Raw genomic sequence first — 60,948 nt, 5'->3', positions numbered from 1 at the left:
CAGCACTTTGAACACCAGTGTTCTCCCATGCCCACCCCGGATCATTAATAATGTGTATGTAGTTGCTTTGTGGGGCTCCAACTTTCACTGGGTAAACCCCCAACGCCCCCCCACACACACACACACCGCCACAGAATTGCTATAAAAAAATAAATCAGTTTTTGAATCTGCATATTATTATTCCACATCCACTTTTTGGTGTAAGCATATTTCGATGCTTGAATCCAAGAAGAGACCCCCGGCGTGGACTTTTACATTTGTGGTGTTATGTTAGCGCTCAAAAAGTTTTGCATTTTGGAATTTCAGATTACTGATACTCAGCCCGTTAAAATAAAAAAAATTCACCACACAAAACATGCATTTAAGGTTGAATTCAACTTTCTTTTATAAAAATATGAATTATATACCCACTGCTAGACAGAACAGTGATAAATTTTACATTATGTTCTTCTTACCAAAAATTCTTGACAATCACAACAAAAGGCCAAATTTGCAAAGGGAAACACATTCAGAGAAATTCCATGAAAAGTATCACTCCAGATAGTGCAGCTTTAAAATTTACTCCATTCAGCATCAGATCCGCCATGGACGCCAGCCAATGAAACACTTTCTATGAGGAAGCAGCATACGCTCAAGTCCACTTCTTTTAAAAGCTGCCACTGGTTCTGGACTTGCAACTCCTGTGAAGCAGCAGTTTTGCCAAGTCATTAAAAAAAAAAAAAAAAAAAAGTTTTTGTACAGAGTGTTTCTTTTTACACCTTCACTGAACGAAAACTGTAGTAATCCTCTCATAATTCATCTTTAATGTCATCTAGATCTACATCACTCAAGTCAATGTCCTCTTCTATAGGGAGCTGAAAAAAAAAGCAAATGTTGATCAGTCAGGTGAATCTCTGAAGTAGGCATCTATTTATCCGTTTAAACTACACATTTGAAAAATGATCAGATGCCATGGACGGGCCCCTCTCCAGGACTTTAAAAATGGATTAAGAAGGACTGAGAATGCATGCATGTACGTAACTGTGTGTAAATGCGCCATTTTATTTGAATCATACCATTATTTAACCCAGAAAGCAAAACATTATATTAAAAATTCCTTGATTACCACTTATGTTTTAAATAGTTAATTTAGCTATTGTTTTAAAGTGTTACCTCTCCATCTTTGCCATCCCATTGTTCAACTCTATTAATCTTTGGAAGTGCTCCACCTCCGACTGTAGCTGTAGACCCACGGCCCATTGAAAGATCCCTGTGGCAAACAGTAATGAATAATGTAAGTTACACCAGTCCCAAGATAATAAAACCAGAAAAGGTCCTAGAGAAGCATAGACCTGGGATGGATTTTTCAAATTCAAATTGTGTTATAAAAATGACATGTATAACAGATTTAAATGTTAACAAAGCAGTTAACAAATGATCATTACCTGAGAAATTCATGAATCCCCTGCTCACTGAAAGATCCCTTTAGGAGAGCAAATTTCATTTTTCTGCTGTTGATAGCAGCCATGGCAGGATACCCAAACCCTCCAATGCCTAATGAGGACTCAAGATCCATCTGAGCACCAGCTTCTGTCCAAACCCACCTGTAACAAGAACACATCAAGTTATTCACTTTAGGCTGGTATGCACATTATCCATAGAGGATCAAATCTATGCAATTAATTCTCAAGAAAATATTGTAAAGCTTTAAAAATGAGTGCTGAAGTTTCAAAACCACAAAAATATGCAATCTTTAGGTTAATCTGAGAAAAAACAAAATACATTTTACATTACACACACACACACCCACACACACACAGTGTGAAAGAAAATAAAGACAAACTCTAACTACATTAGCCCTTGATTAATATACACAATGTGTATGAAGTGTTTTTGTATGCTTTTCACATTAAAATATAGCATTTATCTTAAAAGTAGCACGAAGAGTTCAGCAAACAAATGAAGGGTGCATGAGCAACAGGGAGACTGAATATTCTAGGTGATGATAAAAGAAAGTGGTTAACTGTAAGACTTGATAGTTGTCACATACACAGGAATTCCATAGAAGGGTAAGAGCTGAACTTGAGATACAGAGAAGGTCAAATGTAGCAGAATGAGACTTTTATTTAGGTGTATAAGCGTGTAAGCTAATGAACCAAGGAGAGTAAATGTCAGATGTTGTGAAAGCATTAATTCAGCACAGTTAGGTACATTCAGATGTTTGTAAATTGGGACTGGTCCCAGAGCCAAGTTACATTCTGTGACATCTCTGCTCAGGAAACATTCCCTTAACAGACTGTGATGGGGTGCTCCCTCTTCATGAAGAGAAATAAAAAGCATGAACAAGCATCCTTCTGCCTGGTTTGGATTACATATTTATTTGTTATCTCAAAGTGGTATTATGGCAACAGTTTCTTCCACAACACACACACAAACATATCATACAATGTATATACAATAACCAGAATAGAAATTTAAACCAAATATAATTAACTAAGCTGGTAATGTGAAGTCTTGTTTTGCTGCAAAGTTACTACACAAGGCAGTCATTTAACTTCAGCGTGGTTGCCTATACATTCTGTAGTTCATTTTGAAGCAAAATGTAATGGCTTTAAGAATGAATGCAAGGAAGTATTGCTTTTCAGTTAACATGCAACATTATGGTTATCACTAACTATCGCCTCAAACTGTCACTTTTGTAAACAAGGTGGATGATGCAATCATCATAAACACCCGAACAAAACATGATGCAATCTACAGTGGCATTTTAAAGTTTGTATAAAGGGCTATTAGTGCTATTTGTCGGTTATACTACTACTTCTTTTTTTAGGCCACTTTAAGTACATCCCCCATCCTTACTCTTTCACATGATTGTATTCCTTTCATAAATGCAAGCACACCTTAGGAAATGTTTCTCTTTCAGATCGTATCTTTAGATAAATGTGATCGTGTAGAGAGGCAGAATTTGACTTTGTTAATTTTTTTCCATTGAATAAATTATTGCAGATACACCATTTCTGTCTGTGGAAAATGTCTGTCCAACCATAGCTATTGCCCTGTTAGGCTGAAACAACCTAGGCATTTCCTATATAAGTGAATACCAGGCTCTGACATTTGAGAAATTTCCTCCCACTCCTCCTTGCAGAATTCTTTCAGCGGTGTGATGCTTAAGGGTGTCTTGCATGCACAATACATTTCAAACTCTTCAAACCACAGCATCTAGATTGGATTCAGATCTGGACTTTCACATGCCACTCCAAAACCCTTCATTTCTTTTCCAGCTTTTTCTTGGTGTATTTAACTAGTAGGTTTTTGCCATTGTCATGCTGAAAGGTTCATTTTCAGCTGAACGTCAATCTTCAAACTGATGGTCTCACATTACCCTCAAGAACCATTCGGTACAATGAGGAATTCATAGAGGATTCTGTGATGGTGAGCTACTCAAGCCAGATGTCACAAAGCAACTCCAAATCATAACATTTCCATTACCATCCATTACAGTTGGCATCAGGCTCTTCTGGTGAAATGTCTTCCTTTTAATCTAATTCTTTCTGCATAGCAAAGGTTTCCTCCTTGTACACCTCCTGTGTAATTTGTGCTGCCTGTGTCTAATGACAGAATCATGCACTTTGACAGCAACCGTGGCAAGAACTACTTGCAAGTCCCATGGTGTCATTCTTGGGCTCTTAGAGACCTCTTTCAGTATCTTACACTGTTCTCAAGCTTAACTTGCTGGGGCTGCCTGGTCTGGACAAGTTGTCAGTTTTCTGTAGTCTTCTCCACTATATTACGTTCCAGACAGTGGAATTGTTTGGAGTATTCTTTTTGGATATTAAATCCCTTCCCAAACTCATAAGCATCTATAATCTTTCAATCTCAGCATGGTGATAAAACACAATCAACAAACCAAACAACATTTCTAAGGTTTAAATAAATAAAACTGATTCATTCATGATCCTCTAATAATGTTCTCATCATTTACACCTAATCTGATGCACCCGATTCTAATTTGAAGTACTTGATGTAATAAATGTAGGGCAGTACTTATTTTTGTAATGTGAAATTTGTATTTGTTTATCTATACTAATAAAAGGCAAAGCCCTCACTGACTCACTCATCACTAATTCTCCAACTTCCCGTGTAGATAGAAGGCTGAAATTTGGCAGGCTCATTCCTTACAGCTTACTTACAAATGTTAAGCAGGTTTCATTTCGAAATTCTACACGTAACGGTCATAACGTTCGACAATGTTCGCCATGTTAAACTTTCTTATTTATGGCACCATCTTCACGAAATTTGGTAGGCGGCTTCCCTGCACTAACCGAAACCAACGTACGTACTTATTTCGGTGGTATGACGCCACTGTTGGCCGCCATATTGAACTTTCCAACGGTCTTTGTTAGTTATGGGCCCATCTTCAAGAAATTTGGTATGCAGGTTCCCAACGCTAACTGAATCCTACTTACGTACATATATACGTCCATAGCCTGCAGCTCACTCGCCGTGTGAGGCGGCGTAGGGTTCCCCATCCCCACGCCTCCCACGCAGTTGGCTGCCTGCCTATATAAGGCCATCCGTCGCTCTGGTCTCTTGCTTCGCCACGGTACTCGAGTCTCTCTGCTGATAACTGCAGCCTTTTTATTTAGTCCGCGGCTTCTCTGCCATTTTATTGTTCATTTATTACGATTATAGTTATTGTGTAGGTATTTTAGACTTTGTTCAGGTACCCATTTCCTTTATCATTCCAACCATACCCCCATTAACATGTCTATCGAGGTGATCACCATCGATCAAAGAACTGTCACTTACTGAGTCGTTTCCATGCCCGGAGATGGCGACTGCCTTTTCCATTCTCTGTGTTACATATTGCACGGCCATATCAGGCTCACTCTTGATATCCGGAGGAACATTGTGTCTTACGTATTGAATGACTGGCACAGGTTCAAGGTGTGGACTGATGACGGTATACTACACAGGAGCACTAGAAGAGTGAAATGCTTAAGCCCTTCACCTATGGTTCTGCATGTGAGTTGATGGCTGCCGCTGAATTGTTCGGTTGTCGCTTTCAAGTGTACCGAAAAGGCCAAATATTTTACACCTTTGGACAACCGCCAATGCCTCTTAAACATCTTGGATTCACAGGTGACGATTTGAGTAGTGGGCACTTTGATGTTTATGAATGTTTAAACTCTCAAAAGCTGGATGCGAAGTTATCGATGAAACCCATTCAATCAAACACCTCCAATTTCCAGTAAGGCTCTGCTTCGCAATGACAATAAGTCTCAGGGACAGACCCTACAAAAGGTTGGCATTGATTTGAGGCAAGATTGTTTTTCACATGGCCAACTATACGTTGCATACTCAAGAGTAAGCTCAGCGCACAGCTTGGTCATATTACAACCGGAGGGCCGAACTGACAACGTGGAATACAAAGAGATCTTTAAATTAATTATTGGTATATTTTCCCTCAGTTTAAAAAGGTTTACTTTTCTTAATAAAAATTTTAAAGCACTACTTAGCCGCTGCGAAGCGTGGGTATTTTGCTAGTTTAAATTATACAAGAGTACATAAGGTGGCATGATGTTTGTTATATTTTACCACCTTTACTGTTTAACCCCTTAACCGCTCCCTGCCGGATATATCCGGCATCGTAGCTTTATTGCTGACGCCTTACTGCCAGAATTATCCGGCACATTTGCCTGTGGTTATGTGAATGCCTGGCGCATAGTATAACTGACAGTTTGGCGTAGGTATTATTACTACGTTGTATTTCGACAACTCTGTGCTTGTATTGGCCGATCACGTGATGTGATTCGAAAGTGAAAGCTGTGAATATGGCGAAATGTAAACTGACTTCAAGTGAGGTTTTGCAGGCGATTTTGGACAATAATTCTGATCATGATTGTAGCAGTTCTGAAGAAGATTTTAGCGACAATGATGATCAGCAACGTGCGCTGCATGATACTGTGAATGACGGCGCATCGGATGATGGCGATGAGTGGGTGTATCCCCAGCATCTCAACTGGACTGCTGCCCGAGGTGAACTACCTTTTCTGCATCCGTTTGAGGCAACGTGTGGCTTTATTGTTGATGTAAACAATTACACTGCTGAGCAGTTTTATGAGCTGTTTGTGTCACCTGATTTGATCAGACATTTTGCTCATCAGACAAATCTGTATGCAGCACAGTTTATTGAGAAAAATCCCAATTTACCTCCACATTCCCGTGTTTGTGCTTGGGTAGACACTGATGAAAACGAAATGAAAAAATTCATTGGGATTTTGATGTTGATGGGAATAATCAGAAAACCAGATATTGAGATGTACTGGTCTACAGATCCTATGTATGCAACACCTATTTTTGCAGGTATCATGACACGTAACCGATTCTCTTTGCTGCTGAAATTCTTTCATTTGAATGACAACAGAAATGAGCCAGATAAGAAAGATCCAAACCGCGACCGCTTGTTCAAGCTACATCCTTTGATTGACCATTTATTTGAAGCATTTCAGTTGCCCTACATGCCAGGACCGTCAGTTACAGTTGATGAAAGTTTATTGTTGTGGAAGCCTGAGAAAAGGTACATTTTGTGTTTTATTATGTGTTTGCCCATTTCTAGAACTTGAACAACATTTAGTGGTCAATACTGCTTGAATAAATGTAAAAAATGTAAAAAAAATGTAAAAAAGTAAAAAAACGAAAATTGTTCAGATTTCGCCTGGCGTGGGGAATATTTAGGGAGTTGGTGGTTAAAGGGTTAAATGAAGAGCAAATCTTGATAGGTCTGCATATATTAAGAAAACATTATGGGGTGTACTTTTCACAATTAAACGTTATATTGTTTAAATGAATTTAAAATTGACTGTCACAAAAAGTAAGTGAATCATTAGGTTCAGCGGCTCAGTCAACTACACAAGTACAAACAGAAGCTAAAATTACTTTGCCTCTTTGTCCTAGTGATTATGCCAAGTAAACAAATAAGAGTCTAGTCTAGGGCTCCACTGATGTGGTTTGGCATCCAATTGTTTGAACATTTTTCAACAGTGTGCAAGAAGTCAAATAAAAACAGTACACAAGGTTATAGACTAATTTCCTGAAAAAACGTATAGGTGCCAGTAAAGGTTACTAGTCCTTTCTGTAAAATGCATCAGAAAAATATGGCAAAAAAAATCTATTTTGTAGTTAGCATCACACATTTTTTATTACTAACCTGTACAGGAAAAGTCATTAAATAAAAGCCAAACCTATTTTTTGAACTGGATTCAAATTTTTTACAGTGAAACAGATACTGTCACCCAAATAGCTATTTGTTTTTATATAACATGTCTCATGACAATTTCTATTTTATTAATGCCGGTTACAATCTATTTCTTAGTTATACAGTTACACACACACACACACACACACACACACACACACACACACACACACACACACCCCATGTGGGACACATCAGTAACTGCAATTTGGCTATTCAAACATTTGAATTTCAGATATTCTTAACATTTAAAATATGGACTAGTTTAATTTAAATAGATGTCTGTTCAATTGAATTTTCCACAGGACACGAGGCTTTCAATATATCTGCTATTCAAACTCTAAAAATTCCGCTAATTACATTTTCACAAGTTAAAATTATAATTATATACCTTTGCCTTAAACTTTAAAATGTTAAAACTGGTCCTCACTATGACTGGAAGAAATCGGATTTCTCAAACCATAAGCTTTATAGAAGTCAAACTATATACAGTGATGTATGTCGTGACTAGTCAATATTTAATTGTATATACAGTAACGGAAAATTGACTGGAAAAATAGATATTCAAGTTTTTTCAGTCAAGTAGCAAATCTTAATTCATAATTATGTCTAGTACAAGAAAAGGCATTAAAGCAGCTTGCCATACGAGAAATGTAAGGCATAAATGGTACCTGAAAGTTCACTAGTAAGATTTAATGACTTAACTTGTCCATGGTTGCTTTTCACTTTAACCAAGGCATAAAAATGAAATTGTCATTTTCAAATGTATCCATGCTAGTGAGAACTAGGTCTAAAGACAAACTTAATTTAGTGACTATATGGATCACATTTGGGTAAAAACAAACAAATCTGTGCAGGACAGAAAAATAAGTCTTCTTTAGAGGCAAAGCTTGAGCTTCTAACATCCACAGGACAGTAAGTGTAAACAAAAAAAAAAACCTGATATTTGAAAAAAGAACATCTGGTTGGCCCTACAAATTTCAAAAATCTTAATCTAGTGTAAAACAGGAGAAATGCATGAATAGCAGCTACCAGAAATCTCATTCCATAATTAAGAGTGGTGGCATTTTTTGGGTTTACAGTTGCTTTTTCGAGGTTTAACTTAGACGACTTGCTATCCAAGATTAAAACAGAAATTCAAGCTAAAAACAGGCTATACAATACTTATTGAATATTAGTAACCATAGGAAATATGTGTCGCAGCGTTCACAACAACGCAAACTGTTGTGCAAACTTAAATAGAATTTATAAATGATATATAAGTGATCAATTTCAAATAGATACGATTTACTTAACGAAATGTTTGCTTGGGTCATTTACTAAAAACTAGATTTAGGTCACAAAATGAAAATTGAAGGATTTACGAATTTGAGTAAAACATGCTTTACATGTTAAGTTAAACAGGCTACATAAACATGTCCTATTATACTATAAAGTAATCTGTTTAGGGGAAAACACATTGACATAAAAAGCCCAAGTCTCTCTGCCACATCGCTAATGACAAAATGTTCCACTGCTTGCATACATTAAGCAATGCAATTTTCTACAAGCATGAATGAAAATGCGTCACTTTATAGTAAGACATTTTATAAAAGACATAATAGTGCTTAATGCTTAAAGGACTTGGATTTAAAATATATGCTTTAGAAACCAAACAAACTAATAGAACTGGATACTGCTAGGAAGTTTCAGCCAATACAGCGTAATAAAAGATGTACAATTACAAAGAATTATGCCACTTCTTCCAATATACCCTTTGTGTGACAGGTCTAGATTTCATGCAGCGAAGGCTCAGTATATTTTATGTTTAACTAGGGGGCTCCGCCCCCTGCTCGCTTCGCTCGCCAACCCCTGGCGTTGGGGCATGACAAAGAGTGAGATGTATGAATTAGATATAGAATAGTGTGCAGGTTTGGATGATGCCTATATAAATACAAAATAGAGTGTTTGGCATAGAGTAATGTTTTATTGGAATATTTCTCTGTATACAACATTAGTAGTAAAGATGGTGTCTTGTCTTTGAATGAGTCTTCCTTGGCATGGATCATTTTTAATTTTAACTTTAATGTGAGATGAACGTCGAACACATGAGAAGGCAAATTAAACTTGTCCATGTCCAAAAACGGGCTCAGAGAGGTAGATGCCAACCTTGTCCATGGTTTGTCCTTGTGATTTGTTGATGGTCATTGCAAATGCAGGTTTAATGGGGAACTGTCGGTGTTTCAATGTAAAAGGTAATTCTAGGTCAGAACTCGTAAGGTCAATTCCAAGAATGAGAACAGTATTGTTAGCATGTGAATCTGAAAGAACTGTTGCTTGAATAACATCGTGTGTTATGGTGTTGACGACTAACCGTGTGCCATTGCATAAACCCTGTTTAGTGTTAAGGTTTCTTAATAGCATGATTATTGTTCCGTTTTTAAGGGTAAGGTTGTGTTGTGGTCATTCGTCCGGGTTAATAGTGTTCAAATATTCTAATGGGAAATTCAGATGTTCATTGTCGTCATCAGAGTCAACTTTGTCAGAGCTTAGAAAGAGCCGTGTCTCTCCAGGAAGTAATGAAATGACCTGGTTAATAATGTGATTAACATTAATATTTTTTGGACATAATATAGTGCGTTGTGTTAACCACATATGCGAAAGCAGTATGGGCCATTGCCTTTTGGTGGCCTGATATGTACTCCGGTAGATGCAAAAGCAAATGAACTATTGTAGGATCTAATGCAGTTCATAAAGTTTTTACTTTCAGGCACATCCTTAGTTAGAAGCTTCTGTAGATATTCAGGATATGAATGTAAAGGAAGCAGTCTAATCTGCCCCTTTTGACAACAACGTGTAAATTCATTATTTGTATTGCCAGTTGTTTCTTCTGTGAAGTTAAGTGAATGACAATGATTGCAAATGACATTCATTAATCCCAATGAATTTTCCTCAATAGTGGACTCATTATTGAAAGCGTTGTCAGCCAACTGGCGTAAGCGTTTAGCAGACGTCTGGTGTTGATATCTGCGACAGGTATGTTTTGCTTGTGGTGTTTGAGTGCCGCGTTGTTGCATGTCCATTATTTGTGACGCGCTATTTTTGATTTTTAATTGATCCGCCTCCGCTTTGCGCAAAGTCCGTTGCACTCTACGTCGTGCATTGTTTGTATCGTGCCTTGTCCGTTTTTGTATGTCGGTCAGTTGAGCTTTCTGCTTTTTGAGTCCTGCTTGCTTGTTTTCTGGCCGGTCATATGCGCGTTGCTTTGCTCCCTTTTTTGTATGTCTGAGACGCGAGCTCTTTCTTTTGAAATCGTGCTTGTTTTGATGCAGCACTTTGAGACGCGCGCTGTATGCATCTACGTTCAATGTGTCTGTTCATTTGGGCACGTCTCTGTAACGGGGTTACTTGAGCTTTGCGTTTTTTGATCCGAGACATTTTTTCTCACGTATTTTCCGAAGCGCATTGTATGCGCCGCCGTGTATTTTTTTGGTTTCATTCGTGTTCGTGTGTTTGGTCCCGTTATCCGATCCGAATCGTTTTGTACCCGTGACCGTGTATGCATGACTTGTTTGTTCCTCAGCGTGCGAAATATGTATAAGTAATAAGGAGGATCGCACTCAGTTAATATGGAGCCTTTTCTCCAGTTGAACGGTTAATAGTGCTTTATTTTAATGAGATCCACCTATGCTGCCTAGTGTGAAGGTTTTGAGATGACGTATGTTTAATATGGACGTTTCCTTTAGATATGTGGCTTTGGGTGTCACTTCTTATTGATTTGGGGGGGGGGGGGGGGGTGTGGGTGAGGATTGTTGTTGCGCGAGCGTCTTCTTTCGTTTTGTGTTCCAGGGGCTTGTTGAATCCCCCTCTTTGTGTGTGTCCCGTCCGTTGCTTGTAGGGTGTGTGGGGTGGTTTTGTGTTCTTTTTTTTTGTGTTTCAGGGGCTTGTTAAATCCCCCTCTTAGTGTGTATCCCGTCCGCCCTTTCTTGCGCCTGCGCAGTACGTCTTTTTGCAGCTACGGCCCATGGCCGGATGTGCCTGCGTCCATCATCCGGTTTAGCATTCTCGGTTAGTAATATGGATAATGCAGAAGTACTGTAAATGTGTCATACATGAATCAAACTACAGGATTTAATTTTTATTGATATATTTGCTATTTTACAAATGCAGTTTCAGAACTTGAGGTTAATTCCCAACTGTCCTGGGTAAAATAACTTTTCACTTTATTTTTCAATTTCAGATAAAGAGTAAATAAAAAATAAAATGGGCAGACTCACCCCCACATCTTTTTCTTGTATTTATCAGCCATTCGCCTAATGACATCCAAATATGTATTTCTACCAACAGCTCCTAAAAACAGTAAAAACAAACATATTAATCTTCAATCTATATAAGGTAATAATTTCTTGCCCATTGTAAATAAGTGCTCCAAAATAAATCCAGCAATACTGTTAATTCAATGTGCAATAAGCTAAGGGACTGCCCCAAGTGGATTAATACACGAGTTTAAGTGTTGCACAGAAAAGTGAATTAGTTTCAGCATTTATTACAAATGAGTTGGCAAGGGAGGCGTATTCATTGCCTAGAGAGAGACAGAGTGTGTGTGTGTGCACACATGTGCGTAAACACCATAGGCTTGTGAGTAATGCTGATCAGCACAGCTTTCAAGTGCAATTCTGTGCCACTGCTTTAAAAGCAGTTATTTTTGTCCATGTCTCAGTGTACCCCATCCCCTGGTCACTGTTACTGCTCCAGGTGCTCAGTTAGAAACTGCAAAAGATCCACCAAGCATTACAATATAGCACAATAACTTGCAGCGTATCTATTGGAGGGACATACTGTAGCTCAGACACGGTGTGTTTGAACAAAAAGTTCAATGTACATGGCAGTACAGTTTGCCCATAACTGCTAGCCATATGAAGGGGAAGGAAATTTCCAACCATTGGCTGGAAGTAAATTGGTGAAATAAGAGTGCAATTCTGTACTAAAATACAAGCAGATTCAGAAAAGGAATGGCTGGATTAAAGAAATTCTAGCTCTTATAATTTAATAATTTATCCTGCATCAACTTGACAATGCTTCAGAATAAAATTACAATTAAAGAAATACTTAAGGAGTTCCGTTTTTTTTTTTTTTTAATACAAGTGGGTTGGCACCCTGCCCGGGATTGTTTCCTGCCTTGTGCCCTGTGTTGGCTGGGATTGGCTCCAGCAGACCCCCGTGACCCTGTGTTCGGATTCAGCGGGTTAGAAAATGGATGGATGGATGGATGGATGAACTTTAGTTTTAGTTTATGAACAGAATATTAAAATTTTACCACCTTGGTTTGATTTCCCCCATGCGAAACTTAAATGGTTTGCTGGCCTGAAAATCAGCAAGTTGCACTCCTAAAGTATTATTCTCATAGCAAATATGACAGATGCAAAACTCCTTCCCGTTATGAGCTATAGTCAAAAATCTAAATCAGCCAGTTTACATAATCATTAAAACTGATATAGTGGGTGTGTTGGGGATGTTTAGTAAACCACCAGACCCTAGTTTGTGCGATAATGGCAAAAATATTGATATTTTCTGGGACTTTGACGATAACGATAATGAGAAGATATTTTGCATCCTTTAAAACCATGTTTGTAAAAAGTCTTATTGATCTAGGCTGGTCTTGGTAATGGGATACTAATTGTAGTTTACTAATGAGATTAATGGAAACCGTTAAGGAAAATGGATCTTATTTACTTACTTAAAACTAACAAAAATCATTAAAATCACCAATCTGAGATCAAACCGTACAAGTAATACATTTTTATAGCGCCTTTTCCCTGCCCAAGTATGAGTAAACCATTTCAAAGTGGCCTACAGGATTTACTCAAAAAATTGCACCAAGACCAACAAACTATTATAACAAGAGCATTTTAAACAGACACCTATTCTTAATGTAAACAAAATATGAATCTAAAAGGTAATAAAATACTAATTTACATTTGTTTGCTTGGCAGACTCCTTTATCCAAGGTGACTTAGAAAGGTAAACATAATCAAATAATATTGGGCTAGGGCCTGTTTGTTCAGTGTAGTTGGACAGGTCACAAAAGTTGATTGTAAATTTATTATCTTTACACATGTAATAATCAATCAGATTACAAAATCGATAAAGCAATTAAACTTAAACAACAATTTAACAATCAAGATAATGGATCACAGCGCATATATCCCACCCTCCACCTTGCCATCAAAATGGGATGGAAGCGACAAACTCCGAGCCACCCACATTTGACATCCTAACCCAGCTGTGTATTTGTATGCCCATCTGAGCTCTGCACCTCTCTCTCCTGAGCTCCATCTTCGCCACATCCCGTGACCCACAACAAGGACCTTGTCCACTTATGCACTCACCTTGCGCATGTGCAGTAATCTATCCTGTTAGATTACATAAGACAGTGAATGCTTGGACTCACAAGGTGCATTTTTCATTGTTTTTTGCAAAGTGAGTGACATACACAATTTCAACTCACACATCGTTAAAATAAGTTATTATTGTAGATGATACATATCGGACACTCCTACCACACACCCATCAAATACAGCATCAATAAACACAACAGCTACCTGTATCGAGAATGTGTGGCAAAACAGAAATGATGCAAAGCTGATACTCTTCACAAGCCTTTTGTAAAACATCTTCATTGAGGATCTGTATGAAAACACAAATATAAAGGATTTTACCTTATACGTTACCACACAAAAATACTTGCGAGGATACCAGTCTATCACAGACATATCCACATTCACACTTACTAGGCCCAATCAGACTGAACACTTGGTCAAACATGCTTTTAGATTGGGGATGAAAGTTACATAAAAATGTAAACAAAATAAAACCATTCTAAAAACAACAAGGTAAACTGAAATCATTTTCCTCTTCTAAAATCACAGCAGAAACTTTCAGCAGTTTTTTGTAGTTTATGTGCATCTATGATAGAGATGACGTTAAGATTACATGCACAACAATAATCTTTAAAAATCTATCCATTTTTTTAATATGCCACTTCCTTCAAGTTTAGATATTTGAAGAGGCTGTTTAATAGACGAGCCTCTAGCCAAATGGATTCTATTCCTACTTCAGTCTATATGTGGGAGACTGCATATGCAAGGAGTTGGCTTAAATGACAGACATTACATAAATATGGGGGGGTTGAGTAGTAAGTAATGACTTAAGATCTTTATAAAAATTGTATGCGTGTATTAAAAATTTATATTTTTTATAGTATTTGTACTAAATATTAATATTAAATCCAACTGAAAAAAACCATCAGCCAAAGTGTTAAAACTATAAAATGAAAAATTTTCCTCCATCCGCTGATCACCCACTGATGGGGAGTGTTGCCCCTCTATATTACTACGCTCTTCAAAATAAGGATGTTGGAATACAACACACCCTGAGTTCACCAAATTTTTAAAAGGAATTTCTATTTAAATTTTGCAGCACATTTGACGTTCTGCGTGAAAAGTCTCTTCTTCAACTTAGATAAATTTTATAGATGTGAGTGGAAAAAGACACTATATAGTATTCACTGGCAACTTCCTAATCTGGAATACTTTAAAATGCTTGCTTTTTTTTTTTTTTTTTTTTTTCTTTATTTCGCATTATGCAATTACTTGTATTAGGAATTTGGTAGTTTTTGCATACCCCATGGGGTCAGAGCGCAGGGTCAGCCATTGTACAGCGCCCCTGGAGCAATTTACAGGTTAAGGGTCTTGCTCAAGGGCCCAGCAGAGTAGGATCTCTTTTTGGCAGTGACCGGGATTCGAACCGGCAGCCTTCGGGATACCAGCGCAGATCCTTTGCCTCAGAGCCACCACTCCGCCCTAAAAGAAGTTTGGAGATGTCGGGGATTGAACCCGGGGCCTCATACATGTAAAGCATGCGCTCTACCACTGAGCTACATCCCCAATCTTACTACTGATTTATCATTAAATTGATTGGGCATGAAGTTAGCAAACCTGAATTTGTTTATATAATTTATATAAAAAAACAAACAAAAAAAAAAAAAGCACACCACACAAACCTACACTTTCAATAGTGAAACAGCTTGTCTACAGCATACCTCTAGCAGTTCTGGTGGTGGTGCATTCTCAGAGAAGAGATCAAGAGCAGAAGCCACAATGTCAGACCGGGTCCTTCCACCATTATAATCTTCTGGTTCTTCACCTTTACGAAAGATTTTAATTGTAGGAAATCCTCGGATCTGGAATAATGTTTTGGCCATTGTTAACATTTCAACATTGCTCAGAAAGTTTCACACCAATAACATGGCAACAACACAGACAAAAGGGTTTTTCCCATGGGTGCCAAGTTACATTTTTTGAAAGAATATGCAGAAATCTTCAATAGGGTTTTACAAATTATGTTCAGAGTAATAATAGGAAATGCCAGATTGAATCAGATGCTAAAAAAATTACGCAACCAATTATATTAAGCTTGGCAACGGTTAGGTTAGAGAATAGTTAAAAATCGGTATCATCAACTATATACAGTTTGACAGATGTCTCATTCCAAAATATTGTTGTTAAAAATATATAATTTTTCCAGCAAGAACAAGTGTAACTCAGTCATGGTTACATAAAAACATAGGTTCACATCATGCTTAGCCTTTTCATTTTCTCCCTAAAAAAGTTTAATTTTCACCGACTACATCGTGAAGTAATTTATCCAAAAAAATCAGGTCAATTTATTGTAACTGGTTTTCTGAATTCCTAAAGGTCCTACCAATAACTAAGATTGATTAGGATGCCACGATCAGTTTTAACTGCAAAGTCAATATAGATTTTTAGCTCCTTCCCAACAAGAAAAATTATTTTTCATACGTAAAATTAAATATTCTTCAGTCTAATCCTATTTTACAAACTTTGTGCATATGAACTTAAAATTATTTAAATTTGCTTGGAGGAAAACATACACTTGAAATGAGAAATGAACAAAATCAAAACTTTACTACACATTCTAACATAAGAACCAGCATAAGACCAACAGTGGGTTAGAAATAATGGCAATGGTAAGAAAGAAGTTGAACATTTAAATAAAATTAAAAAAATTATAAAAACCTACCCCATATCTGCTAGCCAACTCTTGATGGACAGTAGCATCTACGGCAGCCAACTTCACTTTGCCTTTTGTTTGTTCTTTTACATCAGATGCAGCAGCTGCCCACTCAGGCTCAAGGCTTAAACAAAAAAAAAAGTCATGTAATAATACTACTTCATTTATACAGCGCCTTTCCCATGCTCACGCCGCTTAAATGGTAAATTTGTGGGGGAGCTGGTTTTGAACTCACAACCTCTGAATTGTAAGTCGGCAGTTGTACCCACAGCACAACGGAAGCTGTCCATGTATCATGAATGATTGGCTACTCTTGTAAAAATTTTAATAAAAGTTGATGAAACATTTCAATTTATTATTAGTCAACAGTGTTCTCGGCAGGTTGGCTTGGAGTGCAGAAATTTAGGTACATTTTGTAAAATGGAGCTTGCTAAACTATGTACAATGGACTAATTTGTACATCATGCTGGTTAAAAACACCTGCCAGCTATACAGCAACAATATCTATAGGCAGACAAAAAAAAAGGTTATTCAGCAACCCGTTCTTTTCTGGCACAATCTTTGGCTGCTGTTTCTGCCTATCCCTGCTATTACAGACACACACACAGCAATACTTAAACTCACTAACACTCACTTTTCCTTACCTATTACAATTAGGGGAAGGAAAAAACACTTTCATTTTCAGATTTTGCTGTACTCCTAGGATATTAATATCCTGTAGAACAGACCCTGCTATATCAGTAAACATTCTATATTCAGACTGAAAGAGAGTATATTCTGCTCTGTATATCCCTAAGCTAAAATAAGCAAAACACACAGTTACTTCTTTGTCAATCATTCTCCATCCATCCATCCATCCTCTTCCGCTTATCCGAAGTCGGGTCGCGGGGGCAGCAGCTTGAGCAGAGATGCCCAGACTTCCCTCTCCCCGGCCACTTCTTCTAGCTCTTCCGGGAGAATCCCAAGGCGTTCCCAGGCCAGCCGAGAGACATAGTCCCTCCAGCGTGTCCTGGGTCTTCCCCAGGGCCTCCTCCTGGTTGGACGTGCCCGGAACACCTCACCAGGGAGGCGTCCAGGAGGCATCCTGATCAGATGCCCGAGCCACCTCACCTGACTCCTCTCGATGCGGAGGAGCAGCGGCTCTACTCTGAGCCCCTCCCGGATGACTGAGCTTCTCACCCTATCTTTAAGGGAAAGCCTAGACACCCTGAGGAGGAAACTGATTTCAGCCGCTTGTAATCGCGATCTTGTTCTTTCGGTCACTACCCATAGCTCATGACCATAGGTGAGGGTAGGAACATAGATCGACTGGTAAATTTGACCACGACAGACCGATGCAGAGCCCGCATCACTGCGGACGCCGCACCGATCCGCCCGTCGATCTCACGCTCTATTCTTCCCTCACTCGTGAACAAGACCCCGAGATACTTGAACTCCTCCACTTGGGGCAGGATCTCGCTACCAACCCTGAGAGGGCACTCCACCCTTTTTCGGCTGAGGACCATGGTCTCGGATTTGGAGGTGCCGATTCCCATCCCTGCCGCTTCAAACTTGGTTGCGAACCGTTCCAGAGAGAGCTGAAGATCACGGCCTAATGAAGCAAACAGGACAACATCATCTGCAAAAAGCAGTGACCCAATCCTGAGTCCACCAAACCGGACCCCCTCAACACCCTGGCTTCGCCTAGAAATTCTGTCCATAAAAGTTAGGAACAGAATCGGTGGCAAAGGGCAGCCCTGGCGGAGTCCAACTCTCACTGGAAACAGGTTCGACTTACTGCCGGCAATGTGGACCAAGCTCTGGCACCGATCGTACAGGGACCGAACAGCCCTTATCAGGGGGTCCGGTACCCCATACTCTCGGAGTACCCCCCCAAAGGATTCCCCGAGGGACACGGTCAAATGCCTTTTCCAAGTCCACAAAACACATGTAGGCTGGTTGGGCAAACTGCCATGCACCCTCCAGGACACTGCTAAGGGTGTAGAGCTGGTCCACTGTTCTGCGACCAGGACAAAAACCACACTGTTTCTCCTGAGTCCGAGGCTCAACTATCCGACGGACCCTCCTCTCCAGGACCCCTGAATAGACTTTTCCAGGGAGGCCGAGGAGTGCGATCCCTCTGTAGTTGGAACACACCCTCCGGTCCCCTTTCTTAAAGAGCGGGACCAACACCCCGGTCTGCCAATCCAGAGGCACTGTCCCTGATGTCCATGCGATGTTGCAGATGCTTGTCAACCAAGACAGTCCTACAACATCCAGAGCCTTGAGGAACTCCGGGCGTATCTCATCCACCCCCGGGGCCCTGTCACCAAGGAGTTTTTTGACCACCTCGGTGACCTCAGTCCCAGAGACGGGGGAGCCCACCTCTGAGTCCCCAGGCTCTGCTTCCTCATTGGAAGGCATGTTAGTGGGATTGAGGAGGTCTTCGAAGTACTCCCCCCACCGACCCACAACGTCCCGAGTCGAGGTCAGCAGCGCACCATCACCACCATATACAGTGTTGACACTGCACTGCTTCCCCCAACTGAGACGCCGGACGGTGGACCAGAATCTCCTCGAAGCCGTCTGAAAGTCGTTCTCCATGGCCTCCCCAAACTCCTCCCACGCCCGAGTTTTTGCCTCAGCAACCACCAAAGCCGCATTCCGCTTGGCCTGCCGGTACCTATCAGCTGCCTCCAGAGTCTCACACGACAAAAGGGTCCTGTAGGACTCCTTCTTCAGCTTGACGGCATCCCTCACCGCCGGTGTCCACCAGCGGGTTCGGGGATTGCCGCCACGACAGGCACCGATCACCTTACGGCCACAGCTCCGGTCAGCTGCCTCAACAATAGAGGCACGGAACATGGCCCATTCGGACTCAATGTCCCCCACCTCCCTCAGGATGTAGTAGAAGTTCTGCCGGAGGTGGGAGTTGAAGCTACTTCTGACAGGGGGCTCTGCCAGACATTCCCAGCAGACGCTCACAACACGTTTGGGCCTACCAGGCCTGACCGGCATCCTCCCCCACTATCGAAGCCAACTCACCACCAGGTGGTGATCAGTTGACAGCTCCGCCCCTCTCTTCACCCGAATGTCCAAGACATGTGGCCGCAAGTTCGACGACACGACCACAAAGTCGATCATCGAACGGAGGCCTAGGGTGTCCTGGTGCCAAGAGCACATATGAACACCCCTATGCTTGAACATGGTGTTCGTTATGGACAATCCGTGACGAGCACAGAAGTCTAGTAACAAAACACCGCTCGGGTTCACATCAGGGGGGCCATTCCTCCCAATCACGCCCTTCCAGGTCTCACGGTCATTGCCCACGTTGAGCATTGAAGTCTCCCAGCAGAACGAGGGAGTCCCCAGAAGGTATGCCCTCTAGCACCCCCTCCAGGGACTCCAAAAAGGGTGGGTACTCCGAACTGCTGTTCGGTGCATACGCACAAACAGTTAGGACCCGTCCCCCCACCCGAAGGCGGAGGGAGACTACCCTTTCGTCTACCGGGGTAAATCCCAATGAACAGGGGTTCAATCATTCTGTCAATCATTCTCATCTGCACAAATTACGCAAATTCAATTAATAGAGCAAAATACAGCAAAAAACTGCACATGCTCATATTTGGAGACTGTTATAATATACTGCTCAGAAAAATTAAGGAAACACTTTATCATTCTAACATCAAGTCGGTTAAACCTCAGGGATATCAATCTGTCCAGTGAGGAAACATAAGCAATTGTGAATCAACTTAACTTCACCTGCTTTGTTGCAAAAGAAAGTGGAGACAACAGGAAGAACCACCTTCAGCCAATTCAGGTTGCACAGGTAATGCAGGTCATCCAGGATGGCACATCCATAAGTGTCATCACAAGAAGGTCTCAAAAGCACAGAGGAGATACTAGGAGACAGGCCATTACATGACGAGAGCTGAACAGGGCATTAGGATGGCATCAACCTAGTGGCAGGACTGGTATCTGCTCCTTTGCACAAGGAGGGATAAGAGGAATACTGACTGCCATAGCCTTACAAAATGACCTTCAGCTGGCTCATACCAAGCACATGATAGACGTGAAAGAGTCTGTAGACGCCATAGTGAATGTTTTGCAGACTTCAACATCATCCACCATGACCAGTTTGGCAATGGGTCAGTGATAGGCTGGGGAGTCATACCTTCAAACAGACCTCCACATGCTAGGCTACTGTACCCTGACTGCTGTTAAGTAACAGGATGAAATCCTCCGAGCCATTGTCAGACTTTACTCTAGTGCAGTGAGCTCTGGGTTCCTTCTGATGCAGGCAAATGCTTGGTCTCATGTAACCAACGTGTGTAGGCAGTTCCTGGTTGATGAAGGCATGGATGCCATTGACTAGCCTGTACGTTCCTCGGACCTAAATCCAATTAAGAACCTCTGGGACATTATGCCCTCAATAAAGGCTCACTAATTGAAATATAATTCACATTATTTAACAGGAAAATACATGTTTGGGAGGCGGATATCACTACAGTAGGCATTTTTGCTTTACAAATTCAGAGACCATGAATTTGACTTCTAGCCTTGTTAATGTGTGACACTAAGTTCAATATATAAAGTGTATACTCAGAGTAGCAATTCTAAATTAGCTTAGCGAGAATAAATGTGGTCTCATACCTGATGCTGCTAAAAAAGGCTCTAGGTGGATTTCCACCTAAACTGATTTAGCATCACAGTTCACATTATTTTGACTGTTTAAATCCTAAACTCATTTTTAAAGCAATATTTATTAATGGGTGCTACGTGAAACCCACGATCAGTGAATTGAACATTATCTTAACAGAGTGCTACATCTGTCATGTTTATAGCCAGTGAGTACAACGGGAATAACAAATTTACCAAGAATACACTGTAATGCAGTTTACATGGTTTAAAATTGGAATTCAGGATTCTGAATTGGAGATCTGCATTAATATCACCCAAAAAAGGGCAGGGAATGGTCCAGTCAAAGTGCTGGAGCCTTGCATCATTCTAAAAAAGATTTTTTTTTTTTTTTCACATTTCCTATGCCCACCTGTCTACAAAGGACATTTCTGGACATGTCAAAATAGGAAGCAGTAACAAGAAATTTGGTTAAGAGCAGCTAGGAGGTCCATGCGTTTGTTTCTGCTGCTACACTACCTACTCACTGTAAAAACATGGTACAATGAACCATTTTGTTAGCTCCAATTAGTACATTTTCTAATTTTCCACAACAATACATCAAGCCAATATAAACAATCTGAAACATAACTCCCACGGCAACAATCCATTCACGTACACAAAAACACCCCCAAGCAATACATACTTTTTACAATGGCCACACCAAGGTGCAAAGAATTCCACCATCCAGATAGCATCACTGTCCAACACATTTTTGTCAAAGTTATCATCTGTGAGCTCAACAACGTCCTTTTTACTTCCACTGCTCTGCTGGTGAGGAGGGGAAAAAATCCATTATCTTCTGATCAATCAAACATTTTACATAGAAAATCTTTAGAAAGTATTAAAAAGAATCTATATTTTATGTTAACCTGAAATACATTTTATACATTCTTTGTTGAATTTCTCCTTAACACTAGAATTACCAGAGCCTACGAAAAAACTCGTAGATCCGGCCCACCTTAAATCGCTTCTTAAAACCTTTCTCACCTCTCCGCCAGCGTCTTTTGTCATCTAAATGTACTGATAAAGACATGCTGCCAGAAGCCGGCTATTCCATCCCCCCAACGACTTAGAACGTAAACGAGCTTTTCCCAGCTCAGGCCTTGATTGATTATCTGGGAGTGAAGTGGAGTTTTAGAGTAGAAATAATAGATTGTTATTTGAAACACACGCATTTCATGTGTGTTGCATTTCTACAGTAATCTGTGTAAACACATTGTAAAAACAGAAACGTTTTATATATTCTAGTAGCAAATGACAAAATGTAGGCATAAACTATATAATGTATGAAGCCTGAAGTCCAAATATCAAAGAAACACTTTCACAAAAGGTACAAAAAAAAAAAAGCCACCGCCAAAAAAACCCGCCTTAGTATGAGACATTGACACTCATTAGCTATCACTGCTTCCGTGGCGCAACGGTATCAGTCGCTGACTGGGAATCAGAAGGTCATGAGTTCGATCCTGCACAACTCCCTTTTGAGAAGTGTTCTTATTTTCACTATTTTAGAATAAAAAGATACATTTGATTTCAGTCTGTAACAGCCGGTGTAATTTATGATATTTGTAAAGGTTAGCTTTATTTTTTTTAATTCACTTTTCATTGTCTCAGTCGCGTTCAGGATCCATCCCTACCGCCCCCCACCTGACACTGCTGTTTTCACATAAAGACGCGCTATAGTTCTGCAGTGTATCACAATACATACGACCTCGTGTTTTTTTTCCCCCACAATCTTGCCAGTCCCCACGTGTTGCTGTATGCTGTTTCTTTTGTACTCCAGGACATGCAGAGGAAAGCATAGTAAAGAGCAGTAAGTTCAGCGCTATATGCAATCATCAGACACTCCCCATCTGATACTGTTGTTTTCACATAAAGACGCGCTAAAGCTCTGCAGTGTACTTGTGGCTGCATTGTCGTACCAATGCTTGCGAACTGAAGTGTCTGCATGCACTTTGTTGCATTATACGTGTATTTTTTAAGTATGCCCATGTAGCTCAAACACAGGAACATATGTTGATGTAAAAGTATAATAAAACAAGTGCACTTTTATTCAAGACTATAACCGAAAAAAAAAGAAAGCAAGTTACAGTAGGCGGTTGATATGACAGCTTGCGTGGTGGAAAGCTAAGAACTGCCGATTTCCATTCTGTGCTATATAACTGTTAATATTTGAATCTGATGATTGCATATAGCGCTGTCTTATTCAGTGTGCGCAAGAACATGCAGGTGGCCAGTTGCTGAGTGCTACAACGCACATTTTAAAAAAAGAAAGAGACAAATATATGTGATGTTTTGAAGAAATCATTTTATGACACGAATAGAACCAATCAGAAAACATCGTCGAAGTAATGCAATATTATTTGAAAACGAACAGCGTCAGATCGGGTGTGAAGTTATACTGGCGCTGTTTGAGTCAGATCAGAAGCTGAATAAGCTGAAAAAGCTCCTGTTCTGACTCTAAGTAAAAAAGCATGAATTAATCAACAGAAATAACCGCGATTGACATTTTAAAGTTAACGATTTACAGTGCATACCAATTTATAAATTCAATGTCCGTTTGAGGAAAAAAAAAACACTTTCTTCAAAGCTGGGAATCGAACTCGCGTCTCTGTGGCACAGTAAGGCAGCGGTGCTCCAAGTCAGCAAACCGTAGGGTTAAGCCACGGAAGCTGTTGTATCATCCTTGAACCTTTTGTAAAAGTGTTTATTTGATGTTTGGACTTCAGGCTTCACAGATTCTATAGTTTATGCCTACATTTTGTAACATTTATTACTAAAATATGAAAAAGTTTGTTTTAGCAATGTGTTTACACAGATTACTGTAGAAACGGAACACGCATGAAATGCATGTATTCCAAATAATGATCTATTATTTCTATTCTAAAACTCCAGCAGTTCAGTCACTCCCAGATAATCAAACAAGGCATGAGCTGGGAAAACTTAGTGAACGTTCTGCGACGGTGGGGGATGGAATAGCCGGCTGCTTGCTGCTCCTCTTAATCGGCACATTTAGAAGACAAAAGAGAGGTGAGAACGGTTTTAAGGTGGGCTGGATCTACGAGTTTTTTCGTAGACTCTGGTAATTCTAGTGTTAAGAGATGCACCAATACATCTGATTTACTGCTGTTCAGTACACGTTATAGATTTAACAACATAAGCAGGAAGTTTAACACCAAAGCCATTTTAACAATCAACTTTAAAATTCATCAAAATTTACCATACCTGTCTGCCATGATCTGAACCACTGCTTTTCCCATCAAGTCTACTCTTGACCATAGACCTCAGGGAATTGAGAGCTGAATCAACAATTGCTTGGCTTGTCCTAGCACCTTTTAAGTAAACAAACCCCATTAGAATGCTTTATACAGTGCATCCGGAAAGTATTCACAGCGCATCACTTTTTCCACATTTTGTTATGTTACAGCCTTATTCCAAAATGGATTAAATTCATTTTTTTCCTCAGAATTCTACACACAACACCCCATAATGACAACGTGAAAAAATTTACTTGGTTTTTGCAAATTTATTAAAAATAAAAAAATTGAGAGAGCACATGTACATAAATATTCACAGCCTTTGCCATGAAGCTCAAAATTGAGCTCAGGTGCATCCCGTTTCCCCTGATCATCCTTGAGATGTTTCTGCAGCTTAATTGGAGTCCACCTGTGGTAAATTCAGTTGATTGGACAGGATTTGGAAAGGCACACACCTGTCTATATAAGGTCCCACAGTTGACAGTTCATGTCAGAGCACAAACCAAGCATGAAGTCAAAGGAATTGTCTAATCTGGGGAAGTTTACAGAAAAATTACTGCTGCTTTGAAGGTCCCAAAGAGCACAGTGGCCACCATCATCCGTAAGTGGAAGAAGTTAGAAACCACCAGGACTCTTTCTAGAGCTGGCTGGCCATCTAAACTGTGCGATCGGGGGAGAAGGGCCTTAGTCAGGGAGGTGACCAAGAACCCGATGGTCACTCTGTCAGAGCTCCAGAGGTCCTCTGTGGAGAGAGGAGAACCTTCCAGAAGGACAACCATCTCTGCAGCAATCCACCCATCAGGCCTGTATGGTAGAGTGGCCAAATGGAAGCCACTCCTTAGTAAAAGGCACATGGCAGCCCGCCTGGAGTTTGCAAAAAGGCACCTGTAGGACTCGAAGACCATGAGAAACAAAATTCTCTGGTCTGATGAGACAAAGATTGAACTCTTTGGTGTGAATGCCAGGTGTCACGTTTGGAGGAAACCAAGCACCGCTCATCACCAGGCCAATACCATCCCTACAGTGAAGCATGGTGGTGGCAGCATCATGCTGTGGGGATGTTTTTCAGTGGCAGGGACTGGGAGACTAGTCAGAATAAAGGGAAAGATGACTGCAGCAATGTACAGAGACATCCTGGATGAAAACCTGCTCCAGAGCGCTCTTGACCTCAGACTGGGGTGACAGTTCATCTTTCAGCAGGACAACGACCCTAAGCACACAGCCAAGATATCAAAGGAGTGGCTTCGACAACTCTGTGAATGTCCTTGAGTGGCTCAGCCAGAGCCCAGACTTAAATCCAATTGAACATCTCTGGAGAGATCTTAAAATGGCTGTGCACCGACGCTTCCCATCCAACCTGATGAAGCTTGAGAGGTGCTGCAAAGAGGAATGGGCAAAACTGGCCAAGGACAGGTGTGCCAAGCTTGTGGCATCATATTCAAAAAGACTTGAGGCTGTAATTGCTGCCAAAGGTGCATCGACAAAGTATTGAGCAAAGGCTGTGAATACTTATGTACATGTGATTTCTCAGTTTTTTTTATTTTTAATAAATTTGCAAAAACCTCAAGCAAACTTTTTTCACATTGTCATTATGGGGTGTTGTGTGTAGAATTCTGAGGAAAAAAATGAATTTAATCCATTTTGGAATAAGGCTGTAACATAACAAAATGTGCAAAAGGTGATGCGCTGTGAATACTTTCCGGATGCACTGTAAGAATTTCAACATTACCGGAAATGTTCTAAGAAAGACAAATAACATACCTTGATAATCTTCAGGACTGTTTTTGTTAAGACCAAAGACTTTAATGGTTGGAAAGCCTTTAATACCATACTGAGCACCCAAACTTTTGTGTTCATCTGCATTCACTGCACCAACTTTTACAACACCCTGTTAAATTCAACAAATGAATTCATCTTTTTATTATTGTAGAAGTGAACTCCCAAGTGAATGTATTTGCTTAATAACATTTCTAAATGCAGATCACCTCTTAAAGATCCAAATCTTGTAGGAAAGTAGCTGAATCTGACAAGAGTTAAAATTACACAGTTACAATGGAATGATTGTTTTCAAAACATTAATTGAATTGCTTTTTAATTGTTTTGCCTAATGTTATAAAGATGTCTAATCCCAACAAAGGTAAATGAAATAAGTGGTCAAAATGGTTAAAAGGGCCATAACTGTAGGCGACTAGATTTCTACAATACATTTCGTGTTTGGCAGTTATGTAGTGGTTGCATAGCTATTTTTTTACATAATCATAATGCCTATAATATTTTCACATCTTTTACATATACTGTAACAGCGCTGTTAAGTTGCATTAGCCTGGGCCCTGAGTCACTAACAGTACGAGCTGGCATTCCAACATGTAAATGAGCAGTTTCAGAGCCAGATGCAGGGGAGCCAGTGAAACCTGCAAGCCTGACAAAGTCACATGAATCCCAACTTGCACAGCAATAGTGAGCAGTCCATCAAAGGACAGTGAGCTACTTTTGAATGGGCAGAGAATCCATTGGGCTGGCAGTGGGTAAGATGCTATATTATCAAATATATACATTTAAAAAAAAAAAAAAATACACACCACATTAGACAAAAGTTTCCTTTCAGCGTCTCCTCGCTCTTTATAATATGCTAGAAAATTCACATCTATTATGACAATTATATGGTATGTTTGCATTTCTTTCTGCTCATTTGGGGAAAAAGGAGAATTAAGTGAATATAGGAAATCATCATTTCTTCTTCCATGCTTTTGAAAGTGGGTGATGTGGCCAAATATAAAAGTTCCTCAAGTGATTGCTATTTCTTCTTTATGAACAGAGACGCTTATAATAATCAAAATCTTCAACTTTATTTTGTCTTATACAGAGGTATAAACTTAAGAGATTTGAAAACTAAATGACATGTTTAAGTGGCAAAGCTCAAATGAATTACAAACTGTTTTAACGCATTTCTAAAACTCAGTTTTAATTGTACTTAATTATAAAAAGAAACCGACTAAATTGCCTAGAGTTGCACAAAACAATCAAAGTAACTTAAAAAATTACACTCTTACTTTTAAAGCTGTAGCTGCCTTTTTCCAGTCCGGCGTAAGTCTTTGACAGTGACCACACCTACACGAGAGGCAATGAAAGGGGAGCGGGCACATCAGATTTTCAAGTTAAAAACTTGCTTCACCAACTAAACAACATCTATAGAATTAGATTGAATGTACTGTCTTTCACTCACCAAGGAGCATAAAATTCTATCAACCATAAGTTGTCACTCTGTATTACTTCTCTATTGAAGTTTGAGGGACTGAGTTCAATAACGTCATCACTGGATGTGTAAAAGCCATTCACCGTCATAAACAGCAAGTGTGTCACACAACTTAAACCTACAATGCAATTAAAAAAATTGTTACCGAACAAGAAGCAAACAAAAACAATTCACTCTGTTTATCTATGTAATACAAAAGGATGTCGGGGTGATGTTCATGATATTTTGATGATGCTCATGTTTAACTTTAAGGTAACCCAAAGTAATAGTTTGCTTTTGTAATGGAAATGCAAATTGCTCCACAAATTTAAATGTAACAGGAATAAAGATGATACCCGAGAAGTCAAATCTCACAATAAGGGACCATAACATTTTGATTCACCTTGTACTAATTTGGCACATTGCCCTACACATATTTAAGCTATTTTCCAGTGATAAGCAACACTGTAATTAGCAGATCTTATCAATACTTCTTTGGCCATACACGAGTATTACGAGCATCATTGAAGCTGCTGTTAAAGAAAAATTCATTACTATTTTTTATGGTGGCGTTAGACACCAAAGGTTTTATAAGGCACCTTTCACTGTAGGCACTTCCTCATAAAATATCCAAAACAACTAACATCATAGCCCAAGACAACTTAAAAAATAACGGTTGCCAAGTAATGATAGTAGGGGGCAATTAAAGGGATGCACGTTTGAAGGCAACAAAAAGTAAAAGGTGGGCGGGTCCTTAACATAGGAATTTAAAGTTTTACACTTAAGAAAACTGACGTGTTACGGCAAAAGAAGAAAAAAATACAGTTTTCTCCACGTACCAAGAAGACAATGTTTACTTTAAAACGTTCTGCATAAATGAATGGGTTTGGAAGCAAGAAAATCCTCGTTTTTTCTTTGAAATGTGTCATGGACACGTCAGTTATAAGCAAAGTCACAGCCTCCACTATTACTAAATAGCTGACATTTAACAAAGAAAATTTCCACAGAACTTGCACGTTGAATACCCTTGCACACTTCAAAGCACATAATAGCAGCTGATGAACCCCAGAACAGGCCACACCGACAATTTAATCAAATCATATTTCCATCATCTTTGATGCAAGTGAACATAAACCATACAAGAGAATTAAAAAAAAAAATGTATCCACATCTTCAAAAGCTGGATCTCTTACCTATGAAATATTGCATTTTTGAGGTTTCCATCATCCGCAACCCTATCATATGCCCAAATCTTCACTAAAGCGGAAACACCAAGCTCACAGACACAAGTAGACAGGCAAAGACAGAGAAAATCCCTCCGTGTCGGCCGCTGATTGGCTAGCTGGATTTGATAAAGTGATGTGGCCAATCAGAAGCCGACGTGTGGTCTGAGAATTTTTCTTCGGGGGCGGAGACAGAGCGTTCCTGTACAAAGTGGAAGCACGGGGCGTGGCTAGTAAAGTGTATCCAATAGAGAGAACGAATTTCACGATTCTCCCAAGCACGTGTGCAGACAACAGATTCTACACCAGGAAAGTCTGAATTCAGCTCCACAGCATATCTTGTTAAAAAAAATTAAGCAGTAAATGAAATGCGTTGTTCACACTTGTGTGCTAATCGACTTAGTCGTCATAGACGTGTGAATGCTATGGCAATGAGTTTTTTAAGGTTTGTGTCCATGTTAATATATTACACCCAAGTGTCAAGATACAAACCAATCAGAACCTGTATATGTACGAGCTTGAAGTTAGCTACTTATTTAAAGCGTATTCGCCTAGCTGTTTATTCGCAGCAGTTTTGTTGCTCAGAGCCAACTACTTATTCGCATACCTTGCGCGAGCCAGCTTCTTATTCAGTTAACGGGAAGACGCCGTATTTTAAAAGGTATATAGTGATTTGTTTTTAAAATTGATCGCTAATTTAAAAAATCCCTATTTTGAATATAAGTGAATTTTGCATGTTCCAATGTAGGCATACTGGTTAAATTTACTTCCAAGCCTGAGAAACTGCAATATTAAGAATGGGAATGGCACTATATACATACAATGTATTATTAGACTATGATATTTAAAGAGCACTGTAAAGGGTTAAATTGCGTTGGGCCGTTTTAATTGCTAACAGTGTTTTGGCAATATATATTCCTTTGTCACAACTGCGCTTGCCATTTACTCCACCCAACGTGTCAACGTTAACAGCCAAACTTGACATACTCCCATATTTACAGAATCAAACTTTGTTGGGCACTGAATCTTATTATTTTAAATTCAGGTGATTGGGTGGGGAGTGTAGTGCAGTGGTTACTATAGGAGACTCAAGCACTTTACAGGAGTGGAAAAAGCTACTTCACTGACTGTGAACATGCTAGAGGGGAATGAAATTTGATGATGATGATGAAAATTTTGAAAACCAAGATAAGGAAGTCCCTAAATTATCTCCATGTAATGCAAAGTGTTGTGAAAAAGTATTTGCCCCCTTCCTGATATCCTCTGTTCAATATATAAAGCTGAATATGTTTTTGTGAGGTATGCAAACTGAACTTACGTCTTTAAAATTTTTTCATAGTTTCTCTGTTTTTACACAGGAAGTCTGTAAACCATGTTTCATTAAAAAGCTGATTTTGTGCCCCCACACCAATCAACGCCAGGTATCCCTTCTAGTTTTTATTATTTGTTACAGTGAATGGCTTCAGATCTTTATGCAAAATGTAATATTAAGTAAAGGACACCAGGTGAAAAATATAACACCATATTTTAAAACAGGGGTGGGCAAATTCATTCCTGGAGGGCCACAGTGGCTGCAGGTTTTTGTTCCAACCCAATTGCTTAATAAGAAGCACTTATTGCTCTAGAAACACTTCTGCTTCATTTTAGTTATCTCCCTCGTTAAGATTATGAACCCTTATTGCTTATTTAAGTCTTAAACATCTGCATTCTTGGTTTTTAATTGCTCCTTATTAGCAATAAGATGCAAATGACAAAAGAAACCAGCAGTTATCCATTTTGCTTGTTACCATTTACACCTGTGTGTATTTATCATGCACTATTTGGTTTAATTAAATACTTGGAAGGAAAGAGAAGAGAAAAAAGTGAAGGACTGAGAATTACCCATCCGTTTTACACTTCAAAGTATTTGGATGATATCCTTAGAATGGAAAAAAAAAATCTAGGATATGAGAATGACTTGACATAGCAGAGTTAAAGCACTAACAAGCCATGAAATGTAATTAATGGCAAGGATTGTTTTCTAATTAAGCAACTGGGTTGGAACAAAAACCCGCAGCCACTGCGGCCCTCCAGGAATGAATTTGCCCACCCCTGTTTTAAAATAATATGTCCATCCATCCATTTTCCAACCAGCTGAATCCGAACACAGGGTCACGGGGGTCTGCTGGAGCCAATCCCAGCCAACACAGGGCACAAGGCAGGAACCAATCCCGGGCAGGGTGCCAACCCACCGCAGGACACACACAAACACACCCACACACCAAGCACACACTAGGGCCAATTTAGAATCGCCAATCCACCTAACCTGCATGTTTTTGGACTGTGGGAGGAAACCGGAGCGCCCGGAGGAAACCCACGCAGACACGGGGAGAACATGCAAACTCCACGCAGGGAGGACCCGGGAATCGAACCCAGGTCCCCAGGGGTCCCAACTGCGAGGCAGCAGCGCTACCCACTGCGCCACCGTGCCGCCCCACAGCAATCCAAATCCCTGTTAGTTCGAAAAATACATACAAAAGTAGCAACACAGGAAAAAAAATCCTTCTAGCCAGTAAAATTACATTCTTGTCTATGGAAGCTATTTTCAAGAGGCATTAAAAAAATTGGGTTAAAAGAAGTAAAAGCAAAGATGTGAAAACAAATAAAATAAAACATTTAAGAAGGATCTGTAAATTTATTGTTGTATATTTCCTAAAACATATATTAAACTGTTGAGGCCTAAGAGCAAAGTACATGTAAAAATTACAAAGATTTTGGGAAGAAGAGTAAAAGATTATTTTGATGAAAAGATTTGAAATCTAAATAAAACAGCACATTTATCCTAGTGTGTGTGAGTGTGTTTGCCCTGTGAAGTTCTGGTACCCTGTCCAAGGATCGTTCCTACTTTGACCTGATGCTAGCTAATGTGGGCTCTGCCGCTGTAAAAAAATCAACTAAGTAATAGTACCCTAAGCTGTAAAATATCAATTAGATTAACACAATTTCTGTAAAATGGCTAACCAACTCATTTCATTATGTGGCACTAATTTCTTTTCTAAACTTTTGAACAAACTGGAAATCAGTTTAGAATCAAGAATAAAAAGTGAAGTTAGCCCGGCATATATCATACGCTTGTGTCTTTGACGATATGTTCACAGAATTTTTTCTGCATCTTTTGGAGCACAAGTGGCATTTTCCAGAACAGATGCAATCAAATGTTATTATTTGTAATTTTTTTATGCTTCTCCATGTTTTCACTTGATCAATATAATCCATTAATAAATGTTTTTTGATATGTTATGTTATCAGTTCCACTACTTTGACAGTTTGAATATAATAACGTTTCAGTGCGAAATCTGAAACCTTAACTTTGTAATAGATATATTATGCATTGTATTTTAATTCATAGCTGTGTTAATATAAATTGTTAGAAAGACTTTGTAATTAACATGTTCCACCTGTTATACTTTGTGCACTCTTTGAGAAAAAATGTGGCCGCACAAGTAAAGGGTGTACTTTGCATTATCTGTTGATACATTTTCTAAACATGTCGAGCAGAATGTTTTGACTCACAAATGTTTCTTCCCGTGTTTTTGTGATTTTGAGTAGGATTCAGCCACTGAAAATGAGAAAAGCAGAGAGAGAAAACCACATAAAGCTCTCAGTTTTCAACCACTGAATGGGAAAGACTTTATTGCAATTGTATCAAAGGCCTTGTACATCATTTGTTAAAACACATGTTGATAACCATGTATAATATTTTTGAAAATAAAATAACATTAAGATGTTTGTCTTCTGTCATAACTGACTTACACTTAATATTTGACCTTGTATATCTAAACAATTTATCAATAATTGACTTTTTGTGGATTATAACCAGTTAAAGGCATGCCATTTAGTAAGCTCATCTTAAGAGCATAATTTATTTTGCTAGAAAAACTTGCTAAATTAAAAACATAACATTAACTTTTAAAATAAAATGAACTACACATTATTAGTTCCTGCAAAGAGACTTATTACTTTAAATTAACATGGTTGCTTGTTGAACAAGTTGAGCCAACTCAAAAATCTTAGTATAAATATTTACCAAGAAATTTTAAATTGAGCAGGGATTTTATTTTTCAGTGCTTCCCCATGTCTATGCTCAGAATAGAGAAGGTTTAAAAAATGGATGAATAGATGGATGGATTAAACTGTATTTGTGGAGTTTCATGTTCTCCTTGTGTCTGTGTAGGATTTTCTCCAAGTATTACAGTTTTCTCCTCACATCCCAAACGTCATGTATAGGTTAGGTTGACTGTTGTGTAAGTACAGCTATGTATGTGTAAGTGTGCCCTGTGAGGGACCAACCCTCATTAAATGTTGGCATCTGCTTTTAATCAGATGCTCCCTACATAGACTTTCACTGAAAAAATGTTTACAGAGGGATATTTACTTTATACATTTAATTTAAGGTTGTTTAACTTAAAATAATAATATTTGCTTGTATGACATTGCTTTTCCTAGATACATTAACTCTCTTAGATGCCACATTAACACAATTAAGTCATGTTGAAACAAAGCCATTAAATTATTTTCCTTTAACAGAAATGTAATTAGTCTCACAAACAGTTGTAATTACTCACCTATATTATATTAATCTTACTCAAAATTAATACTTTTTAAACCTCAAAACATAGGATTCCAACAGTTGAATTAAGTTGATTTAACTTAAAATAAACACATTTCATGTACATGAATGAAGTGTGATATTTTGCATATATCTCTGCTCACTTTGCTGCATTGAGGTCCAAAGGATCCCCACACCTTACACTTGAACAGTTATAAAGAAAGTTAAAGACTTTTCTTAAGTTGACTTTTTTAATGCTGTCACTTTTGTATGGTTGTGAAAATTAATTTATGACACTTTTTTGATTCATTGGCAAACTTGTTTTGCACCCTACATCACAAAGGTATCTTTTTCTTTGCTTGCAATACATTATGATGATAAACGAGTCAGTGAAAAAAGCAAACTAAAATAAATGAGTATTTGTTTATATTCTTTAATGAGCTGGATTTTGCAAAGTTTTTAATTTAAAAGACTATTTTTGAAATGAAAAGGTTATTTTTATTTATTTTTGTTGGTATTACTAAATGTGTCTATGTGTTAATGAACTCATTTCAACATGGTAAAATAAAAGACCCTAAATGTATCTAGTAAAAACAATCTATTATTATGAGAAGAATTTACTTTAATTAGGTGGGAAAAGTGACATAAAAATTGATTAAATCCCCAAATTCATGTTTTGAGTTAGTTGCAGTTACTTAACAAATTGTAGTAAACACTACTTAAAATACCTGAGCTGATACTACAAAAAACAAACTGGAAAATAAAATGTAATTATAAATGTGAGGGTTTACATGAAAAAAATTGTGCAACCACTTACCTTAAAAAAAAAAAATTCCAAAAAGTCATTTTTTAAGTGTTGACTGTCTGTACCATGGCAAATGGATGGATTTCTATAAATGATTGAAATGAACATTAGAACATTGTGAGAAGAGGTCATTCAGTTTAAAAAGCTTGCCCATCATATTCACCCAATCTATATGCATATAATGGATTTTATAAAAGCATAATGCACCATGTTGCTGGCTGCATGACTCTAGAGTCATTGGTTCAAATGTCAGTCCAGACACTGTTTCTGTGCAGTTTTACAGTTTCTCCCTGTGTCTGTATGGGCCATCTCTGGCTTACCAAAGATATGCAGTATGAATGGTGACTCTAAACTGTCCAGAAATGAGTCAGTGAATGTGCTTTGTGAAAGACTAGTGCCCTGTCACTTGCTGATTCTTTCCTTTTGTGCAGTGATGCCAGAATAGATTCCACATTTTGTTTCTCTTTATTGAATATAAATATATATATTTTTATAGAATATGTTTGTTGAAAAAATAGTGTAAGGTTCGTTGTGTGTCCGGCTGTTTCTTTCACACTGGCGTAGTCGGCAGGATGGTCTCCTTGAAGAAGCAGGAGAGAACCCTTAGAGGAGCCTGGACACACCATCCAACCAATAAAAAAGAGGTGGGAGAGTATCGTTCCCGAGCTCCCATGATGAGGTCAGATGGTGTTGGTGGAGGGAACCTGGGGGGTGCTTCTACCCAAGGGTCTGGGGTTAAAAAGGAGCACAGGCAGGACTGATTATGGGCTCCTGGGTGAACGGTCTGCTCCCAACATCCCCACAAAGGGAAACAATCCGAGTAATTGTGTTTGTGCCCCAGGTTGGCAGGCAAGGAGAGTGATGCAGTGGGAGTTTGATCCCGAACTGCCAGTGGCTCCCCAAGCCATGAAATTGTGGATTAAAGTCGGGTGTTGGCTACAGCCCGAACGAAATAACACCCGACAAATAGTCGAACAAGTAGCTTGTGCGCTGCTGCTCAAAGCCCTCCCGACTGACCTCACCCAGCCAGCCTGGTGTCGACTAATCAAGGACATGGTCTTGTTAACTGAGACCATACAAACCGCAAAAGCGGAGACCTGCCCAGGGAAAACAGAAAGAAACCCCTGAGATGATCTTGTGTCCCTACCTCAACGCCCCATCACCACCCCATGGAGCAAACCTGGGAACCTTCTAGCCAGCAGCAGCCGTCATCCTGTGGTGAGCAAGGGGTCTGCAGAGGAGACTGCAAGGTGCTGTGCTCTCGCTAATCCTCTGGCTTGTGAGCATATTGGGGAGGTTTCATTAAATGGGATCAAAACACCAGCCATCTTCGATTCAGGCAGTAACATTTCAATTGTTGCTCGTCACTTAGTGTTGCCACGACAATGGTGTAGACTGAAGACCAGTATAACCTGTGTACACAGGGACGTCCGTCAGTATAAATCCGCCATGTGCTTTGTCAGCTGTCATGGTGCGGTTAAAAAACTGATGGTAGATGTCATGGAAGACCCTCCATCCCCAGTGATACTCGGGAGAGACTGGTCAGACAGTAAAAGCGGTATAACACTCCACCTTCCTAAACAACCGTTGGGCCTATTAATGGACGCTATGGAGGCGTCCTCGGCTGACTCCACACCGTGTTTACAGCCAGGAGAGGGGTGGAGTATGGCCTTTACTGATAACATGGAGATCCCAGGGCCGTCGCTCGCTGATACATCAACCCAGGCGCCGTGGCAGTACGGGCAGAAACCACGCCCATTGAGGTCGCCTCCAACCCTCTTTCTCAACTGCACTTCCAATTCAGGCAGACACCGGCTTCTTTTAAAAGAGAGCAATGGAATGATGACTCCCTTAAGTTTATAAAAAATGCAGTCGTCCTGATAGACAGCCAGCGCACTCAGCATCCTATGCCACAGGGTCCTCACTTTGTTCTAAATAAAGACCTCCTAAATCGGGTGGCTGAACATGAGGGGGAAATGCACTCCCTGTTGCTAGTTCCACAGGCTTACCAGCGACAAGTCTGTGAGCTAGCACATAGCAATATCCTCAGAGCCCATTTGGGGCCCGAAAAGATTCTTGAGTGTATCAAGCTCAGATTTCTTTGGCTGGGAGGTTTTGCAATGACTTCCATCAACTTAACCAGGTCTCCTGATTCGATGCTTATCCAATGCCGCACGTGGATGACCTCCTCGAACGGCTAGGACACACCAAATTCTTGACCACCCTCGATATGACAAAGGGGTACTGGTAGGTTCCCTTAACGGATTCCGCAAAGGAGAAGACCGCGTTTAGCACCCCTAGTGGACATTGGTAGTATTGTGTCCTTCCATTTGGGTTACACAGGGCCCCCACAACCTGTACGTGTCTGATGGACAAAGTGCTTCAACCCCATAACTCATACAGTGCTGCCTACCTGGATGATGTTATTATCTATTCCAGCACGTGGAAGGAACACGTACAGCAGGTACAAGTGGTATTGCGGACACTGAGCGAAGCCGCCCTACGAATTAACCCAAAGAAATGTTTCTTTGGGTTAACTGAGGCCAAATATTTAGGCTACCTAGTGGGCCACGGTACTGTACGACCACAGTGTTCAAAAGTTGACACCATATTGAAATGGCCCTGTCCGAGGACCAAGCAGCTATTCTAAGCCTTTCTCAGACTAGCAGGCTACTATCGCATGTTTGTGCACTTTTTTTCTGAGAGAGCAGTGCCCTTGACAAACCTCATAAGGAAGAGGTGCCTGAATCACGTGGTATGGGATGCTAAATTGGAAACTGCATTTACTGACTTGACATGGGCCTTTAAGTCAACTCCAGTTTTGAAAACACCTGACTTTTCTTTACCTTTTATATCCAGACGGACACTTCGGACACAGGTCTTGGTGCTGTGTTGAGCCAAAGCCTTGATGGAGTTGAACACCCCGTCTTGTACCTCAGCCGGAAACTGTTGGACCGCGAAACCAGGTATGCGGCGGTGGAGCGGGAAGCCCTGGCGGTTCAATGGGCGATCACCCAGCTGAGGTACTACCTCTTTTACTGTGAGTTCACCCTGTTGACAGACCATGCGCCACAGCAGTGGATGGCTTTGCACAAGGAGTCGAATCCACGGGTCACAAGGTGGTTCTTGGACCTCCAGCCATACAAGTTTTCAGTCCTTTACCGCCGGGGTAACCTACAGGCCAATGCCGATGCCCTTTCCAGGTGTCACAACCTCTCAGCCAGGTACACCCAACCCAATGGGTCTGGGCTGGGGGGGGCCATGTCACACATGTGCGTTTGGGAGTCAACGAAAGGGACCAGGAAATGACAATTCCACGAGAGGCCAGGGGGTTGTCTGGTGCATTGAACCTCTCTCTTTTCTCTCCGCAGACCAAACACGAGAAATCCTTCCTGTCCTGGCCCTGAGGACTTCACTTCCTGTCCCGGCCCCGAGGACGTCAGTTCCTGTCCTGGCCCCGATGACGTCACTTCCTGTGATCCAACTATAAAAACCCCTCATCCTCCATTCTTAACCAGTTCTGTTTTGGACTCTAACCAGTACACATTGTACTTTACTTTAAAGCCTTTTGCAGCTGGGGAAACTACACAGGTGGCTGCCCCAAACCTTTGTTGTGTGTCTGGCTGTTTCTTTCACTATATTTTACACAGGATGTTGTCTGTCTCCCTTATGTGTACATGGGTTTTGTTCAGTTTTTCCTCCCACATACCCAAAGACCATTATGTTATCTAGGTTGGCCATTTCAGTTTGACACTGCGGGTGAGTGGGGCATGCAAAGGGCTTGCTCCCTGAATAGGACCCAGTAGGGTGTTGGGGAACTTAGGCCAGGTTTTGTACGCAAGCGTTTTACTGTTTATAATTGCGCGCATACTTTACATAAATCTGGAGGAATCCAGCAGGTGGCAGTGCGAGATATTATCACGGTGAGAACAGGTGTGGCTTCTCTGTGTTGTGAATTGCTTGGTACACCCATTAAATTCTGATGACACCTTACCGCAATATCTCTGAAAAGGATGTTTAATGATTAAATCCATCAATCCAGGGATGTGTCCATTCCAGCAAGCATTGGGCACGAGGCAGAAACAATCCCTGGACAGGGCCTCAGCTCATCGCAAGGTGAATACAAGCACGCACATACACTGGAGTCAATTTAGCGGGACCAAATCCCCAAATCTGTATATCTTTGAGACCAGAGCAGAGTGTGGAATCCAAACAGGGAATACCAGCGACGTGACTCCCTGCGAGACAGCAGTGCTACCGCTCCGCCACCATGTCACCCCCATGTGTGTAATTATTAACAGTATTCATTATTTAAATGAAATTAACGATTTATCTGTAAAATGTAAAGCACATACTTTAAAGCATTTCATCATGAAAGTGATATCAAGTATAAATCTAAAAATTCTAAATTTGCAGAGAGTTGGAATATCATACATTTAATGTGTTTTGTGTGGTGATCTATTGCTGCTTGCTGTAGCGATTAAAAACTGGGATGGCGTTTATGACGGTCTGCTTTAATGATAAAGTAAACTATGAGGTTAAAGTGGACATTTCGAGATTAAAGCCGAAATTTCCACTTTAATCACAAAACACACGTTTTCACCATGTCCTTATTTTTTTCTCAGTGGCTCAAATACAGCGCTGTACATTATGTTGCTGTTGTGAAGTTGCAAAAAAAAAAGACGGCACAAAAGATGGCATGTGAGACTTGTAAAATGCATCATGTCATTACGATCGGGAATATGCAACGCTTGAATATAAAAGCACCACGAATGTACCTGTATGTCGGCATTTTGCTTCGCCACATCGAACCATTCATCAAATATCGAAGCAAGCACATCGATCCCATAGGATCCGCATAGAGGCTTTCTGTCACATGTAGATAGTAAACAGAGACTCTGGCATCACGTTCCGACTTTTAGCACACTGTGTCCCCCGACTTTTTGTTGGTACTGCAACTCGTGCATGCATCGCGTTAATTTCTGAGGACCTGCACAGAGGATGCGTCAAATGAATGCTGGGAACGCGTGGCAGCCATGATGCAGGCGCGTACGCATTCTGAGCATGAAGTATATATGAGCCCTAATGCTATGCTATGTTAGTGTATGTTACAAGGGAATTTAAGATCCCATCCATCCATTTTCCTAACATGCTTATCCTGGGCAGGTTGTGGAGAAGCTGTATCCTATCCCAGCAGCCATTGGGTGCAAGGCAAGAACAATTCCTGGACAGAGCCCCAGTCTATTACAGGATGAACACACTCTAACACACACACAAACATTCACTAATGACAGTTTAGCAATGCCAGTTCATCTAACCTCAGCCCTGGTGACCCACTGTGGCCACAAGTTTTTGTTCCAACCAAATTCACAATAATAATAATAATAATTCATTACATTTATATAGCGCTTTTCTCAGTAACAATAAATGATAATAACTGATCTCATTTTATTAGCTTGTTTTTTTTCTCTGCTCTATTCTGTGTTCAGAAAAGCACAGTGGTTTGATTTTACATTTACAATACATTCAGAAATATTTCTACTTTTGCTGTAGCTTTAAATGCTTGACTCTCTTTTGTTGTTTTCATATAATATTGCCCTTATTCCTTCCATCCATCCATTATCTAACCCGCTATATCCTAACTACAGGGTCACGGGGGTCTGCTGGAGCCAATCCCAGCCAACACAGGGCGCAAGGCAGGAAGCAAACCCCGGGCACTGCAGGCCCTTATTCCTAATAATGACAATTAAAAACCCGGGCAAACAACACTAAATGATGAAAAGCTGCAGCTACTTCAGCGTCAGACACACAAATTAGCAAATAATGGATTAAATAACCAGAACACCTAGAAAAGCAGAATAAAAATCATGAGGAAAATATTAAAAAGAAAAAAGAACATTTTAATAAACATTTAACAAACTTAGTTTTGTAATTTTTGCATTGATCCCAAAACACAGAAACTGGGAAATAACTCATTTAATTAGGCTAGAAGTTGATTGGAACAAAAACCTGCGGCCACAGTGGGTCCCCAGGACTGAGTTTGGGAACCCCTGATCTAACCTGCCCGTCTCAATTTAGAATTCTATGTTGAAGACTCTTTACGTGTACACTAGAGGGCGCTTGTTGACTGCAAGAAAAGACTTGATAAGTCCGGCGTCGCATATATTGTATGTACTGTACCTAGGAAGAATAACAGTGTCAAAAACTGTCAAAAAGCCAACAGGGAATGTACATACAGGCGTGTATTTAAACAATGGCAGCAGAATATTAAAGACATTCCAAAGTGAAATGATCTTTTCTAAGAAACAAATGTGCAATTAACTTGCAGAGCCATCTCCAGTCATCGAGTGTCGGATCCGCTTATTCATGTCAGCGTCGGTTAAGAAGGGACATAACCTACTGTTTTCAAAGACGAGGGTTTCAAGATTAGCTGGAGAATCTAAATTGGCCAAGTGTGCCGTACAATCGCATGGTTTCCGCTTCTCCAACTTTGCTGCGAGAACTGCTTCTCAGTGTCTCTGATAAAGTACATTTTTGACAGTGACCTTTTCTACAATTATTACTGCAAGCATCATAAGGAATTAAACTAAAAACAAAAAATGTATTTAGCATAAAACAAACTTTTCGGAATATTTTATTGACGAGAAAGGGAGCAACCCTTCGTTATTTATATAATGCATTCAAAGATTAACATTCCTGTGTGCTGCTCTGTTTTCTCTTTTGTCTCTTATCTTTTTTCCGTTTGATGTTATGATGTGTTGCTGCCTATTCTGTTTCTTATCAGAAATGTATTTTCCCTCTTGTGCTACAGAATAAGAATTGCAGTCAGAATTTTTGTATTCGCCTTTACTTGTCAGGTGCAATCATTTCTTTTGGGCACATTTTGAAACTGCTGAAAACAAAATATCACACATTCTGGCAATAATATAACACACGCAGTCACTCTACGATCTGTACGATATACAGTACAGACTACAGTATAACGGTTTTTGTTTAGGTGTTTCCTTTTTTAAAGAGCTATTATGAAACAATGACGAAATTGTACATTTTAGAAGGACATATTCACTCTGTTCGCTTTCATTGGTATGAATGTATTTTGAGTATCTGTGGGACGTAAATCTAAATGTATTTTAGTAATTTTTGCCCAGAGTGCCCAGACGTGGTCGCTTAAGATCTCGGCACTCAAAATACACCGCACATTAAATGAATTTGTAGTAAGCTATTTAATGCCATTTTTATCAAGCAGTGGTTTGACTGGGGAGTTCTAATGAATTTAAAAGTCGGCCAAAGCTAACAATGTAATGACTCCTTCAGCTTTTAAAAATATGTTAATTTCCTCACATTTTATTATCGTTTTAATACTAATACATCCAAGTATGTTTTTCTGAATCCATTTCCCAGAAAGTATAAGTAGCGCAAACATGTTGTGTCAGAAAGGCAGGAACTATCTCTGGCAGGTCCGCCGGCGAACAATGGGGCCACAAAGTCAGAAATCAATCTCAGAGATGCAGTTGCAATAGTTGAAATACTGGGAGCAGGGCCGGATTTATATGAAAAGAGGCCCTAGGCTATTCCACTTATGAGGCCCTTTCACCTTCCATTTTTAAGTTTGTAAATTACATGAGAGATAATAAAATACATCATTACTGTGATATATATCAATATGTTAAATGAAACATGTTGTGATTGGTACTAACCTGTGTGGAAAATTAACGCGTTGATCTTAACCAATACATTTTTATGTTTGTTTATTAGTCATATGCGTAGAATTTCTCCTTATTTTAGGTTCAGTGTTTTAGTGTTCACTGTTTTTAGAATAGTGTAATTTTAATTTTGCTAACAATTTGAATGTAGGCCCCTCTTGATCTTGAGGCCCTAGGCTGAAGCCTAGTTAGCGTATAGGAAAATACGGCCCTGACTGGGAGATCTGGAAACACTTATTTCTAAAAGTAACTCAGCCTGGAATCGACGTGCCCACAGTTTAAAGTCCCTTCATACGTACGCCTAATGCATAAGTTCTTCTGGAGACCTCAGAACGGAACATAACTGGACGTGCTGACATCCCAGCAAAGTGCACGTCATATCATACAGGGCATTACGGATACTTTAAGAGGGCAATTAATCTTCTTGTGAAACACACATTTCTGCCTTTCGCCTAAGCTCACGCAAAGCAGAAGCAGCAGTTGTCCCGCAGTCTTGAAATAAGGTCTCTTTTAAAACATTCTACGAACGTGTATGTGTGTTTTTTTAAATCGAGCTATTGCATGATCAGAATTAAGGTTTTGATATACATACTACGATTATATTACTCTTGGCATCTGCATTGCTCGACAATGATGAAATGATGTGTATCCAGTTTCCTAGTTGGCACAGTGTTTCATTCCTGCCTACAAATGCAAATGTTCACATTTTGACATTTTTGTACGTCACACTTTTCAGCATCAACTTGCAACCAAATATTATGTATGTGTTTATGTTTACTTTGGCAAATGCCATGTTTAAAACTATTTCGGAAGAGACGCAGAAGGTAGCTTCCCCTCTTAACACTTGAACCGCTGTTCTGCTGCTGGCTGGGGTTGTCCTCTGTGTCAGGTTCGCACTTTCACTCGGGTTACAGTAAGGATTTCATTCGTTGACGTCAATTTCCTCAGGTCCAAGCCAAGATGCTTGATTGATAGACTACACAAACTGATGACAGTGCGCGTGTGTCTTAACACCGGGTAGTTTCCCGTCCAGGTTTGTGACTACTGTTCCTCGATATAGGCTGGTTTAAAATGGATGTAGCTATGTGTTTAGATTTACGAAGCTGTAACTTGTAGAGCTATTTTTCGAAACATTTAGGAGTGTGTACCTCCATGCCACTGAAAAAGTATAAACTGTAACCTACAACTTAGCACTTGCATGCCCCCGCACATTTTCAATTTTTCATTACATATTTCGTGGAGAATATGAGTCTGTGCAATAATTTTGAGACTGCCGCGTACATTATGTCTCTGTCCTATCAGTATACAGATATTTTTAAGAAAAAAAATACAAAAAACTGTTAGAGGTATACTTGTCTACGCACTGAACCACGTGTACGGAGTCCGCGACATGTACAAATCCAGATGCCTGTTTTCTGTCTCCCCCACTCTCCTCTTTGTTCGCCCCCTGCCCCCAGCACCGTCAGTAACTTCACATTTCATTAATCGCCTACTGGTTTTATTGCGGTGTGACGTGAGGGGGAGGTGGGGGCTATGGGGGTGACGCTTTATGCGAATGAATAAATAGCCCAGTCCAGGGAGAATACAGTATTTGGATTGTACTTCTCACATAATGCTCCCGGTTGGGCTTAGTTTTACCACTTGCCCAAGAAAATGGACCTGTTACAGATCTAGTGAAGAAAGAAAGACAGACTCCCAGCGAGGTACCGCATCTCTGCTGCTTTCTGACACGCGTGATGCTAGGAGAGTTTGAAGTGTTTTACTGTGCATCTCGATGTGAATCAATCAAGTGCACTTTTCAACAGTTCGCTTTTAGAGAGAGGCGCCATAAATGATTTGCCGGCAACTAACATTCTAAACGCCATTCATACTCAAAAGAAAATGATAAACTTTTAATCCGAGAGTCTCTTTTAAAGCTAGTAAAATGAGAGGGGCGCCCAAAAGCAGACACTCGGACTGTAATGTTTCAGAGGACAGCGAAGACACGGAGATCGTAGTCAATATCGGAGGTGTACGGCAGGTCCTGTACGGAGCTCTTCTGAACCGTTATCCGGACACCAGGCTGGCGGAGCTAGCCAAATGTTCCTCAGGTGGTTATGACTCGATATTCTCTCTCTGCGATGACTATGATCCGGGGAGAAAGGAATTTTACTTTGACCGAGACCCGGATTCTTTCAAGTGTATAATCGATGTATATTACTTTGGGGAAATCCACATGAAGAAAGGAATCTGTCCTATTTGTTTTCAGAATGAAATGGAGTTCTGGAAAATTGACATTAGCTTTTTAGACGAATGTTGCAAAAGCTCCCTGAGCGAGAAAAAGGACGAACTCCAAGAAATTGCGAACAAGGTCCAGTTAATTTTAGATGATCTCGGTGGGGATCCCACCGCTGACCGTTGGCAGAAATGTCAAAAATATATCTGGAAGTTGATGGAAAAACCGGATTCTTCCCTTCCTGCCCGTGTTATTGCTGTTCTTTCTTTTCTTTTTATTCTTATTTCCTCTGTTGTGATGTGTGTGGGGACTATTCCGGACCTACAGATTGAGGACGATGAAGGTAACCGCGTGGAACACCCTACTCTGGATGCCATCGAGACCACCTGCATCGGTTGGTTCACGGTTGAGTACATTCTTAGGTTAATTTCATCCCCTAATAAACTTCAGTTTGCTATGGCGTTTATGAATGTTATCGACGTTTTGGCAATCCTTCCTTTTTATGTGAGTTTGACCCTCACTATTCTGGGGAACACAATGATGGAGCTGACAACCGTGCAGCAAGCAGTGCAGGCTCTGAGGATTATGCGAATTGCAAGAATTTTCAAGCTAGCGCGCCACTCGTCGGGACTCCAGACTCTCACTTATGCATTGAAAAGGAGCTTTAAAGAACTTGGACTTCTATTGATGTACTTAGCAGTGGGCATCTTTGTCTTTTCTGCCCTAGGATATACAATGGAACAGAGCCACCCAGAAACTCTTTTCAAGAGCATCCCTCAGTCATTTTGGTGGGCTATCATTACCATGACTACCGTGGGATACGGGGACATCTACCCAAAGACAACACTCGGAAAGTGCAACGCTGCTATCAGCTTCCTCTGCGGGGTGATCGCTATAGCACTTCCTATTCATCCCATCATTAATAACTTTGTTAAGTACTACAACAAGCAAAAAGTACTTGAGACAGCGGCCAAGCACGAACTGGATTTGATGGAGTTGCACTCCCAACAGGCGCACGCGCTGAAGGGCTCATCTAGACGCAAATCCTACAAGCAAGGTAGTGATTTTGAAGCAGGATGCAGCAGTAACCTCCGACTGGCGCATAGCGACACGTACATTCCGCTTCTGTCGGACACAAAGCAGCATAGAACGCGGCTGCAGAGCTGCAAGTGAGCGCGGCTGGGAAGCACACATCAGCGGGATTGATCACAGTTTTCGCTGGAAGGATACCAAACGTGCGTCATCTTGTAGAGCATCATCTAATCTTCATAGTTAAAATGACAACAAAAAACAACAACAGACTTAAACTATTGCAAACCAATTTTCTATAATGGTCTATTAGATGATACAGGTTGGTCATTATGATAAAACAAATCCTGCTAATGATTTACATTCATGAATTACAGTAGGTAATTTTCTCATACTGCCTGTATACAAGCTGCATGATCAAAACAGCAATGTAAGTGATGTGAATTTTCAAGAATAAACACATAAATAAATCTGAAAAGTTTTCGCGTCAAGCTAGATGTGTCCGTCTGAAAGGTTTTAACTGAATTATCGTTAATGCGATGTAAAGTCAGCCACACTTAACTTGCATAAGTTATCAGCTTTATTTTAATAAGTGTTATATTTTTATTAAAATGTCGAATTGGAACTTCATATGAACTTTTTAATCTGATTTCTAGTGATGTCTTATGTCATCATAGGAATATTTATAAAAGATTTCTTCGTACATTAAAGCCACATCCATTTCAATAAACTATGATGGTGTGTATTGACGTTTTCGAACTTGGAAGTGATCAGCACAGTTAATTTAAGACATTATAGCAAATACAAACGTATTATCTCAATTTATGACGTCCTGATTTTGGCCTTTAAATTTTACACCAATTAATACTGTGCGCATATGCGTGTATACGCATCCAACCATCGATAATTTTTTAAGCTTGATTTTTTTCACTATACAGTCAGCTCCGATCATATTTTGTGATCGTGGAGCGAAAGGACGAATTAGTGCCGAAAAAGAACCCACACAATCGACGGGCGCAGATGGCCACTCCGGTTCACGTAAGGGAAACCATTGTGAAGTGGAAGTACTGAAGTGCCTGGAGCAAACATTGAGAAATATTGCGCGTAAACCAAGAAATCGGGGTGCCGTCATAGTGTTCAAAGTTATGGATCCCAAGTGTGCATTTTCATTAATCGTCAGTTCTCCGAGTGCTTTGACTTGCAAATTAATCATAGTTGATAGTACTGTATATTCCAATTAAGTTAGTGGAAGGCTGCGTCCGCGTGCATCGCCACAGAAAAAATAGGCAAAGGTTATTCCCACGGTAATAAAAAAAAAGAAAAGAAAAAGTGACAGAAGGTTTTGGCTTGTTTAATTTTATAACAACTGCCAAATATACATGCCATCCATGCATACCAACACAAAGTCAAATGAGACTAGTTTAAAATGAACGTAACCAGCACATCTTTGAAATGAAGAAGAACTTCATAAAACGGTGCCGTGGCAGGAACTTGAACCCCGGACTTTGGCGGTGTTGGGGTTTGCACTTCAGTCTCTCAAGTAAAAGTTGACGTCTGAAAGATTTAAGCAGACCGTAGAAACCCCGAGCGAGACCGCTTTTCTTTTTAATGTATAAAAGGAAACTTTTGTGCATACTTACAGACCCACATACATACGTACGTGGTAGACAGATTTGCAGAAAACGTTGTATTAATTTGTCCTTTTCTAAAATTAATATATGAAAATTCACGTTTAGGAATTTCCAAATACATCACAAAATATATTAAATTCCTGTTTGTTTTCCCTATGCTGATAAATACTGATAATTTATTTCTTGTTCAAGGTTTTTGCAAGATCGGGATACTGGACTTCAGTAAAAAATGTTTTCTTGTTTCTGTCGAGAATGAATATTCAATAGCATCATCAATTTTTTTAATGTAATTGCTTCTACTTGTGGTAAGTGGGAGACATATAAACATCTGAATAAGCGGATACATCATTCCGACACTTCTAAGAAGTGAAGGATGTGTTGAATTGGTAAAGCAGGCAGATTTTATAGTGTTATATTCCACAAGTGTTCTTTTTTCAGTTTTACTAAACGTTTTAAAAAACAAATATGTTGTAATCAGGCGTTTTAGTATAAATATTTAGGCCTGGATCCAAAAAACGATTTGCACAACAGTACACTATAATTCTGTTGTATATAAAAAGTTCTGCATTTATACTACAATACTATAAATAATAATAATTTATTTGGCAGTACAACGTATATACTGCTAATTCAGCTATTAATACCTTAATGTTATTTATTAAAGGGTTTCAGTAATCAATTTATATATATATATATATATATATATATATATATATATATATATATATATATATATATATATATATATATATATATATTCAGATCATGACAGGGGAAAAGCATTTATTTTGACGTGGTCTGCTGGAAAAACGATGTGCTTCTGCTGAAATAAGTGTACTTTTTATAATTTCGCTTTTGGAAGTTTTCTGTGCTGACTTATTTTTATTCAGACAAGCACATATCAAAATATATTTTTCTGTTTCTTTCACTATCAATAACTCAGTTTTACAAGTCTGAAAGAGCTCACCTATGTTTTATTTTAACTAAATGAATTCCAAATACTTTTATTATAGTTGCGTTGTTACTTTCTACCTGTAATAACATTCTAACATCCGCTTAACACGAGAGCCTGAGTATATCCTGGCAGCATCGGCCGAAAGTTTATCAATTGTGTTATACCGGACACTAGTGTAGCATACACGCACACACACCCGTACACACACACACATACACCCGCGCACACGCACACCCGCACACACACACCCGCGCGCACACACACACACACACATTGGGTCAATTGGAAATTGCCCTGAGTGGTTGAGAGTCCTAAGACAAATTCAACAACGTGTGGCTATATGAAACTCGTTCATCCAACCACTTATCTATTATCGAAATCCTTCATTCCTTTTAAGGTTGATCCAATAATGTATGTTTCACAATGAAGCTTTAAATATGGTACGTAAAAACATTTTCAGTCACTGTTAAATTATGACTCATTAGATTTATAAGTTATACTCCGGGTTCAATTCTTAACTAGCAGACCCGAAAAGTGATCAGCTAAGAAAGTAAAATTAGCAACAACTTTTTCTTTGAACTGATTGGTCATTTTGAAGCAAAACATAAATGTAACCTGTGATTTTATTTCCGATTGTTTTTATTTATTAATAAAGTGACTTAAAATGTCAATTATATCTATATACGCGTTACACCTATGAAAAAAGCCGCATGCAAGTCCAAGGTTGTCCATATACAGAATTCGATTATCAAGTTGCTTTACAATAAACCGATTTTCTTAACACTTTAGATGCCAGTATAGCATAGACCCAGATGTGTCTATCTATTTTTCATTGCATCAGCCGACAATAAGGAAATCCAGTAAGACAGGAAACGACAAATTTAAGAGGAAATCAAAGATTAAAGGCAAAGTAAAAGAAGCGGAGCAACTATGACAAGGTTCATCACTTAGCAGTTATGTTACAACGTTGGAAAATCGGCCTTTTAATGCGTGTGTCTCAGTGCTCAATGTCTTGGAGCGATGTCACATATAGAGGTGCTTCTGCTTTGCCATAATTGCCTCTATGGGTATCAGAACTCTAGACTTTTGATAATACGGTGCTTGAACGTTTCGGCGCAGTTTGCCTAAACCCATACACAACTAAATACAAAGACACTATGTAGAGGTGGCAGGTTAACTACTCCGAAGTTACTTGCAGCAGATAATTTAGAAATGTTCCAGTACTATGGAAATGAAATTTCCTCAATTAGCTGGCAAGTTAAGTGTATATTGCAGAAGAAAAAAAGAAATCAGAGATTTTTTACCAGTGGCGCCAATCCAGTTGGAGTCTGAAAAGTTGTGTGAAAGTAATTATTAATGTTTAAGCCCTAGCTGAACAAACAGAAGATAATCTGAAAGTGTTAGGATTGACTAATGTTTAATAAATATTTCACGCTAATATTGTCCAATCAGAAACTAAGTGTAACTCTTTACCAATTGACACTCATGAGTGACAAAAGGCTTTAGCAGTACCAATCTATGGTACACTTCTTATTTGCCCACCTGTTTCCAGCAGCTGCTCTCTAGTAAAAGCATAAACTATGGCTGCACTCCTCCATCTGTCTTTTTGTATTCTGTACTTCACACATTTGTTTTAATTAAAAACCCTTTTCCTTGCTGCAGTCATGCCATTATTCAGCCGTGACGGGCAGCTTTTAAAAACAATATTGATTTGCAATTTATTTAAGGACAATCATTGAGGAATAATTAACAATAATGTGTTTATATCACTATTATGGCATTGACACACTCTATCATTTTGTGTTTGTCTGTTTTCCCTATCTTTGAGGTATAGTGTGCCCTTATACGTTTTTTAATTAAAATTGTAATAACACCATCAATACTTTAATTCAGATTCCACATATATTTCCTGTTTTTGCTGCATAACTCATATGTTTTTATTTATTACATTTTTGTTGCATGCATATTGTTATATAGTGCCATTCATGTGTTTCTGCAAATTTCTGTTTGCCAAATACACTTCAGTATTACAATACATTTATGTTATTACTTTTTATGAATCTTTGTATGGTTACATTACAGTCACCATTTACTTCTTTCAGTCTTATGCATTGACCTCAATTTGTTTGTTTTAAGCAAAAGCCTACAGATCTTTCCCATTATGATTCAAATTTAGTTCCTGGTTTTCATCTTTTGTGGCTCAGACAGGCTGCCACTCTCTACAAACCCAGCAGCCGAACTAAAGTTATAAAATAATATCTTACGATTGAATAACTGTACTCTACAACTGGCAGAAAAAAATGAATCAATCTGACAAAAAAAAGACTAGTGCTTTAAATATATTTTCTCAATAGTTAATAAAGATGGCAGCTGATTGGCACAAGCAAGTATTATTTCTTTTCTTTCACGGCTTTTCATCCTGCAGACCAATTCATTCTTCTTCAGAAAACAAATGTATCAAATTTAGGACCCTATTAGTGTGTCAAGAACAAATCATTTCTGTGTGCAAATGGATTTCTATACACAGTCTAAATTCAGCTGAAATAAACATACAATAATACAACAGACTCATGTATACACTCAAACCATTAAAAATAAATCTAAAAGGAAACTTTTATAGCAGTATTTTTAATATTAGACAAATAGTAGTGATTTATGTTCTTTGGTTTTTGTGTCTCTTAATTTAAAGTAATATGTTGTTCTCCTCATCCACAAGAAAGCATTCATTTTGATGTGTGCATGCAGCAGGACCTCAAGCATCCACACTTAATGAGACTAGTGGCAAGTGTTACCTGATAATCGGTAGAGGTACACCTAATATCTGTTCATTCCTGCATCCATGCATCTTGGCAGTAGTGGGCATAAGCTGTGAATCAACCCTGCAAGGTACATCATTTTATGATTAATATAAACTTGCAATTTTATATGGAATGTATGTTTTAGAATATGTTATTTTATGTATGTTATTAATAAATATAATATACACCATGCACGTGTTATAGGTGGGTACATGATCTAAATTGTACTGAAGGAAAACAATATAAATATGCTAAACTCAAGACGTCCCCAGCATACCTTTACTTGGATGACTGGACATCTAGATAATTAACGCTTTTCTATATAATAAAACATCACTTTTTCAGTATATCAGCATATGTGCTTGATTAATTTCACCTTAATGTGAATTCATTTAAAATAGTAAATCAGCAACAGCCAAGAAAATAGTCTTTTTACAACTTTAGGGCACTGTAAAAGTTACACCATGTGTTGCCTTCGAGTGGACATTGTAGAATAAAAAATACTTTTGAACGCTTAATGAAAAGAGCTTTTGTGTGTAAGATTACTATAAACGATTGATTCCACAATTTCATTAAAAGTTAGATTCTCAGAATCTGTCATATTTGATGTAAAACTTAGCATTAGGCATTACACTGAACATGTTTTTCTGAAGAAACCAGTGTTTTCTCTGTTATCATGATCTTATTTAAACCCCCTGTGTCTATATACTATAGAATAACATTCTCATTTAATTTAGTTGTTATTTAATATAAATATTTTTTTAATCAAAAAATTAATTGTCTAACCTGCTTAATCCAATTTAGGGTTGCTGTGGCACCTTGTAGTTACCTTTACAAGGAAGGACCCAGTTCTGTATAGGACATTTTATTCCCACCTCTGTCAAAACAGGTAAAAGTTTGTCATGTGTATTCCCATCATAAATTATATATATAGTATACCAGGTGAATGCATATAATTTATATATATTAAGGATTCAACTTGTAATTATATGACTTTCATTTATATGTTCACATTTGAACATTTGTAATGACACTATAAATATTTCATATGCATATGAGATTATATAAAGTTACAATGGTGAGCCAGAGCTTATTCTGCCAAAATTAGTCACAAGTTAGTAACCAGATGTAGATGGGGTGTCGTGAACAACAGAACACACCTATTCATACAGCCTAATGCTAATCACTGAAGACTACTTTTGGGAGTTCCCTACCATTTAACCTACCTGTGTTCCAATTGCCAATATAAATAAATAAACAAACAAACAATTGTAATGTGTCTTGACCTTGTAAGTTATTTTCATTATCGTCATTTACTGAACATCATAAAAATAATAAAAAAGTAAACTGCATATTTTTTGGATAATAAATGAAACTGAAGTACTGAAAGGAAATGCAGATAGATACAGAGAAAATGTACAAAATCCACATAAACAGTGCCTGGGCTGATATTTTAGCCCAGGACCCTGAAGCTATTTTACTGTGCCATTCCGTATTATATTATAACATAATATTCTCCAACCAGTTGGGCCATGGAAACAGCAGTGAACACAGGGCAGGAACCATATATTTTATGGCACCAGTCCAGGGCTCATCACACACACAGATCCACTCATTCAAACAGGACAATTTAGTATCACCAGTAAACTTAAAATGCATGTAATGACTATTACACCACTGTGCTACTTCTATTCTATTCTGTTATGAGAACACTGCTTCACAAATTCACTGTCCTGGGTTTAAATCTCAGACTATATGCTGGCTGTTAAAGAGTTTATAAATTTCCTTATGTTTTTGTGGGATTCCTCCAAGTACCCTGATTCCCATTTCCGTTCCAAGAGTGTGCAAGTTAGGTTTATTTACAGCTCTAAATTGGCAGTAGTATAATAATCCTAAACTTACCAGGAAATGTAGAACAGGAATTCAAGAGAACTGAGGTCTTGGATTGGCCAAGTTTAATTGCAGTACTCTGCCCTATGGAGTTGGGGTTGCAGGATAATAAGAGAACTGTGTATAAATGAGTGAAGTCAAACATCACCAAGACCAGATAACATGTATCCTCAAGTGCTTACGGAAGTTAGTGAATACTTGTATAAAACCAAGGCACATATTTTTCAAAATTCTTTGCACACTGTGTAAAATCCTAAAGACTGGATGCTAACAAATTTTATCCTATTATATAAACAAGTTGATTGGGCTGATCAATAACTGTAGTTCAGTGATCTTAACATGTATTACAGATAAATTAATGGAAGTAAAAGATTGAGTGGCACATGTCTAAAACAGGAGTGTTAACAAATAGTTAACATGGGTTCAGACAAGGATGGTCATGTTTCACTAATATGCTAGAATTCAACGAGTAAGCAACAAAAGCATACAAAAAGAGAGGTGTATACACTATTATATTATTTATCTTGATTTTCAGAAGGTGATTGTTAAAGTACCACATGAAAGATCAAGCTAAAAAGTGGGAATGCAGGTCATGGTCTACAGTAGGGTACAAAATTACTCAAACACAGGAAGTAAAGAGTACTTTTTCAAAATTAGGTGATCTTAAAATTGGTGTCCTTCAGGGAACAATGCTGGGGATGCAGTTCCAAATGATCTGGACAAGAAAATAATCAGTAAGCTCATCAAGTTTGTAGATGATACCAAACTAGGTGGGTAGGGTGGATCATGTAGAATTAACTGAATTGTTACAGAGGGACTTGGACATCATGCAGGCTTGAGGAGTTTTGTGGCAGGTGAAATTTAATGTAAGGAAATGTAAGATCTTATGTGTAGGATGTAAAAATAATTAGATTTAAATTCACAATGGGAGGTCAGAAACTTGAAAGCAAGTCTTAAGAGATTGACCTAGGAGTGGAGTCACCACTATCTACAGCCAGACAGTGTACAGAAATGATCAAGGAAGCTAATATGATGTTAGGTTATATATCATGATTTGTGGAGTACAAGCCAAGGGAGGTTATGTTTAAGTTACAGTATATAACATGAAAGTGAGGCCTCACCTGGAGTACTGTGTTCAGTTTTTGGCCCCATTTAACAAAAAAGACATAGCACCACTAGTGAAAGTCCAGAGGAGATCAAGTTGACTGATTCTGGGACTAAGAGGTATGAGCTATGAGGAGAGATTGAAGAAGATGAACATTTTCAGTTTAGGCAAACTGAGATTAAGAGGCAAAATGATTAAAGTGTTTAAAATGATGAAAGGAATTAGTACATTGGATCCCAGTTGTTAATTTAAAACAAATTCTACAACAAGAATATGGGGGCATGGTTAGAATCTTGTTAAAGGCAGATTTTGTATAACTGGTAGAAAGTTTTTCTTTATGCAAAGAGCCATAGACATAAGGTATAAATTACGACATAGCGTGATGGAGAGTAGGGCTTTTAGGGATCTCCAAAACTTATCTTGATATTATTTTAGACAATCTTCATGAATAGGATGAAAACACTTGTTGGGCGGAATGACCTATTCTCATCATAATTTTTGTATTCTTTTAAATAGTGAACTAAAGCTGTTTTGAAGGAGAAAATGGGTTGTAATTCCCCTAAATGACAGAAAAGACTGATAAACAGAAAAAGATGATTACTTTTGATTATACAAGCATCTGAATCATTTACTTTTTTTTACACGTGTTGCCTGTGTGTATTTTTATTTATTTTGCTTTATGTATATTGTTTTATTTGTTACTATATTTGGCTAACTGACATGTATAGCAGAGTTTTTTGTGGGTTCTCCTGTTTTCTCCCACATCCCAAAGACATGCATGTTTAGGTAAAAATGTATGTGAAATCAGAAAAAATATTATGATCAAAGTAAACCTTCTTCGCATAGTAAGTATCTCATATTCTCTCATGGTCACTCTATACATTACCTACAGTAAGTGTATCCTTGCTACTGAATGTTCAAAATTCAAACTACTGTATAGGCTCAAATTTCATTTACAACCATACTGTATGTTGATTCTATTTGGTAGATTTTTGTGATATGTTGTCTTTATAATAAGAGTCACTGTGTAAAAATAACATTTTATTGTGTATGCACATACTGTATATAGTTCAGCATATTCTTGTGTTTCCTTTTATATTGTCCTAAAGTATGTGCCACAAGTCCCCTGTAACCATCCTGGAACACTCTGTGATCTCTCTATTTTTCTCTTGTTGTATCTGGCAGTTGTCTTTCTGCAACATAAGCCACCACATGACCACCAGGGAGCAATTTTAACAGCCAATTCAATCTCAGAGCTTCCACTGGACTTAACCCATTCATCTCTTGTGAGTTAACTCATGCTTTAGGTTAATCCTCTGTCTGTTTAATGGCAGCTGCATACTGTAGATGCTTTATCATGTTCACTTCACAGTGGATTAGCAAATACACACAGACCTATCTATTGTCAACATCCATCCCAAACAAAGACCAAAAGAAATGCACCATACTGTTATTTATTTTATAACACATTTTGTTTCCTCCCACAGTCCAAAGACAATCAGGTTAGTTGGATTTCTGATACTAAGCCGGCCTTACTGTGTGGCTGGAGTGTGTGCGTGTGTGTATGTGTGTGTTCACCCTGCAATGGACTGCTGCCATGTCCTGGACTTGTTGACAAGCTTATAAAAAATGCTAAATGGCAGCTAAGTGAATGGTTATCATTGCAATAGTATAAAACACAAAACAAAACAAATGCTATTTTCATCCTGGAAAAAACACTACAGATTGCACACATTTTCATAATATGGAAAATATGAGATCATGGTTCTTCTTCATGCCTTCAGGTGGGTGGGCTTTTTTTAGCAAGGGGGACGATGATTGTAGTCTTAAAGCATGGAGCAGAGAACATCAGCCAGCTCGTTGGCACATGCTCTGAGAACACGTCCAGGGATGTTGTCTGGTTCTGCTGCCTTACGGGGGTTGATCTTAGGGTTAGGGTTAGGGTTGAGATCATCCAGCAGACTGTCTGTGGAGCTGATTGTGCTGGTGGTGGTCCTGTAGTCTGTGATGTGCTGTAGGCCCTGCCACATACTGTACTTCCAGAGTCAGCAGTAGAATAGAAGCCCTCCAGCTTCTCTCTGTACTGCCTCTTGGCTGCTGTGATGACTTTTCTTACTTAGTACTTCGCAGCTTTGTACTCTGCCTCAGTGCCTGATCTAAATGCAAGAGAGCGGGCACGCAGCATGTGGCGTACCTGACTGTTTATCCAGGGCTTCTGGTTGGGGAACTTCCTGACTGGTATTTTGGACATGATGTTGTCAATACAGGTGCTAATGTACCCAGTCATGTACTCAGCATAGTCCTGTATGCTGATAGAAGAGTCCTCTAGAATGGCTGCAACCCTAAACACATCCCAGTCTGTCTGAGCAAAACAGTCCTGCAAGGTGCTCTCAGTCTCTGGGGTCCAAAGCTTAACTTTCTTAATAATAGGGTTTGTTTGTTTCAGCCTTTGTCTGTAGGCTGGGTACAGGAACAGAGAAATGTGGTCCGATTGTCCAAAGTGGGGGTGGGGTGCAGTCCTGTATGCACCGCGTATGTTGCTGTAAACATGATCCATTGTGTTCTTCTCACGGGTGGGAATGGTCACGTGTTGGTGGTATTTAGGAAGTACAGTCCGTAAATTGCACCAATTAAAGTTGCCAGCTGCGATAAAAACAGCATCGTAAGTGTTCCGCCTCCTGCTGTCTCTGCACAATGGATATAAATAATTAGTAAAACTTTAGTTTAGGTACTGCAAAAACACATCTATTACTCATTTGCTCTTATATAAAAAGACTTTAACAAATGCTTCTTCTGGTTTTAATGCCACTTACAAAGCATCAGTAAAGTGATTAATCATCTATGCAATGTGGCCTAATAAAATAACTTCATTTTGGAACTGTCAAAAGTGTCTTAAGTGAGACATATTTCCCTTAAGATCACATGCTTCAATATAAGGCCTCTGAATTCTTCATATTCATAAGTAATTTTATCAGCATTTGAAATGCAACACTGCACAAAGGGGAATAACTGCTTTACTGATGCTTTATAAGTGTAATTAAGACTAAAAGAACCCTGTATTAAAAGGTCTTCTTACATAAGCGTAAATGTGTAATAAATGCATTTTTCCTGCACTAAACCAAAGTGTTACCAAATAATTTTTGACAAATAAACTAAGCTTTTTAGTAGCAGTCAACACCCCATCCACTACATTTATTTTATTTCTAGATTAACCACAGTAAAGGCGGATGATAAAATTTTATTGAGCTTCCTATCTCAACACCAATTTAGGGTCTCTTCAGAAGGGATTTGTCAGGGAAGAAAACATAGCTAATGCTGTCACCTCCTAAATATTTTAATCTTGTGAACCTGCTGTTGAAAGGGGATAGCAGGGAAAAATGGACACCTGCAATTCATTATCACATGGCTCATTCAAGACCGGCAGTGCTGACACTTCCCTTTCAAATGCTGTAAGCAAATCTTGACAGTCTGCTGAAGGACTGCAAGACTGTAATCTGGTTGTCCTGGGGAACTTTTTGTCACATGCCAGTAAAATATAGCCCCTTCTGAAATGTAAGGATGACAATATGGGACAAATGAAAAACAACTGGTATCAGGACAAACCCATAGTCACTGCAGAATGTAAACAGCTGCAAAGTCTTCTAATTTTTGTGAGATGCCAGAAGTCTGTCTTCAAAAAAGTTGGTCTATCCACCATGTATTCATATCTAGAGAGTAGCAAGAGCAGCTTAGTGGGTTATTAATAGGACTGAGCCTTTCCACAAAATATTTGTTTTGTTGTGATTTGAATCACCAAACGCAGCTGGTCCACTGGCTGGCGCCAAAGCCTTAATACCTTTTAATGGCCAAGCGTCTTTTTGTAAGGCAAGTTTTCATCACTTTCACATTTAATGTATAAAGTAAACCTGTTAACAGAATTTATTGATCATAAAATAGAAGAACCGGCAAAACTCATATTATTGGAAAGAGTGTGTATTACACAATGTCTTGCTATTATTTATCCTTTTATTTTACATAGCGTCTTTCTGGCAGCTTATAAAAGTGTGAATAAACACCCTTCACACAGGAAAGAACTCATACAACTCGTACTTTTTGAGTTATTGAATGGCTTCCCATTTCATAAGGAATTGAATGTTTGTTGAAAGTATAATATGTTTGTTGCAAGTGTTAAATTATATATAATATATAATATTACAATCCTATTCCTCTTCACTGTCAGATATTAATAATAGCTGTATGATAGTGGACTGTGCGAGTCACAAAACTGACCTTGATGAGAAAACTGAAAAATGATCTTTGATCTAAGAATAATCAATCAATCGAATGAAAGCTTGCCTTTCACAGGTGAGGTGTCATGTATTTCTTCATTAGACTGAAAGCTACATAAGCATTAAAAAGTGAATACTTAGCCAGTGAACAATGAAATGCTTTGTAAATCTATATAAGTCCAGCAATCGGAATCAAAATTGTAATAGTTAAAAGTAATAAAAATGAATATGATTACCTCATTTTATTAGTCTGGTAAAAGATTGTCTATGAAAAAGGCATTGCAATAAAGATAAATATATATTTTGTGATTATATCCACTGTCAGGTTTAAATGTCACTGAATTTCTTTCCTGCATGAAAACTTGAAATCTGACTCTTAGCAATCACTCCTGTGACATGTATAACCTTTAATCTATATGAACAGTATTTCAGCAATGTGGACAAGTTGTTAGAACATTTCTGTTGCTGAACCTTTTATGTTTGGGTCATCCATACCACATAGTGGCAAACCGCCAGGGAATGTTGATTGCTGTGCTTGTGGACGAAGTGGAACAATGGTGCCCCGATTAGACTTACGGCACTGTTTCCTTTCATGATGTCTGTTGAACTGACTTGAGAGCTGTAGGTCTGATATCCATCCAAGGTTAGTCAAAGAAATTCATTTGATCAATTTGCTATATTTCTGTAAAAGTCAGCAGTGTGATTAATGAGAGAAAAGGATGGACTTTTATTGGTTTGGGTAGGAATATTAACATGGGGCAACCCCAGGTCCTTGAAAACATAGCCACACTGTAAAATGAATACTTAATGGACTTAATTGAACATTCAAATAGCTTTATTTTTTGACTTCTCATGTTGGCAGTGCATCTGTACACCATAATCCAAATTTATAACTAGAAAAACTAACACCAGTGCTCATTTGACAGACATTTAAATGCTATAAACATCTTCATAGCAGGGATTATTTTATTGTGTTTCTTAGATGTTCATATGTTGCTGAGCGGTAACTGTCCAAACTCCCATTTAAGTTGCCCAGTCATTTTATTATAATTATGTTTTTGTTTTTGTCCACTCATCTATCCAACAAGGCTACATTGATTTAATGCCTGTCCAGAAAAGTCCCAGCCAGTGGCAGTTCTGGGTGTCTGTACATTTTGCTATCTTACAGCCTTTGTTTTGTCTGTGTAGCTTACCTGATCCCCAACCTTCATGATCGTGTTTTGTCTGTGTAGCTACTAAAGGGAACTTAACTTTTCAAGAGTGGATTTGTACCCTGCCTTTAGCCCTTCCTTTTGCTTGCATTTTGCACCAGGCCCCTCCTGTCAGTTTCTGTTTTAATAGAATATTATTTATACTTTAGTCCCATGATGGCAGTTACACACTGGAAATAAAAGTGGAAGCCTAACTAAAGAACATCACCCTAGCATTGCATATTCTGCCTTTGGAAAAAACACTAGTTAGTTATTCCAAACTTTTGGATTTTTAGTGTTTAGTGTTTTAGCTTATATGATCTTTTCTTGTTTTTGCATTCTCTTTATTTGTGCTATGGATAAGTTTTTTTTTTTTCATTCTCATAGCTATGTGGCTGCAGACTGTGTTCCTGTTTGTCTGTGAAGCTGGTTCACTCTTAGCCAATTGGCAGCTTCCTGTGCCTCTGCTAGCTCCTCTAGATGTGACAGCTGTGATTTTGTTCAGCTTGTCTACTTTATCTGGTGGAAACTATAATAGACTTGGTTTAAGAGCATGTGGTTCTAATAATAGTACTTTCAGAATTTAAGTGAGCGGCCTCCCCAATTCATAATTAGAGTTTGTAGTTTTTAACATGTGCCTTCTCTGACTCTGAATTCTAGTAACTCCTTTTCTAAACATAATCCTTGTACATATGTGATTTTCAGTATAAGGTAATTGCACATCATTATTTTTATATTTCAAAAGTCTGTTACTAGTAATTTTTTATTGTTTTGTTGTTCACATTTACTTGTTAATGCTGTCACCAAACTTCTTCTGTAGCAGAGATTGTTGCTAGTATGCTACCGTGTGTTGTTTCCAGCAGTATGATTAGTGTTTGATATCACTCTAGCCTTCCCAATTAAAATCAAGAATCACATTAAAAGATCGCTGGAACTTATTTTACTATAAAGAAAAGACCTCTTTGAACAATAGAAAGTTTTTGATGAGAACAGGATATTGCACCCAACAATTGCCAGTTCTATCCATTCTATCAATTTGACTTTTGAAGGCCCTACTCTCTGCCACACTACTTGATAATTTAATCCATTTGTCTATGGTTCTCTGTGTAAAGATAAACTTTCTAAGGCTTGTATCAAATTTATCTTTAACAACTTTCTAACTGTATAATGTTTTCTTGTTGAACTCATTTGAAGTAACAGCCTGGATTCACTGTACAATTCCATTCATAATTTAAAAAAACTTCAAAAATGTTACCTCCTAATCTTGGTTTTGGTTAAACTGAACAGGTTCAACTCCTTTATCTTTCCTCATAGCTCATACCTCTCAGTCTTGCAGTCAGCCTAGTTGCTCTTCTCTGGATGTTTTCTACCACTGCTATGTCTGCTTCTTTAGCTCAGAAATGAAAACTGTACACAATACTTCAGGTAAGGCCTCACTAGTAAGTCATAAAGCTTAAGCATTACCTCCTTCAAGTTGAATTCTACACATTATGCTATATAAACCAACATTCTGTTAACCTTCTTAGTTTCTGTACACTGTCTGAATAAAGATAGTGATGAGTCCACTATGCCTACCGGGACCTTCTCTTAAGTGATACTTTAATAATAATAATTCATTACATTTATATAGCGGTTTTCTTAGTACTCAAAGCACTATCCACACAGGGAGGAACCGAACCCACAATCTTCCACAGTCTCCTTACTGCAAAGCAGCAGCACTACCACTGTGCCACCTCAGAGCTCCTGTTTGTATTCAGATCTAAAATATCTACTTAATACATGTAATACCTTACATTTACTTACATTAAACTTCATCTGCCACAAATCTACCAAGCCTGAAATTTGTCCAAGTCCATCTGTAATAATTTCACTGATTCTAGATTGTCTGTTTTTCCACCTAGTTTGTCATTATATGCAGACTTAACCAGCTTGTTATTTACAGTATATTCCTATCCAGAACATTTACTTATATTACAAATAGCTGCAGCCCCAGCACTAACCCCCGAGGGCACCACTTTTAAGACTTAATTCAAGATCAATAAAAGCATAAGGGAATCTTTAGAATAGTATAGAACTAACCTATGAGTTTGCTTT

At 38.9% G+C, this 60,948-nt stretch overlaps 2 protein-coding genes and 1 non-coding gene across 4 annotated transcripts; 1 reads left to right on the top strand and 2 right to left on the bottom strand.

Annotated features, from left to right (window-relative positions):
- Positions 1–360: 360 nt before the first annotated feature.
- On the bottom strand, positions 361–28,786 carry pdia6 (protein disulfide isomerase family A, member 6). Of its 2 annotated transcripts, none has more exons than XM_028796860.2 (13): positions 28,648–28,786; positions 27,446–27,593; positions 27,273–27,330; positions 25,984–26,110; positions 24,191–24,297; positions 21,612–21,736; positions 16,319–16,433; positions 15,318–15,458; positions 13,819–13,903; positions 11,494–11,566; positions 1,425–1,583; positions 1,153–1,249; positions 361–854 (listed from the first exon to the last, which is right to left on the bottom strand). In XM_028796860.2, the coding sequence occupies exons 1-13, from the start codon at positions 28,694–28,696 to the stop codon at positions 789–791; spliced, it is 1,350 nt and encodes a 449-aa protein (XP_028652693.1). In that variant the 5' UTR covers positions 28,697–28,786; the 3' UTR covers positions 361–788. The 2 variants fall into 2 exon arrangements, with proteins under 2 accessions (XP_028652693.1, XP_028652694.1); XM_028796861.2 differs by having other exon boundaries at positions 21,612–21,733.
- Positions 15,091–15,162, bottom strand: trnav-uac (transfer RNA valine (anticodon UAC)). Its single transcript has one exon. It is a non-coding gene; the product is annotated as a tRNA-Val (tRNA).
- A 14,571-nt stretch (positions 28,787–43,357) lies between the features above and the next one.
- kcnf1b (potassium voltage-gated channel, subfamily F, member 1b) lies at positions 43,358–45,495 on the top strand. Its single transcript, XM_028796859.2, has one exon. It carries the CDS (start codon positions 43,698–43,700, stop codon positions 45,159–45,161), a length of 1,464 nt encoding a protein of 487 aa, XP_028652692.1. The 5' UTR covers positions 43,358–43,697; the 3' UTR covers positions 45,162–45,495.
- Positions 45,496–60,948: the final 15,453 nt, after the last annotated feature.

The sequence above is a fragment of the Erpetoichthys calabaricus genome, chromosome 3 (genome assembly GCF_900747795.2).
Source record: "Erpetoichthys calabaricus chromosome 3, fErpCal1.3, whole genome shotgun sequence".
In the NCBI taxonomy this organism is placed as follows: Eukaryota; Metazoa; Chordata; class Cladistia; order Polypteriformes; family Polypteridae; genus Erpetoichthys; species Erpetoichthys calabaricus.
The sequence above is the reverse complement of the archived record's forward strand: the minus strand, read 5'-3'. Positions and strand labels throughout refer to the sequence as shown.

Bases quoted from the DNA above. Each gene is read 5' to 3' on its own strand.
- pdia6 (XM_028796860.2), bottom strand. From the start codon at position 28,696: ATGATAGGGTTGCGGATGATGGAAACCTCAAAAATGCAATATTTCATA. The intron at 27,331-27,445 runs GTGAGTGAAAGA...CCTCTCGTGTAG, and splicing joins ATAGAATTTTATGCTCCTTG to GTGTGGTCACTGTCAAAGAC. The intron at 21,737-24,190 runs GTATGGTAAATT...CCTCCTCACCAG, and splicing joins GTTCAGATCATGGCAGACAG to CAGAGCAGTGGAAGTAAAAA.
- kcnf1b (XM_028796859.2), top strand. From the start codon at position 43,698: ATGAGAGGGGCGCCCAAAAGCAGACACTCGGACTGTAATGTTTCAGAG.